The following is a 72089-nucleotide window of genomic DNA, read 5'->3' as shown; positions in this document are numbered from 1 at the left end:
CCCACTTTTTGACTTGTAAATCCGTGATGTGACAATAAAAAGATTATTCTGAATGAGGACCTGAGATGCAAGCCTATAAAAAGGCACCAGCCTGGTACTCAGAAGTTGATACTCGTGAGTCATATTGTGGGATTATAAATGAACATTTATGGGTCCCATGGACATTGTATGAGTCCCGCTTCAATGACGTACGGAGTCATATCTTTGTCCCGTTTACAAATTGCAGCATTTATCTCCCCCATTTCATCTTGTATGGTTATAATATCATGGATATATTCATGTGGGAAATGTATCCGAAAGAAATAAACACAATTCTAAATCTAACAATTGCAGAGAGTATATGCAAACAACAGTGCAAAGTATACGCAAACAAAGTCAATTAAACGGCACCAAATTACAGTACAGTGCTGAGTACAGTCCATGGGACACCCAGAAAGGTCCACGGATGGGTCCATTATCAATAATCTGCATTTGGGGATGCAAAATACACCCTATATAGAGCGTCGCAGTCCCGCTCCCTTTCATGACGACGCCAGGGCCCAGGAAATCATTCCCAATGCATTTCTCCCCATAGACATTTCAAAAAGTACATTTATTTAACCCATTCTGACCTGAGATCAGATTCATACGAGGTTTCCACTGGACACACACTGCTCTGATTAACCCATTCTGACCTGAGATCAGATTCTAAAAATGTGAGTCGTTCTTCGATTCTTCAAAAATAGCAGACCTACAAGCTCGTAGCGCGCCACTCGGTGGCGCGCTATGAGCTTGTAGGTCTGCTATTTTTCAATAGCTAAAGCATAACATGATGCTGACACCAAAATGGGTTCCCGTTCAGAATGGGTTAAAGACCTTATAAGCGTCGTACAAAGCCAACTCGAGTTGTGACAACTCATGACAACAGACACAATATTTTGGACCAAACAAATCATTACAAAGAAGAAGAAAAACAACAACAAAAAAAGTGTTGTAAAACATTGTGTTTATTGTCATGATTTGTCACGACTCGAGTTGGCTTTGTCCGCAGCGTAAACGTCTTTAAATAAATACTTTCTGAAAAGTCTATGAGGAAAAAAAAGTTCCGGGGTCTCTCGAGGGGGCGGGACTATACTACCGTCTATTAGCGTAATTAATTAACGACTGTGGCCGGTCACAAGCTATAGTGGAAATGTAATAGGAATACAGAGCCCTCGCAATAATCTAGGAACACGTCAGAATATGTAATTTATTAAAGTAAGAATGACCAATAATCACACTAAACCGAATGAGAAAATCTGAAAAAAAAAAAAAAAAAAAGGTCAGAATTCTGTTCATTATGCGTGAAGAGAATTGGACTACACGCCACAACCAGGGGCCACAGGCTTGTCAGAGAGAGAGAGAGGCGTTTGGGAGGGCATTGTATTTTAATAATAATTGCATAAGATGACCAAAATGTAGATATACCATGTCAATGCACAAAATTGACATTCATGACAATAATTTCATACGGAAAAAGTCAGTGGCAAAGGATCTGCGAAGATGCTTTAATATCTTCGAGTCAGGAGAAGGCCTAATCTGATCCATTGCCCTCATCTTCGTCATCCTGAAAAGAGAAGAAAAGGTCAGAAACTACATAGAGAAAACGAGGCCAAACGTTTACCAGCTGCACGCACGCGCACACGCACGCACACACACACACACACACACACACACACACACCCACGCACACACAAACTCTGGTGACATTCACACCAGAAAGCTTTACTGCGATTAAAACGAATCCTGCTGCACGTTGTCAGGAAGTGCGCTTCGTCTGGCAGGTGTGAAGCATCAATTCGAATCCAAATGCGCATCAAAGAACCGCATTCTACTCCGACCAGTCAGCGACTGGCTTCGCTGCCAGTCGCACTTGATTACGACGATTCGGTGCAGGTGTGAATGCAATCCGCAGCAAATAAAAGGAAATGAAGGAAACAATGTTGGCGGTTGAGGAGCTGAACACAGAAGGCATATTTTACGCAGCGCAAAATATGCTACCGTGGACAGATAAGACGTGGTCGAATGAGAAAACCGAAGCGATTAAAAAAAAAAAATAGCAGACCTATACAAGCCACCTCGTAGCGCGGCACTCGAGCTTGTAGATCTGGTTATTTTTCAATAGCTAAAGCATAACATAATGCTATAAACACCAAAAGGGATAAACAATCATACTCGAGTGAAAGTGAGGGGCGCTCTTTCTTATCATCATACATCATCATCATACGTCACATTCTGCGCTCGGCCAATCAAATCATCACATTCCGTGCTCATACGCACAAAGCGGTGCATATGCGGGGGGGGGGGGGGGGGGGGGGGAGGGGTATGTTATTTTTTGCTTAAAAAAAAAAAAGGTGAAAAAAAAATAACATAACACCATCATTTCTACAACATCCCCCCCCCACGCCACCACCAACGTACCTGTTTCTGGTCCTTCTCCTCCTGCGAATGCGTAGAAGACGTGGTGGCCTCAAAGTCGTGGCAGGGAAGCGTGGCCATCCAGCTGGCCATGGAGCCCTCCTGGCACTCCGTCTCCACGATGCTCGGGTAGATGTGGTCCTCCTTGAAGGTCCTGATGGCCCCGTCCTCCCGGGTCCACTCCAGGCGCTCGTGGAGGCCGTCGCCGCCGAAGCGCTTGTTGTAGCGGTCAAAGTGCACCTGCTCCAGCACCAGGCCCAGCCCGGGAGCCTTGGGCACGTCGACCTTGTCCTCGCCCCAGCTGCGCTCCATCACGTCCTCCCGCGCGTAGCCCTTGACCACGGCCACGACCAGGCCGATCATCTTGCGGATCTGGTGCAGCATGAAGCTCTGGCCGCGCACCACCGTCACGGCGAACTCGGCGCCGCCGCCGCCGCCGGGGGGGACGAACGGCCGCCCGCAGGACATCTCCGTGATGTAGCGGCGGGCGCTGGGGTCCTTGGGGCCCTTCTGCGAGGTGAAGTTGTGGAAGTTGTGCGTGCCCTTGTAGAGCGCGAGGAGGCGGTTCACGCGCTCCAGCGTCTCCGGCGCCAGGCGGAAGGCGGCGGCGGCGTTCGCGACGTCGTAGTCCTTGGGCGCGAACGCCACCGTGGGCAGCATGTATGAGTACGTGCGCGCGTCGCAATTGTTCTTGGAATTGAAGCCCTGAGTCACTCGCTTGAATCCTGTGAAAAAAAAACGAAAAAAAAAACAGAAATCACAGATTAAAAATCTGGGAGAAATAGGAAAATACGACATTTGTTTTTTTTTCACCCACGTAGCTCATTTGAGTTACAGGCAATATTAAAACCCAGAGGACAATTCTACAAAATGACTTTCTAAAAGCCTTTTAATAAATAGATACATATCGTCGGGATATAATATCGAGAATATATATATCAAAAAAGAGAAAAACCTTCCAAGGAAGGGACTGCACACTCCAGGGAACAGAGACGGACAACTTACTGCATCAAACTTATGTAATAGCACGACGCGTTTCGTCGTGAGCTTCGTCAGGTGCTCTATATATATGCATGCTAACTAGACTTGCACCTCCTACGGGTCTTTTTGGACGTGCAGGAGTCCCTTTTTTGTCTCATATATATATATATATATATATATATATGGGAATGAAGACTTACCAAGGACTTGAATCTGTGGTGGCAGATTCTCATTGATCTTCTTGACAATGTCTTCGATCAACCACAGTTTGAGAGACACGACTTGGCCGGCTGCAGACACACCCTGAAGACAGAGAAGAACGCGTTTGATTTGTATTCGTGCCCCGTCGTATACTGTGCATTCAAATAAACAGAATACATTGAATTAAACCATTCTGACCCGAGATCAGATTCATAACAAGGTTTCCACTGGACACACACACTGGTCTGATTAACCCATTCTGACCTGAGATCAGATTCTAAAAAAATGTCAGTCGTTCTTCGATTTTTTTTAAAATAGCAGACCTACAAGCTCGTAGCGCGCCACTCGGTGGCGCTATGAGCTTGTAGATCTGCTATTTTTCAATAGCTAAAGCATAATGCTAACACCAAAATGGGTTCCCGTTCAGAATGGGAGTACCGGTACATTTAACTAGTAAAGTCTAGGGGGGCCAATACCAATTCATTAATTAACCTCAACTTTCAATAATACCCGACAATAATATTGAAGGAAGGGAGCCGTCCGTGTGACGCTTGCAGAAGAGTGGAGATATTTTTACAAAAAAAAAAATTGTACACATTTTCTGCCTCAACTTTATAATGAATTATTGTGAGACTGCGAGTGAACACAGAGCACTACAGATTATAATGCAGGCACAGAGCCAGGAATTATTCATGAGTAAGGCATAGCCAACAGTAGGCACCCCCCACAGACCCATAAGACAGAAGTTACCGAAATACAATGTATATTTATTTATGTTGAAACTTGGTAGCTGCAACTTATATTGTTATAGTTAGATGATTGGTAAATGATTAACCAACGACATACACTTTTATTTTGTACTTTCTTGAACCATGCACCTTAAAAAGGCCCTTAAAACATGGCTCCGAGGCTTCCCAAAACAAACTCGTCATGAGGCTCCTACTTTGGCCTCAACCCCCGAACCCACCTCACCCCTGCCCACGTTGACAGGCTGGAATGGCTTAGGGTCGACGACAGAGTACAGCGTCTTGCAATGGGGTCTGGTCCACAAGATTCGCTGGCTACACCACCAAGATACCCATGTACCTTCTTTAATGTCAACGAAGTCCACACCCACAACACCAAACCATGTGCAACCCAGATTCGGTACAAACAAGGGACTAAATTATTTCCGCTCCTATGCCAAAGGAGCGGAATGACGTTCATGCTTTAGCTATTTTTGAAAAATTGAAGAACCACTGACATAGAAACGTAGGTTTTTCAGAAAAAACTGTCGGGATGTAGAAGCCATTTTTTAGAATCTGATCTCAGGTCAAAATGGGTTATTAATGTATTCATTCCGTACGGAGCCATAGAACACACCAGCCTTAAGGCTCATACATAGTCTGGATTTTGGGTTGGTGAGGTGACCACCGCTCCGGTGGTGAGCTGACAGACAGAAGACTGGTTGTCTGGAGGGGTTTGAGAGTCTTTTCACCCTCTGGTGTGAAACGTGTCTGCCAGGTGCCTGCATGGTACCCCCCCCCCCCATTCACAGAACCGGTTTTCACGTGACGACATATAAATGAACGCTGCGCGCACACACACACACACACACCCACACACACACACACACATCAGAGCAAACCAGTTAAGTAATAAACTCAGGTGTTGCAATGTGTTGTGAGCTTGTAGATCGGGTATTTTCTATTTTTGCAACAAAAGAAAAAATAATTGTATGGTTCTAACCACTCCTATATGCCTTGAAATAAACGGACAGGGATTTAACATTGTTCCTGGAGCTTAATGAAATTAACTCAAGGCACCGCTCACTTCACACTTCGTGGGTGTGATTTAGTTAAGTTATAAGTGGTTATGTGTGACTATGTGGGTTATATAAATGCCACGGTGAGGCCTTTTAGGAGGGCCATTCAAGCGGAGCCTATAACAGCACCACCGTGCAGAACCATTATGTTCAAAGCTCCCTGTGACAGGAACAATCTACCCGTCCATATTCGTTCAATAACATCTTTTCATTTGTTCAAAACGGTGCTGTCCTCTCATCTTGAGACTATACCTGTTCATGTTTTCATTATTCATCACTGTAGCAGATCCATGATGCAATGATCCATGTTGTGTTATGTCTACGTTATGTCCCATAACGTATGTTGTTTTGTTGCAGTTTTTTTTTGTTTTTTTGCTGTTGTTGTTCGTTTCTTGTTCATCTAGGAATTGTATTGTTTTGTCTGGTTGAATTGTTTGTAAAAAAAAAAAAGTGTCTATGTATGAAGTGTACTTCGTGAGTTGCGGACCCCCTTGGAAACGAGATGGTTCATCTCAAGGGATTGTTCCTAATAAAGACATTTCAGACGAGACATTGCGGCTCGAGAATCCACCACTCCTTGAATGACGTGCCTGGTGCTGGTGAGACTGGTGCAACCAACGCACAGGGTCCTGGGCCTGGTGAGAGCAGGAGTGGACCTGGTGAGACGTATAGGAGCGGCCCCGGACAGGAGTCAACCCACAGAGAGCCTATAGTCCGTCCACGCGACAGCTCCTCTCACTCCCAGTTCCGGCAGAGAAGTTCCGGAGCATCGGGTTGTGTGGCCCTGGTCTTTCCCTAAATGGGACTGATCGAGGGTAGCTATACTGGGACGTAAGTCGGGACTTGATCACCCCCCCGGGTTAGGTCACCTGAGTGAGGGGTAATATGATGTTCAGAGACCCCGAAAACCCCGATGACCTTATAGGCCGGGTGCATCCTTGCGATTGTATTTTTGAGTGGTGCAACCACTCCCTTACGGAGCTGTGTGGGTGGGTGGGTGGCCGGCTGGGTGGGTGGGTGGCCGGCTGGGTGGGTGCGTCTGAGCATGAAAAAAGCACATATTTACTGTATATATATATGGTGATTTTGGGTGTACAGTACAGTACAGTAGAGGGACCCCCACACGGTAACTGTCATTTCTCAACCGTTTCGGACGTGGGGCGGCTCGCCCGGAATCGGCCCGGCACCCTGGGTGCGTTCCTGTGGGTCTGGAACCCCCCCCCCCCCCCCCCTCCCCCCCACACACACACACACACACACGGAGTTGCACCACTCACTTCACACGGGTGTGATTTCGTTTTCTGGGTGCAAGGGATTTGGTATTTAAAATCTAGTCACTATTGAATTCCCTGTGCTCGTGCATGTTTTACGTTACCTTATCTGTTCTGGCACATCTTTGGAAAGACATTTTCTTCATATCGTCGCCGTGGTTCTCAGGAATGCAGCCCGACTTAATAAGTGCAGAGACCAGGTCATCTTCAATGGTTCGAAACTGTATGCTCCCGGTGTTTCTCTGTAACATTCAAAAGGAGAAATTGTTCTCTGGAAAAAAAAGCTAGGTTTCCAATTCCATGTCAGTCGTTCTTCGATTTTTTCCCCAAAAATAGCAGACGTACAAGCTCGTAGCGTGCCACTCGGTGGCGCGCTATGAGCTTGTAGATCTGCTATTTTTTCCAACAGCTAAAGCATAACATGATGCCAACACCAAAAAGGGGTCCCCGCCCAGAATGGGTTAAATGCTTTTTAACACAATTAAATCACCGGTTTCAATTGAACTACAAAGTGTCCAAAATGTAACAATAAGTCAATTTGGTTCGCACTGGGACTTCACACTCAAGTCAGTACGTCCGAGACTAAAGTTTGTGTACGGTACCTGCATACCGTAGTAGCCCTTCCCAGAGTATGCCAAAAGGAGAACCACTTTCTTTTTGGGGTATTTCCTCTCGTCGTCGGCGGCGTTCTCCACCTCGGCCTTGTCCTTGCATCTTTTAGTGTCGTCGTGCTCATTCTCGGACGAGTCCACGCTCTTGTCATGGGCCCTTTTCGGTGGCTTCATGGTCTGCGTGAGTCCAGACTCCTCGCTCATCATCCACGGTGTGTCGACAATATTACTACTACAAAAGCAACCTGTGAAAAGCATAATGCGCATGGCTTCAATCACGTTCATCATGGCCATTTCAATGAATAACGCAGTAAATTATGCCACAGAATGGCTTGTTAACCGTTCATGTTTTGACAAGAGCTTGACTGGCTCAGTGGCTCTGATCCATAAGTCCCAATTTTTTCCAAGTAGCTTTTTGATTGAAGTATTTATTAAGAGTTTGCAGAATTACAGTACATTTCCAGCACAAATCAATACAGCAAAAAAAAAACTGTCAACTGTGAGTGGACGACCAAATAAAGCACTACACTTGTTTACAAGTGGGTCCACCTTGTTCAATTCATCATAACATTTAGAGACGTACAAATAACACACTTCTATACAGCCATAGCTAGCTATTCTCGTCAGGCTATGCCTACAAACAATCACATGTATGCAACAGATTCATGTATTCATGATACATGGCTATAAGTAAGTCGGCTTACCGTTGGTTTTTAAAGTCAACAGTCGTGGTTTAAATAAGGCACTTAATAGCGGTCCAAACATGAGCGTTTATTTCTCACTAAGTCATTGCAATGACAACCATTCTCCAAACAGGAGATCTTAAACGGAAAGACACGATCCAAAGGCTGGCTTGTTCCTTACAACAACAAAAAAGAAAGGGGTGAAATAAATAAATAAATCCTTTCCCGAAACCAATACAGCTATCAACGAAATTAAAGACGCACAGTTGATTTATTCACACATAAATCCAGGGTAACTTGGCCAACAAAAAGAGTCGTTCTGTGAACTTGTGTGCGACGCTATAAAGAACGCTTGCCTTGCATATAAGGAAGAAATGAACAACATACACATGGTCATAGTCAACTTTGACCCTCCTGTGGAAATATCGCGCGACTGCCTGGCAGTGTTGTTGCCATATCCGCTTATTATAAGCCAGTTGGTTCCCAAACCCTTTTCATGATAAGGACACAACAATGGGAAGGTAAGGGGGCACTGTGTTTTTCTATCTAATAATCATTGGTGGAAAGTAACTAAGTCCTTTTACTTAAGTACTGTACTTTGTACAATTTTGAGGTATTTGTACTTTACTTGAGTATTTCTAATTTCCAGTACTCCACTACATCTCAGAGCCTACATTTGTACTTTTACTCCACTACAATTATTTGAAAACTTTAGTTACTAGTTTGGAGATTTTAATTTTGATTAGAAAACATACATTAACCACTTCAACCCTATACATTTCGGCCATTTAAAAAATAGCCGATCTACAAGCTCACAATGTGTCACAACATCTGCTATTTTCAATTGATTTTGTACACATAGTCTGTAACCTATTGGTTCCCAAACTGTATCATGTCAAGGACCCCCAAATTGACACTCATTTGAAAAGACAGAGAAGATTTTAATAATAATGGAAATGGAGCGAGGACCCTCTAGAATATTGCATGTCAAAGTTTGACATGCAATATTCTACGGACCCCCATTTAATTGCATTTATATCTCTGAGACCCCAAGTTATAATATAACTTGGGGTCTCAGATGCAATTTTACAATATTATTGTAAAATCAATGTTCATTTAACTAATTTGTACAATTGGAACCGTACGGGCAGAGCGGCTGCAGGATGAAACTAGAACTGCACTCTGTCGAGTCCCTACTTGCTTGTTGCACACCAAGTAATGGCCTACTAGTGCGCAAGCAGAGCGTGCAAGTGTCTTTCTCGTCTATCCGAGCAAAAGGTCTATTTTGTCCCGGCGCAATACAAGGTCCAAATTGATCTCTTTGCAACTATATATCTCTAAAGCTCTCGGGAACCTTCTTATCGTCCAAGACTCCCAGACTCCAAGTCTTGTCTTGTTAATTGTCTTTAACTTTAACCTAAGCTGACGATGGTCTAAAGGTCTATTTTGTCCTGGCGCAATACAAGGTCCAAATTGATCTATCCCGGCTAAAGGTCTATTTCTCAGGTCTTCCTGAGTCTTGTCTTGTTGTCTTTAACTTGCCTTTTGTCTATCCAGGCTTCTTACCGTCAAGTTCTTCTCCTCCAAGGCTAGAGTTCTATTTTGTCCTGGCGCAATACAGGGTGCAAACTGATCTCTTTGCAACTACACGTCTATATATCTCTATGAAATACTTTTAACATCTTGAAGAAAAATATGGTAATTCATTATAACCTTTTCGAAAATCACACTGATACGTCACCATCGATAACCAATTATACCCTGGCATTGGTACATATATTCACATGTGTGTATATATGTCTATATGTATGTACATGTAGTTTCTGAGTGGTTATGGTGGTGTAATGTGGTTACTCGGGTGGTTTGATGCGAATATGTCCCTGACACTGAAACATATCATCATTACGTCACCATCGTCAACCAATTATACCCTGGCGTTGGTACATAATCTTCATCCCGTTCACGGAAAGCATACCTGCACGGTCTGCTTCCGTATGTCCATATGACATCCTGTCACATGCATTCTAAGGGACATTGGACCTTGGTAAATATCTTCATCACGTCATGGGACATATGCTTCGTAGCATGACGGAAAACATACCTGCACGGTCAGCTTCGTGCCAGCATATGACGTCATAACATGTGCTGGCCCCAGACACACGCATCGTAGCACCTGACTGATAACATTACTTGCAAGCTCTGCTTGCGCAGGTAATTATTGAAGCGTTATTCATAGTCTGGATTTTCGGTGGTGAGTCAGGTGTCCACTGAACTACAACATGACCACCGCCCCCCAGCCCTTCTCTCTGTTTTTACTCACCCCCGCTCAACGTTATTTCAGCTCCGGTGGTCACCTCACCACCGGAGCGGTGGTCACCTCACCACCGAAAATCCAGACTATGAATGAGCCTTTATTATTGTGTCAATGATGTCACTATACATGGCATTGTCAATTTGTCAATCAAGGCCTATAGGTTGCCTGCATGGTTACGGGGAGGGTATTTAACCCTGGCCCTAATCAGGTGCAGGTGTTTGCTGACGGGGCAAACAGTTTTTAGACTGTCATTCAAGACTCTATGATGTGTTTGAGACACTATCTTGGTTTATGTATAGGCTAAGTATAGGACTTTGGCAGAGCTAATAAATATAATTTAATACGCTCATGTTTGGACATGAGTTTCTGGAGCACACCGAGGCGAGCACGCATCGTAACATCAAGCTGGCTATCGGTAACCAGTATAAACGCCTAATCTAGGGGTTTAGGCACTATACACAGGCTACAAACTACCATAGCCACTTGCCCATATGTGCCCACAATGTGCTGACCTCATCACATTTTGTGACGACGACTATGGCCGTTTTTAGCCTAAAGTGTATACAAGGGCTCCTTCACTTTGGGCTAAAAATGACAAGGGCGTACAAGGTTTCTTCGACTATGCATGCACCTCTTGGTATACCACAGCACCTCAAAGGCCCTTAAATCAAGGCTCCAGAGTGACTTCCCGAAACAAACTGGTCAGGCTACTACTTGGCCTCACTCCCCGAACCCACCTCACCCTTGCCCATTTCGATAGGCTGGAATGGCTTATAGGTCGACGACAGTCTGGGCTACACAATTCTCTACAGTACGCCACCAATATACCCATGTACCACGCTCACAACACGACCAACAAGAAAGGGATTCTGTAGTGGCACTCCGTCTAAATGTTCTTTCAAAATGTACCACTTGGGGGAGTAGACCTCACAAAAACACAAAACAGTAGTTGTACGCAAACGACAGGACAAAAATAACTTTTCATCAAAAGGTTTTACTGGGAAAAAACACCAAAAATTACAGAGTCCAATGTATGGTCAAAAAACTGTGTTGCTTCCTTCTGTGTCTGACTCCAACTGACTACAAGACTGTGACATCAAACAGAAATACACACAGGTGCCTCAAACGGGTCCAAATTAGCTCCCAATAACATCAAAGGACAATTAGGTCACACTCAGAACAGGTCAGCTAGACCTTTGTAAACACACACATGACACTCATGAGATGCAATCAAATAACCAGCATAGCTTTTTAACCTTTTTTTAACCAAAATAATTATTAATCTTAATCATGAATTCACTTAAACATAAACATTGACAATTGGCACCTACATTACCCGGCCCCTAATTGGTTAGGCAGGAGGGCTAAGCAATTATCATACTTATATATTCAGAGCCAAATTACTGTTCATGTCCATAAACAATCAAAAACTTAAACATGTACTTTTTAATCAAATCTTCATTTTGCTTTCCTCTTCGCAGTTAAGTCTTTACTTATGGCCTGGCTTCTTTCAACAGAGAGCAGAGTCTATAGGTCTTGGATTATCTTCGTCCTTTGCTTTGCAGGGTCTTTTTAAATGTCACTGATGATCTTTGCGCCCTGATTGTTTGTGGTAACTTTTCTCTTTCAGATGCTGCAAAGTTTTCTTCAGCCTTAGAATCCAAGCGAGCTTGTGCCAATCTGAGTAGTACTCGATCAGTTTGTTCCTTGGCTCCATGTTATCTTTGACTTTGATCTCAGGATCATCTTGAAGGATTTCTTTCATTTGAGCAGGTTGAAACGAGTCTGTGCAGTCGAAGACCACTCGTATCCTTCTCCTTTTAGGGTGATGCACCCATTGTTGCGGTATGTAGACCATGGTGCAGTCAAAACGACTTGGTTGATCCGCTGGAACTTGAACGGCGCAGCCTTTGCCATTAATGGTGTTCTTGAAGCCGTTGCAGTGGGACTTCCTCTTGAGCTTTCTAAGCAAACTGACTGTACGCTGCTCCACCACGTGGCTAGTAGGCATTTGGAGCTTTGCGTTCTTGAGCGGCAATTCAATGCTGCAATGTGAATTCTCAAAGGTTGTGGTTTTGTGCACAGCCTCTCCTTTGTTGTAGCTGCGTTCTGGTAAATCAACAGTACACTCTTGGACCTGCAGCTTCTCAATCTCCATCACAGAGATTCTGTTCAGTGAATAATGAGGTTTTTTCCCTCTGTCACTCGGTTCCTTCCTTAAAGGCCCATTCACGACCCAGCCGATGGCAGTCTTCACAGCATATGGTCCTCCCTTTTGACCATTGATAACGTGCCATGGCTCCATTGCTTGTGGACAATTCGCTCCAATAAGTAGGCCAACGTCTGCTTCTAATTCTGGCAGGCGTACTTTGCTGAGATACGGCCACTTCTGGATATCAGATTGCCTCGGTATGTTTTCAGGGTGAACAGGTATGTAGCTGTGGGTGTACACCTTCGGAAGCTCAATATACTTGTTCTCTTCTAGCCCACATATTTCAAGATCCAATATCACAAAACTGCTCAGGAGTTTCTGTTCTTCAGGCGTGTCTTGGCCCATGGTGCTGAGAAGTACTTGGGTTGGCTTCCCCTTTACGTTCAGTTTCTTTTGCAGAGCTTCTGTGCAGAACGTTCCGGTGCTTCCCGGATCAATGAACGCGTACGTTTCCACATACTTGTCACTCTTTCTTGACTTGACCTTCACCGGTACTATTGACAGGACACATTCAAGTTCTCCGGCCCCTGTGACGTTACAGGATTCTTGTGTGACAGAAACTTGTGCACAAACTTCACTTCCCTGTGCACCGTCATTCTTTTCAGGCGAAGCTTCACGTGAGACCGAAACTTCTCTTTCTGTGTGTAGAATGTCTGGATGCTTTAATTTGCATTCGATACACTCTGCTCTTTTCTTGCAGAATTTGAACATATGTCCATAAGTTAAGCACCCGAAACATAAGCCCTTTGACTTCAAGAACTCCACACGTTCTCTGTGTGGCTGCTTCTTGATCTTGTTGCATGAAGCTAGTGTGTGACCTTCCTGGCAGTACAAACACGGCTTCTCAAAAGCATTCACTGTTTTGCTTGTTCTTTCTGGCTTCCAAGATGTTCCTTGAGGCTGCTCATTGTCATCTGAAACGTTGGTTGCGAAACTACTTCCACGAAATTCTCTCTTCACAGGAGGTCTTTCTCTTTGATCATTCTGTCCAGCCGTGACTGGGCGGCTGTCTGGTATATTACCAAAGAGGGGATCTGTAGCTACTTTAGCTTGCCGGTCAATGTATCTGACCAAATCCGCAAACCTCGCTCTTCTGCCCTGCCGCTCTTTGACATCGTAGGCTACATCACGCCAGCGTTCTTTCATTCTGTATGGCAGTTTAGACACCACCGTTCGCAGGTTGGTTGGGTTGTCCATCTCTTCCAAATAGTCTATGTCTTCCATAGTGTTGTGACATCCAATTAAAAACATTGCGTAGGCACTTAAAGCCTTTCCATCGTCGGACTTGATCGTCGGCCATTTGAGGGCTTTATCAATGTACGCACTGGCGATCCTTAGTTGACAATTGGCACCTACAGATTCAATTCACTTTTTTTCTGTAAAGCACTTTGAGCTGCATTTCATGTCATGAAAGGTGCTATACAAATAAAGTTTTATTATTATTATTACTTCAATCCTATATAATGCCGCTAAACTGTGGCCCCTTTTGGTGTTTTAAGCATTATGTTGTACTTTAGCTATTGAAAAATAGCAGATCTACAAGCACAGAGTGCCACGCTACGAGCTCGTAGGTCTGCTATTTTTGAAAAATTGTGGCCCAAATGTTTGAATAACGTTTTTAACTCTAATCTTTGCTTCTGGGGGGGGGGTATCTCCCCTTGGGGGGATAATGATCATCAGTAGAGTAGGCAGATATCTCCCCTTGGGGAGATAATGATCATCAATAGAGTAGAGAGGCAGATATCTCCCCTCGGGGAGATAATGATCATCAGTAAAGAGGCAGATATCTCCCCTTGGGGGGATAATGATCATCAGTAGAGAGGCAGATATCTCCCCTTGGGGGGATAATGATCATCAGTAGAGAGGCAGATATCTCCCCTTGGGGAGATAATGATCATCAGTAGAGAGGCAGATATCTCCCCTCGGGGAGATAATGATCATCAGTAGAGAGGCAGATATCTCCCCTTGGGGGGATAATGATCATCAGTAGAGAGGCAGATATCTCCCCTTGGGGGGATAATGATCATCAGTAGAGAGGCAGATATCTCCCCTTGGGGAGATAATGATCATCAGTAGAGAGGCAGATATCTCCCCTTGGGGGGATAATGATCATCAGTAGAGAGGCAGATATCTCCCCTTGGGGGGATAATGATCATCAGTAGAGAGGCAGATATCTCCCCTTGGGGGGATAATGATCATCAGTAGAGAGGCAGATATCTCCCCTTGGGGGGGATAATGATCATCAGTAGAGAGGCAGATATCTCCCCTTGGGGGGATAATGATCATCAGTAGAGAGGCAGATATCTCCCCTTGGGGGGATAATGATCATCAGTAGAGAGGCAGATATCTCCCCTTGGGGGGATAATGATCATCAGTAGAGAGGCAGATATCTCCCCTTGGGGGGATAATGATCATCAGTAGAGTAGAGAGGCAGATATCGGCTGTAAGTATAAAAGCATCAATACTGCAATGTAGAAATACTCTCTTTCTATACATATTTCTACAATTAAAAGTCCGGAATTCAAAATGTACTAGATAGATGTACATAGATTTGGGTGCATTGGTTAGACCAGTCATCATTTAGTCGTATACAACCTATCTCAAACCTAACCCTACAACCTCCCACGGGGCAGCACACCTAAACCTATAACCTTAACCCTCTCCCAATAACCCTTAACGCACTCCTCACCAACCTTACCAGAAAATAACTAACCTCTCAAACAACTAAACTAACCCGCATGCACCATGGCAACGTGGTTGACGCCACCATATTGGGCAATGCTGGTGATGTCACACGCTACACCATATAGATTATATTTATAAGGTTCACCGACACCATATCAACATACATTCCGTAGTTAGATATCAGTTGTTGAGCTTTGTTTAGAAAGTAAAGTTAAACTTAAGATTCAAAGATGGCTGACGTTACAGCAGGCTTCAGCAAGGTGAAACTCATGGAATTCATCCACAAGTACTTCATGTTCGCCACCATTGCCATGGTCTTTCTGGCAGGCGTCGCCAGCCTGGGCGTGGGCATCTGGATGAAGGTGGACGGTGACTTCATGCACGACTCCATCAAAGGAATGGCGGGTAAGCCTCTTCCGAAGTTCGATTTCCTCCTGAACTTGAGCTACCTGCTGCTGATTCTGGGCGTGGCCCTGATCATTATCGGTTTCCTGGGCTGCGTCGGAGCTATCAAGGAATGCAGTCGCACGCTTCTCGTCTTCACTGGCATGGTGGCGGTGATGTTCGTAGCCAAGGTAGTCGGAATACTGATCTTACACGGGTCCGCGCCGCCAGCAGACCACAGGGTTGAGGATATGTTAAGCGAGTTACGAGAAGACGTAAAGGCGAAGCTAAAAGAATATGATGTGTTCGAAGATAAGGATAAGGATAAGGATCTTCATCGTTTTTCAAAATTGTGGAATGACATCATGGATGAATATCAATGCTGTGGATTCGACAACTACAAAGACTTCACCGGGTCTAAGTTTTACCAAGACTTTCGCGATTCAGATGAAGAGTATTTCCCAGAGTATTGTTGCGAAGAACCCATGGCTTCATTCAATTCCAAATCCGGAGTATCCGGAGTACCAACTTGTCCACTCGATAAGTGTGAGATTGATAGACATTTAATTGACAATGAATATATCAATGAATGTAGTGAGGACCCGGAGGAGGCGGGGGACGACAACGACGATTGTGAGGTTGTTGACAATAATTCTACCAGTAATTATCCACAATTGAATTTAAGCGGCTGCAGTTCTCTGATACAAAGACGGATTCATGACAACTTTAGATCCATTAAAATAGTGGCCATATGCTTCACGCTTCTGGAGCTTTGTGCCATGGTTTTCTCCATGATGATCTATCTCAAAATAAGGGCAAAGAGAAAAGAACTAGACTAATAAGACAAATGGCGAATTGCAATTATTTTGGAAGCATTCAGGTATAGATGAGGCCTCGGCATCGCAGACCTGCTATTGCTCCTTCTCGTGTGGCTGAACGCCACTTGCCTCTCTAGGCATGACTCACACCTTCACAACAGATTGACGTATAGCTGATGCATGAGACTTGTTTACTGATGCAAGCTCGCAATGCATTTCCAATGGGAGTCACATGGTTTGACACAACATTTTTGTTGTATGAGGGGGAGGGGGGGCAGTCGAAACACAGCCGAAAGCCGTACAACAAAGATGTTGCGTCAAACCATGTGACTTGCATTGGAAATGCATTGGGGCGGCCATGACACTTACCCTTTGTTTACATCTAGCATGCGTCAATGTTGTATGCTATAGAGATCGAAAGGTGTGAGTGAAGCCTAAGAAGTTAGTCGCCGACCACACGGGGCCGCAAAACTATAGTTAACAAGCCGGAGTCTCGTTCGTTATCGGAACCAACAAAGACAAATCACTCCACCAACTAGGAACGGCCATGCACCACCACCCACAGAATCGAGAAAGAGCTATAGGCTACTTTATACTGGAGGGCTGGAAGAGGACTCTTATTATGAAGAAAGGCATCATTGTTGGACTCATTGTTGACTACTGAAATAATTGGAAATGAATTACACAATTATTATATGATATTTTTATTTAAGTGTTGCCAATATTTCCTTTCATGAATGTCCATACAATATCTATTTCTTTATGTATTTATTTATTTGTTTATTTGTTTATTTGTTTGTTTTTTGTTTGTTTTTTGTTTGTGTAGTTAGTTAGTTAGTTAGTTAGTTAGTTAGTTATTTGTTTGTTTGTTGAGATTGAAACAATGATCACACATGTTAATGGTGGTTGTGCATTAAACCTATAGATTGAACAAGAACAATCATTCAGAAACGTTGCCTAAAGGAAAAAGAAGAGCTGCATGCATGTTTATGCATTTTTAAGCATTTTAGAATCACCATCACCATCTAAACATCAGCAGGTTCTATATGTTCACACTATAACCAAATGCAGTTTGAATGACGTATAGGAGGTGGAGGCCCGGGCAGAACTCTGACGACGCAAAGCTGAATTGGAACGTGGCCAAAGAGTCCGGTTGGAGCAACAACGGCAGCGTGGACCTGGATGTCTCTTTGGAAGAAGACTTTTTTTTCACCATTATTGCTTGGAAAATGGCTCATGGTTGAGGGCAGTGACAATGTTTACATAAATACTGCAATACTAAAGCTCTGGTCCCATAGCCTTATAAGGCCTTCCCCTTAAGGAGAAGTTCCCCTTAAGCGATGGACCAGAGCTACCGCTAAGGTTATGTGATACATATAGCCTACGTTGGATTTGAGGGTCATTACCAGAATATGTTTTGTTAGTATTTTTTTTCTTAATTTATTGAGGGGACCCTCCTATATTCAGCTGTAGATTTTACCACATTAGCTGAAACATTAAATTCGCATTGACAATGAATGGAGAATTGACATCATATGTGGGACGAGCAAATCGGCAATTGTTGTCTTACGCGAAGATTAAATTCCCATTGGCAATGCATGGATGATGTACGATGATAAGAGTACCCCTCACTTCATACAGGTGTGACTTATGTTATCAATTGTATTATTGTACGATGGGTTGACTGTGGCTCAAGAGGTAGAGCAGGTCGTCCAATGATCCATGGGTCGGCGGGTTCGAATCCCGGCTCCTGTCTACACGTCGAAGTGTCCTTGGGCAAGACACTGAACCCCAAATTGCTCCCGATGTGCTGGTTGGTATACTGGCTTAATTCCGCCACAATCGGTGTATGAATGTGTGTGTGTGAATGGGTGAATGTAATGCACAATCTATGTAAAGCGCCTTGGATAAAGCCGCTATATAAATGCACCATTTACCATTTTATACATTTTTTTCTATTAGGCCTACTGGTGAAAGTTACAGAATTGCATAATGTTGTGTGATATGAAATATAATATATAAGCTATACCCGGAGTTTATAGTAAACACTTTTCATCTGATTGAACACGCTGTCCTCAGTTCTGCTTCCCCTGAATAGGGGTCCCACATGGGCAAGGAACCCTTCTTAACCTCCCTCACCTCTCCCTCCTTCTCCCCGATTTTTTTTATTTATTAATTTCATTGTTTTGGGGCCAAAAGCTCTCTGGGAAAAAAAAAGCTCTCTGTCTACCGAGCAATCTTCGTTCCTACCCTCACCTATGGTCATGAAGCGTGGTCATACAAGCGGCCGAAATGAGTTTTCTTCGGCGGGGGGCTGACATCTCCCTTAGAGATAGGGTGAGAAGTTCAGTCACGCGGGAGAGTCTCGAAGTAGAGCCGCTGCTTCTTCGCCTGGAAAGGAGCCAGCTTAGGCGGTTCGGGTATATCTGGTTATAGGATGCCTCTCGGGCGTCTCCCTATGGAGGTCATTGAGGCACGTCCCACTGGGAGGAGACCCCGGGGAAGTTCCAGACCCACAGGAACGCACCCAGGGCGCCGGGCCGGTTTCTGGCGAGCCGCCCCACGTCCGAAACCGTAGAGAAATGACAGAGTTACCATGTTGGGGTCCCCGGAACATCCAGACCCCCAGGAACGCGCCCGGGGGGGCGGGCCGGTTCCGGCATGCCGCCCCGCGTCCGAAACGGTTGAGAAACGACAGTTACCGTGTTGGGGTCCCTCTACTGTACCCTCTACTGTATACCGTGTTGGGGTCCCTCTACTGTACCCTCTACTGTACTGTACTGTACTGTCACTGTATGTACTGGCACACCCGAAATCATCATACATACAGTTAATATGTGCGTGTGTCTGTGTTTGTGTGCGTGTGTTGGGTGGTGAAAAACAACCATGCTGTTTTCGTGCTCAGACCCAGGCAGCCAGCCAGCCACACACATAGCTCTCTAACTATGCAGATAACATTCAGCCTCCACTCCACGTGACAACACCTCTGTTCTATAAGGTTCCTATTTTCCCTCGTGCCTATAAGGCAGCACTAATGCAGTTGTTTAAGATCCTATCAAGAGTCAAGACTCCTCGCTGTTTGCTGCCGAACGTTACAGGAGTGCATAATGCTGTGCGATGAAATTTAAGCCATTACCGTAAAAAACCCATTTCAGTGTGCAGACAACCACGTGTCTTCTGCAATCCTGACTGAGTTTCAACAGGATGGCGTAACACACTAAAACCTCTCAGTTCCAGTTTTGACTTGATTTTCTTTCTTTCTTTCTTTCTTGAAGATTTAGGGGGGCATTTCTTAGAATTTAGGGGGCATTTGTTCTCTATTCATTTTTTCCCTCTAATAGACTTTGAGACTTATGCACTTTCTTTGCTTTTTGGTCTCATTAGCTGCTCGCTGACAGACACCACAAGGACAGACAGGGACGAAAACAATTTCTGGTCCAATTCCGCTGCCTGGCCTATTAGTAATGGTGTAACACATCTAGGGGAACACACTAAACCGCTCAGTTCTGAACCCCAGTTTTGACTGTGGTGGCCAATATCACTATACCCATTAACATTATTTCTTTCATTCTTTCTGAGCCGGCATTTGTTCTATATATTTTTCTTCTCTCTAATATACTTTGAGACATTATGCACTTTGGTCAGACAGGCACATATGGACGGACATACAGGGGGCGAAAACATAATTCATGGCCTTCGGCGGCCTGGCCTATATAGTAAACTTAAAGTGCAAAAGAAGGCCGAAGGCGTCTTTGTTTGTGTGTCAGCCCCCGTCTGTGAACAGCTAATCTCCGGCACCATTGATATGATTGCAGCGAAACTGTGCACACACACACACACTCCCCGGATGCCACCAGGAGGCCGCTTTTTTTCTTAAACACATTTTTTTGTGTGTACAAACAATCTTATTTTTTTTAGCCCAGGGGTTACCTTACGCAAGCAATCCTATTCGTATATACAGCCGATCCTATAGCGTACACATTTGGTCTGTCCTTTGATAAATCTCATGGCTGAAACCGACCGCCATTTACACGCCCTTAAATATCCAATCGCCCTGATTTTACGACATGAACAACCGGGAATGCGACCAAACGACGTTTGGAAAGCCAATAAGAGTTTTTTCTCTCTCGCTGCCTGTGCAAGCCCAAATTACCGTTGTCTTTGCCAGCAGGATTACCATGGATTCCGTGTGCTATATTACATGAATCACAGTCACATCATCGTCACGAATAGAATAGATTTAGTAGAGTCACGAACTGAGGTTCTGTGACCGTCCTCTGGCAAGGATGTTTTGATGATTGATTTGACCTCTATGGGACCTTTTATAAAAGATTTAGCCCCCATGTCCCTCGCAAAAAACCCAGCATTTTTTGCTATAAGAGGGCCAATTTCAAAATGACGCCCCGGCACCATCTCTGAAAATGAACCAGCTAGATGACCTAGAACCACGAACGAAGGCACTTTTGTCATAGGCCTATATACAAGTCAACCATGAGGATTCCAAAATATGACACCACTTTAATCATAAGACCTTGTTTTGACCCAGAAATTCAAGATGGCAGCCATCCAGTATAGTGGAAAACTTGACTTTTTTGAAGAGGAAATAATTGATTTATTATTTGGGGGTTTGTCATTTTTACAGACCCAAACCATATATCAATCTGCATGAATGAGAGCATTTTGTGTCACTGGTTTCTGAATAATCACATTCATATCATGACTCCACCCTCCTCCTCTGTGACTGTGCATCATCAACCTTCTCCTCCTCACTCTCAACCTCCTCGGCCTCTTCAACGGGCCCTGGTGCAGGTAGGTGTGTTGGGAGACAGGACAACAGCGACCACCCACCAACTCCCCAACCATGTCCGAGTGGCGAGGGGTGGTGCTTCGGTTTGGGGGTGGTGCACTAGATACGGCAAGTACAGTTGGCGCGGAGGCAGTGATTTTTTTCCCCCTTCATTATCTTCCACTTTGGCAACACAGACTTCAGCCATGGGCTGCTACTCTTCTTCTCTCCATAGATCCACCTGTCTCGTGAATGCAACGAGCTTCTTGTTCTCTACCTCCTTCTCAAGGTCAAGGCCGTGTGCCACACAGAGCTCTTTGGCACATTGTCACGGATGATTCTCCTTTGCCATAGTAGAAACCTCGAGTTGTGTTTTTAATTTTATTGTATCGTGATTTTAATTCATGCCTTTCTTAGTCTGTTCTACTTTTATATACGTTCATGAAACATCTTCATGTGAAAACTCATGAAATCCAATCAAATATTATTATTTTAAAAATAAATAAAGCTGAGTTGGCGTCACATTGCAGCCAGCAGTGTGTAACTGCACAATGCAGTCTGCCGTCTCTCTTCTGTCAGCAGGCCATGGCAGAGGACTGTCTTTGTTTCTTTTGGTACTTGGTAATCGAGGTACTTTATTTAGAAAAGTTAAAAACAGCCAAGCTAAATAAAGTACCTTGATTGTCATCCACCCGCTCCTCGTTTTTAACCTTTTTAAGTGAAATGCTTTATTGGGTCGTCCACTCACAGTTTTTTGTATTGAGTTGTGCTTGAAATGTACTGTAATTCTGCAAACTGTTAATAAATACTTCAATCAAATCAGATTTTTCTTATTCCATTCCAAATGGCTATGACTGCAGTCCAAATTTCACTGGCCTGGGTATAGCCATTGATTGATTGATTGAAATATTTATTAACAGTTTGCAGAATTACAGTACAATTCAAGCACAACTCAATACAAAGACTGTTAACTGTACAGTGGACGACTCAATAAAGCATTACACTTGTTTACAAGAGGGTCCACCTTGTTCAATTCATCAAAACATTTAGAGACGTACAAATATACACTTCTATAAAGCCAAAGAGCAGAACGGGAATTCATCATAAAGGATCGGTAAAAAGGGAAAAGAAAGATATACAGTGAGGGGAAAAGGGGTGGGTGGGGTGGCGATTAAAATTTTACGGGGGCCAGATTCGAATTGCAGCCGTCCGTAGGTGCCCTTTGAGAGCGGATTTGAAGGAGTCAAGGGATTTGCATGCCTTAATGACTGTTGATAGGGCGTTCCACATTTTGGTGGCATAGGAACGAAAATAACTTAGTCCCTTGTTTGTGAGGAATCTGGGTTGAACATGGTTTGTTGCACTCCCTCTGGTGTTGTGGGTGTAGACTTCGTTAACATTAAGGAAGTATTTGGACAGGTACATGGGTTTCTTGGTGGTGTATTGAATCTTGTGGACCAGACCCATTGCAAGATGCTGTACTCTGTCTTCGACCCTAAGCCATTATAGCCTGTCAAAGTAGGTTAAGGGGGGTGAGGCCAAGTAGGAGCCTGACAAGTTTGTTTTGGGAGGTCTGGAGCCTTGTTTTAATGGCCTTTGAGGTGCTGTGGTACCAAGAGGTGCATGCATAGTCGAAGAAACCTTGTATGAGGGCTCCAGGATGGAACCTAGGTAGGTAATTTCATCTTTTTGTGTGATAATATTGTCCCACTCTAACCAGTCCAGGAAGCCATCTGCCTTGCTGAGATTACTATTAGATCCAAAGAGAATTGATTCCGTTTTTCCCAGGTGTAAAGATAGTTTGTTATCAGCGAGCCAGGTGCAGATTCTTCCGAGTTCAGAGCTGAGGGCCTTTTCAACCTGCAGTTTGTTCCTGTCCGAGACCAGCAGTGCTGAGTCATCTGCGAACAGGAACAAGTTGCAGTCACAAGTCATGTCGTTTACATAAATTATATTAGGAATAGTAAAGGCCCTAGTATGCTGTCAGTGGAGTGGGATGTTCTGTCTGAAACCAGATTGGAACTCGTACATGAATTTATTTGTGGCAACACTCTTCAACCTGTTCATAGACAATTTTTTCCATCACTTTCGAGATGGAGATGAATAGAAATATAGGGCGGTAGTTGCCGGGGTGACGGGGTCTAATTTACTCCCTTTCTTGTACAGGGGGGTTACTTTGGCCAGTCTGAAATCTTGGGGGACCTGTCCCTGTTTGATGGAGAGGTTTACACTATGTGGGTGATGATTGGAGCTATAGAGATGGCCATATAGCCAACCCGGAATTTAATTTAATTTGTGGAATGATGAATTCGGTGTGAGTCGTGTGCTTCAGGAGCGTATAGCTGCCTGGCGGTGATATAGGAGCTGAGCCGCTGAGATGACAGCCAAATTCCAATACCCTAAATATTGTCCACTCGCCCTCACTCACACTCGATCGCTCCAGCATGGCGGTGTCATGGTGAAATTGGTGACCTGCCAAAATCTGTGACCATCTTGTGAACATCACATATTAACTTACAAAATACCGCTACGCTGAACTCTGCTAATAAACAAACGATTTACATTAGGACACTGACGTTATTATGTGATCTACACCCACCCACTAGTAGTAGTAGTCAGTCACTACAGTACTGTACAGTGTACACGATTGTCACATATTTCAGCAGGTCACCAATTCCACCGTAACACACCGCCATGCTGGAGTGACCGAGTGTGAGTGAGGCGAGTGGGAGTGGACGAGATTTTGGGTCCCCCCGATCGCCACTCGCTCTAGTCTACATGCACACTTCCACTCGGTTTGAGAGCATAGATATATAACTAACAGAGACGGCCCCGGCGTCCGGGATTCCCCTCCCAATGTCCCAACCCCTTTTAATACTCTATGGTCCCAACTCTATGTCCATAGCGCGAGCGAGCGTAAAAGAGAATAGGATTTCCGGGTTTTTCCAACCAATGAGCAGATTCCACATGCGGACACTGAACAAACGATTGGTGTCGATGATGATGATGATGAAGAAGAAGACCGGTGGTGGTGGTGATTCCATTCCGCAGCAGCAGCCAGCCTGAAGTGAACGTAGGATTGACAGCTTGCCCCTGCAACTCTTAAAACACACACTACTACTGATTCGTCTAAAATAAGATTCACTTAAAAAAGTGCTCTCGCTTGGAATATCGGAGGAAGAATACAAAACTGCTTTTTTTTTTAGTGTCGGCGATACATTGTTAATATTCGTTTTTGGACCATTACATATCTCTTGACTGAACTGAATTGAATGCGGCCGACCTCCGGCGAATCTCCAACGGACAGAACACCGAGGAGGGCAACGGTCTGGTTTGGGTATAAACTCATAGCTCGCTTATGCTAGCCTGTTAGCATTCACGCCACCGCTATACTACTTCATCACTTGTCATTCATCATGGCTGGGCCGACGGGCACATAGCCTGGCACTATAGCAACGTGTGTACTGTCCGCCGGGTCTCGTAAATAAAAGCATTCACCCGGTTGTGTCATCATTCACCGCATTGTCAAAAAAGATTATTTAAAAGTTATCCGGGTTTTTTTTAGGTAAGAAGTTTGTAAGAGTGGAGTTATAGGGCTTTTTTCCCCCTTTTTTTTAATAAACTTTTTTTATTAAAGTTATCCGTTTTTTTTTTATACGTAAGACGTTTGTAAGAGTAGAGTTATAGGGCATAGTGGGAAAGAAGTGGTGTCCTCAAGTGGCCGCTCGCCTCCCTCACCACCAACCATGGACAACAAGGCACACACGAAGACGGTGGAAGAAGTCTATGGCGTCTTTAACGTGAATGAAAGCACCGGCCTGGGCTTGGACCAAGTGAAGAAACAGCGAGAGAAGTATGGCCCTAACGGTAAGAGACGACGTGTTGTATACTACTACTACTAGGCACTCTCTCTTATATCCATCATGGCCTGTTCTGTTTGCCTCTATGGTTGTGTTTCTTGTCTGGCCTTCCTTCAATTCAGCCCGTGGTGTGTGTGTGACTTAACTGTGACGGACATGCATCAACCGATTAGAAAGACATTTTGATGTATCATCATCATGACGACGTCACCACCACCTGTAATGCCGAAAGAAGAGACGGCACGACGTTAATTTGGCCAAATAAAACTTTTTTGACGGGTCGCTTACTTTAAAGGGGGCATATACGTTATTATTATTGTTTAAATTGTCTCTGTCTTATTGTTTAAATGTACACACACACACACACACACACACACACACACACACACACACACACACACTCACTTTAACCCATTCTGACCTGAGATCAGATTCATACGAGGTTTCCACTGGACACACACTGGTCTGATTAACCCATTCTGACCTGAGATCAGATTCTAAAAAATGTCAGTCGCTCTTCGATTTTTCAAAAAATAGCAGACCTACAAGCTCGCTATGAGCTTGTAGATCTGCTATTTTTCAATAGCTAAAGCATGACATGATGCTAAACACCAAAACGGGTTCCCGGTCAGAATGGGTTAAGGCATAATGGTGTAGCTTATGTTTTGACATGTCTTTAATTGTTCCTCTCTCCTTTTGATTGTGGTGTCTTTGGGATGGATTGCAGAATTACCAGCTGAGGAGGGTAAGTGAAACTTAACGTGATTCTGGACGTCTTCTGTTTTAGGTTTAGAGCTAAATCTTGACCACATGATTTTCTGGGTTTGGGCATAATAGGCGAACAGTGATGTAAATAGCTTTTCAATGTGATGAGTCCCGGGATGCGGGGAATGGTCTTTTTTAGATGAGTCCCAGGGACATTTTATGAGTCCCACTTCAACAACGTTAGGAGTCATATTTTGCCATTTTTTACAAATTGCAGCATTTAACTCCCCATTTCATGTTATATGGTTATAATCTCGTTATATTCATGTAGAAAACGGAAGAAGACATTATTACTATAACTACAGCTAGCAAAATAAACTAGAATTAAACAAAACAGTACAGTAGTACCGTAGTGCGTCCTGTGGATGCAGAGGTCGTCGTCTCATTGCGTCCCTTAACTATAAACTGCGTTTTGTGATGCAAAATGCACCCTATTTTAATCTCTGGGGGAACATTCACATTCACAACGGCAGGTTGCGCTGCAACTAGCGATCCTTAATGTTCCGGTTCTGGTTCTTCAACGATTCCTATTAGGGTTTCCAAATGGACTGTCTAAAAGTTTGAGAAGCACTCGTATTGGGGGGTGTCACAGTCTGTAGTGCTGTCGCCTCACAGCTAGAAGGTTCTGGGTTCGATTCCCACTGGGGACGCTCCTCTGCGTCACCAGTGCCTATACCCGAGGCGGCGTTGGCAAAAGGGCCTTTCTATGTGGAGTTTGCATGTTCTCCCCGTGCCCCCCTAGGGTAGGTACCCTCAAAAGAAAACATGCAGTAATCCTGGTCTCTAAACTGCCTCCCCCTGGCCAGCCGGGACGTCTGATGGAGGGGAAAGGAACTGGTCGGAATAACGTGTTCCTTCCGCGTGCTACGTTCCAACCGGGGGAAACTCCCCCCGTCAGGTGAAAAGAAGCAGCTTGGACTCCTCATGCATAGAAGGAAGCATGAGGTCAGTCCGCTGCTCTCCCCAGGTTGGCAGAGAGAGAGTGTATAGAACCCAGGATTACATTTGATAATTTGACACTGGGTGGAAAACCGATTCCTGTTCCTCTGGATCCCAACCCTAGCTGCAACACATTAAGACTGTAGAAGGTCTTATTTTTGGAGAAGATATTTATTTGGCGTATAGTCCTCGGGCCTAAATGCGCTGAAGTGCTTTAGTCGTGTTCTAAAAGACTATACACGCACGTGCATGTTCTGAGTACAGTACATCTCCATTCTTTAGGTAAATCTCTCTGGGAGCTGGTGATTGAGCAGTTTGAAGATTTACTCGTGAGAATACTACTTCTCGCTGCCTGCATATCCTTTGTGAGTATTGACGTCCGTTTGTCGATTTATGGAGTGAATATTTACCAAGACGGGGTCGCAAAAGATATGAGAGCTGTTCCCATTTTGTGTGCAGGTGCTGGCCTTGTTCGACGAGGGAGACAGCACCATCACAGCATTCGTAGAGCCTTTTGTCATCCTACTGATTCTCATAGCGAATGCCATTGTGGGAGTTTGGCAGGTAATAAAAGCATTAAACGTATCTAAATGACCTTTTTATTTTATTTTTACATGATGGTTAAGGGTGGCACCACTTGACATTTTAAATTCTAATCGACTGCGTCACATCGCAATATATCTCACCATTTGGACTAGTTACCACCAATTACACACACACACACACACACACACACCTAGGCTAGCCCTCATGCGTTCACTATTGTAGCTATCCGATTGGACGCACTGCGAAATGAGTAATAATCGCAACAAATGCTTTCCATCACCTAAAAAATGTAAACTACCGTCCCAGGCCCCAAAAACACCATATCTTACATATAAAAGTTCCTTTAGCCTCATGTACTTCTTCAACGCAACTCCGGCATATTATCTGGAGTGGAGTTATAACGGCAAGCGTCCCATACATACGGCAAAAGCGTCCCATACGGCGTTACCCGTAATATGGGGGCGGTGTCGACCAGAGTAATCTAGTTAAGAGAGCGTTCGACAGGCCTATGGGCTCTGTAGTTCCAAAAGATTCGGAACTGTCCCATTTGAGATTGAACGAGCACTTCCGCATTTCCATTGTTACACAATTCAACACTATATAGTGTGTCGCCACTCTTACTAGATTACTCTGGTGTTGACGTGCAGCCCCACTGGCCAATGAGGCGTCTACCGGTAACAAGATGACTCGCCCCGTTTCTGTTTTCCTCCCAGATTTTTCCCCCCAGTGAGGGGTGGGAGAGGGCTGGACAGCAGACGGGCTGGACTTTGAATTTCTCTAACTATAAACTTTCATGACAGCAGACAGCCTAATATAATTTATGAAAAGCTACTACATTGAAGTCTGTTCACAGAAGTTGTTGTCGGGATTATCTGACGAGGTACCATTTGAGTGTGCAAAACCTTACATATACTAAATAATACTAAATTGTTTATAGGGTCAATGTACCGGTAAGTAAAATAATATAGCCTTTCTACACCAAAAAGAATACGAACAGCCAATAGCATTATTACAAAGTTATCCCCCCTCACTGGTGACAATTCCGGGAGGAAGAAACGGGCAAGCACCGGGGCGAGTCATCCGGTATTGCGTCTACCTACCTGCGGGCTATTTATGTCTATGGTTTACTCCTGTGCCACTCTTTTTTCTTTTCTTTTTTCCAACTGTTCAGGAGCGAAATGCAGAGAATGCCATTGAAGCGCTTAAGGAGTACGAACCGGAGATGGGGAAAGTGTACCGCCAGGACCGAAAGAGTGTCCAGAGGATCAAAGCCAGGGACATCGTGCCCGGCGACATCGTGGAGGTGGCCGGTAAGGACGGCGCGATTGTGTGGGGGAAGAAAAGTTGAACGAAATGAACAAGTTAAAAAAGAAAATAATGTGGTGCAGTATCGGTGTTGTTTTTGCCAGCACATTTTGATTTTGGTTTTAGTCATGGTCTCTTCAATAGTTTTAATTTTAAAATAGTCACATTTTAGTCACCACTAATGTCTTGGTGTTAGTTTTAGTCGACTAAATATCACACGATTTTAGTCGACTAAATCTACAGTTTATTTGGTCGACTAAAATGTGTTTAGCCTTGATGCCGCCACAATGACAATTTTTTAACACTTGCTGTAAATATCAGATCTACAAGCTCACAACGCGTTGCTCTGCGACGTGTTGTGAGCTTGTAGATCTGCTATTTTCAGCATGCAACCAAGTGTAAAATTACTTATAATGGATCTCTTGTCCACTAGTCCCTTCCTAACATTTTAGTCTAGTTTTTATTTGTTGACGGAATTGTCAATATATTTAGTCTTAGTTTTAGTCATCATAGCTTAGTTTTCATTTAGTTTTTAGTTTTTGTCAGTGAAAAAAGGTAGTCGACGAACATTTTTAGTCGACGAAAACAACACTGTGCAGTATAGACTAGAGGCCCCACAAAATGTGATTTCAAATTTTAATATTTCTTGCTTTGTAAAAATGGAAAATACGCCCCTCTTGAGAACTTTGGAAGCAAGTTATATATTAGCCTGTAACTGAATTGTGAACAATGTGTCTGACTCCATTAGATAATGTTGTAGTGATTTTGTGTGAAGCCGCCGGAGTGTCTTCCTCGGCCTATACTGGGCTCTGGCAGTGTGCGTAGACGCTGTTTCTCAAGTGGAGTTAATCCCTATTTAATAGAACTTAATCCCTAGTTAATATGCCATCGTAATCAATAGATTAATAGGACTGAATGGCTGGTGATGAAGAGAAAAATAGATGTATTCTGTTTCCTGGCTTGCGCTCTTTTTTTCTTTTTCTTTTTTTTCTTTTTTACAATCCATGTTTTCAAATCCCCCCCCCCCCCCACACACACACACACTCCAGCTGAGCAGCATATGTTCTACAACTGATCAAAATAGTTTTCCCATTTTTGGATATGTTCGCAGGTCTCATCTAATCCCCCCCCTCTCTCCTCATTCTTCCCTCCTTTTCTTCCTCTTCAGAGAAGGGCAATGTGGAGGGCGTGTGTGTGTGTGTGTGTGTGGGTGGGGGGGGGGGGGGGGTGAGTTTACATGTCCGTCACCAATCTCTGCTCTCTGCGTGGGTATCCGTTTGTTGAAGCCTCCGGTTCATAGCTTTGTTTTTTTTATCTTCACTTTTCTTCCTAACCCGTGTACTTCATTTTTGCGTTTCTTATTTATTTCTATGGCGATTCACAAAAGGTCAAACACTGGCTTCTCTCCAGATGCATAGTTGGCACTGATTTATTGTGCACTTGTAGACTAAGCATAATAGGAGAAAACATGCTTAAAATAGAAGCAATGTTTTTTTTCTTTTCTTTTTTTAAATACTCCGATGAAGACCGCAAAGGTCGAAACGTTAGTCTTTGTATACTTTAGCACCTAACAAAAGGCTCTAAATGTCCGTGCTGCTCCAGTCTCTTCTCCTTATGCCAACCTTTCAATACATTTTTAAGACGTCATTTCCTCAGTTTGTTAGTTGGTTGGTTTGATCGCCTTTTTGAACGTCTTGTTCAAGGAACTTCAGGTACGATAGATGAAAAGTGACGACATTCTACCAAAGGTAAAACGTATCACCGTAAAGGTTGAGGTTCCACTCGGCTACAGCTATAATAGTACTGCCCCTGAACTGTTAACTTTGCTTCCGTTGAGGCCCATCCAGCTGCGATGTTGCTCTTATCATTCCATTCGTCTTCCCCAGACTGGATGCAAATTGCATTTGAGAAACCTGCCCTGGCCTCTTTGATACCCTCTTAGCCGTAGATAATAAATGTCAGTGGCTTTAACCCATTCTGACCGGGCACCCATTTTGGTGTTAGCATCATGTTATGCTTTAGCTATTGAAAAATAGCAGATCTACAAGCTCATATCGCGCCACCGAGTGGCGCGATACGAGCTTGTAGGTCTGCTATTTTTGAAAAATCGAAGAACGACTGACATTTTTCTAGAATCTGATCTCGGGTCAGAATGGATTAATCAGACCAGTGTGTGTCCTAGTGGAAACCTCGTATGAATCTGATCTCAGGTCAGAATGGGTTAATAGCCCCCTCCTGCTTGTCCACTTTCTGCACCGCAAAAAAAGATTTGTTTGGAAGATTGAGGGGGATGTTTACATTCAACATTTTGTTTTACTAGGAATTAACCAAAGCCTTCTTCTTCTGTTAGTGGAAAGAATGAGCCGCAATCTATTCCTGTGCTGGAGCGGGAGTGGAACATTAACCCATTCTGAACGGGAACCCATTTTGGTGTTAGCATCATGTTATGCTCTAGCTATTGAAAAATAGCAGATCTACAAGCTCATAGCGCGCCACCGAGTGGCGCGCTACGAGCTTGTAGGTCTGCTATTTTTTCAAAAATCGAAGAACGACTGACATTTTTTAGAATCTGATCTCAGGTCAGAATGGGTTCATCAGACCAGTGTGTGTCCTAGTGGAAACCTCGTATGAATCTGATCTCAGGTCAGAATGGGTTAATAACTTTTGATGCATGACTCTTTTCGGGCTGCCACGTTGGTCTTTTGATTATTTTATTGCTCTCAAGAACTGTGAGTTGGGTTGACTTATAGTTCTCTTGTTGCAAGTCGAGTGAAGATTTGCGAGTGCGTTGTATTTGCGGGTGCCCACTGTCTTCCACATTTTGTCTTACTTTCTAGATAAGCGGATGGCATTTGTGTTGGGGTGTATGATGTGTTGCATACAAGGCCGCTGGGTCGACGAAACAAATTTCGGCGCAAACTGACAATTCCCCACCATGTAAAAAAAGGTTCTTTGTTCCCCCACTTAGAATAAACCTAAACCATAAACCTAACCTAGTAATTCTAGTAAGACTAAAGGTATTTTAGCAACTTTAGTGTTACTTTTAGTAGCACATTCTGATTTAAGCTCAGTCTTTTGAACAATCCATTGAACTTTAGGCCTGCCTATAGGCTACTTAAACTATCTAGTCTTGGCCAACTACAAATGAACACTATGGCATACAATAAACTAAAACATAATTGCTCAGACGTCCTTAAACCAGAAACGCTAACCCTAAACCCTAAGGTAAGTGGGGAACATAGGGATGACTCTCAATAAAGTACTTGACTATATCATATAATTTGCATTCATTAGTCTCATATTCACAGGTACCAATAGAGATGTATAATAAGTTTAACCCTAATTCAATTACAGAAGTATTCACTCCTCTGCAATCACCTTGACTCTCAGGCCCCTTTTTTTAATATGGTCAAATGATATGAAATCATCATCTCCCCTTCGTTGTGTTGTTTATGTCTACAGTTGGTGATAAAGTGCCTGCGGACATTCGACTTACGTCTATAAAGTCTACAACGCTGCGGGTTGACCAATCAATTCTCACAGGTAAGACTTTAGTTTTTATATATGGGAATCTCGTCTTGACACATTTTGGGGGCGGGAACACCAAAAGGGGGTGGTTCCAAGCATTATGTTATTAGCTTTAGCTGTTTTTGAAAAAAATTGTGAAAATAATGTGGCCCGAATGTTTGAATATATTCTTTCGGAGCATTCGTTTTTTCCAGAAAACTGTCAGGATTTAGGGGGGGGGGGGGGGGGGGGGGGGGGAGGAGGAGAGAGTCTTCTAAATCCTGACAGTTTTCTGAAATGCCTCATGTTTCTATATCAGTGGTGCTCAATATTTCATGTCGAGGACCCCAAAAAAGATATGTATTTGCCCACAAGTTAAAGTTAAAAGGGTGCATTGAACACGGCATTGAATTCATGGACCAAAAGTGACCTAAAACACTACAACAGTTTAAAAGTCAGTTTTTGACACTTAATCAGTCGGCCTAGGCGAGCCTGCTTGTTCAGCTACACAGTCTTGCAATCAGTCCTCTAACCCTGAGAGTAGAGCTTATACCCAGCATCATATTTCTGCCGTCTTTTTGTGTAATTCTGATTTCATGACTTTATTCCTCAGGAGAGTCGGTGTCTGTGATCAAACACACGGACCCTGTGCCAGACCCCCGCGCCGTCAACCAGGACAAGAAGAACATGCTCTTCTCTGTGAGTCCTGCCCTCGATTTTCTTTACCTAACCCTAACCTCAGTAAAACTATACCTAAACCTAACCTTAACCTCAGTAAAACTATACCTAAACCTAACCTTAACCTCAGTAAAACTATACCTAACCTTAACCTCAGTAAAACTATACCTAAACCTAACCTTAACCTCAGTAAAACTATACCTAACCTTAACCTCAGTAAATCTATACCTAACCCTAACCTCAGTAAAACTATACCTAAACCTAACCCTAACCTCAGTAAATCTATACCTAAACCTAACCCTAACCTCAGTAAAACTATACCTAAACCTAACCTTAACCTCAGTAAAACTATACCTAACCCTAATCTCAGTAAAACTATACCTAAACCTAACCTTAACCTCAGTAAACCTATACCTAACCCTTAACCTCAGTAAAACTATACCTAAACCTAACCCCAGTAAAACTATACCTAAACCTAACCTTAACCTCAGTAAACGTAACTTGCCCAGGGGCATAAGGGGGTTATAAGCACAACCTGTGTAGGTATTGGTATGTAGCGGCCGGGTCATACCAAAGACTGTAAAAAAATGGGACCCAATGCCTCCCTGGGGCGGGTCGAATCAACGACTGATTCTCGCGCACGGCTGCGCCTCACCGCTCCCAAGAGAATCCGGGTCAAATGCCGTGTGTGTGTGTGACTAATCGTACGACTTTTGACTTTTCTCGAAACATCCCCACACAGGGCACCAACATCGCAGCGGGCAGAGCTGTGGGCGTGGTGGTGGCCACGGGAGTCGACACGGAGATCGGGAAGATCCGCGACGAGATGGCGTCCACGGAGCAGGAGCGCACGCCCCTGCAGAAGAAACTGGACGAGTTTGGGGAGCAGCTTTCCAAGGTTTATTTTTTTTTTTTCTTTTTTTTTTGCGTGCGGCGGTCAGTGTTTGTTTTCGTCGACCAAAACTATGACGAAAACTAAATGAAGACTAAAGCTATGATGACTAAAGCTAAGACTAAATATATTGACAATTTCGTCAAACGGATAAAAACGAGACTAAAATGTTAGGAAGGGACTATAGTGGACAAGAGATCCAGTAGAAGTCATTTTACACTTGGTCACATGCTGAAAATGGCAGATCTACAAGCTCACAACGCGTCACTAGATCGGCTATTTTCAGCGAGTGTAAAAATGGCCATTACGACGGCATCAATGACCGCCAAAATACATTTTAGTCGACCAGATGAACTGTAGATTTAGTCGACTAAAACTACACTAAATAAACACAAACATTCCTAGTTACTAGTTGATAAGAAGGGGAAAAAAAGAGAAAAAAATGTTATTTTTTCTTCTAAAATGTGACTAAAACTAAATAGACGTTTCAAGAGACTATATGACTAAAACTAAAAATAGAAATTTGCTGCCAAAAAACAACACTTGTGACGCTGTGCGCACGCACCCGTATTTGTTTTGACTGACATATGCCTGCCCTCGGTGGTGTGGTGTATATATATATATATATATATGAACGACATTTTGATCCCGACATGCCGCGCAATCTCATTATAATAATAATAATAATAAAACTTTATTTTTATAGCACCTTTCATGACATGAAATGCAGCTCAAAGTGCTTTACAGAACAATGGAGAATAAAAGAAAAGCAAGGCAACGACATTCAAAAACTACAGTGAGGACAAAAAAAAAAGATCAATTAAAAGCAATGTTGTAGAAGTGGGTCTTGAGCTGAGCTTTAAAAATGTCTACAGAGGCTGCCTGACGAAGGTACAGTCGGGAGCTTGTTCCATGCCGACGGCCCGTAGAAGCAAAAAGCTGCTTCCCCGTATTTTTTTAGTTGCCATTGTTTTAGGCAAAGCGAGCAGGCCAGCAGTGGAAGACCTTAGGGGGGGGCGGTTTGGGACATATTTAGGCAGGCAGTCATGTAGGTAGGAGGGTGCGAGACCATTGAGAGCTTTATAGACAAGTAAAATAATTTTAAAATCAATCCTAAAATTGTGTACTTTGTGTAAAAGGTGATTTCGCTGATCTGCATCGCCGTGTGGATCATCAACATCGGACACTTCAGCGACCCCGTCCACGGGGGCTCCTGGATCCGCGGCGCCGTCTACTACTTCAAGATCGCCGTGGCGTTGGCGGTGGCCGCCATCCCAGAGGGTAAAGCCACAGGGGAGATTATTATTATAGGGCATTAATTAAACCCATTCTGACCCGAGATCAGATTCTATAACGCACTAGAAGAATGGCGGTTCTTTTTAACGCATTTTCTTTTGACCCGAGGTCAGATTCTATAAAAATGTCAGTCGTTCTTCGATTTTTCAAAAATAGCAGACCTATACAAGCTCGTAGCGCGCCACTCGGTGGCTGCGCTATGAGCTTGTAGATCTGCTATTTTTCAAAAGCTAAAGCGTGACGTGATGCTGACGCCAAAACGGGTTCCCGTTCAGAATGGGTTAAAAGCAACTAGTCGACTAGTTAATCCACTAGTCGACCTTGTTGGTACTAGTTGATAAGAAAAAAAAATAGTTTTTTTTCCCTGATTTTGTAGGCCTCAAGATCAGGTAGATTATAATTATAGTCTTTTTTTTTACATATAGGTAGTTCAACAACCAGTCGACTAGTAAACTAGTCAACTAGTAAAAAGGACTAGAAGTGAATGCCCTAGTGACGACAAGTCCAAAAAACGACAACCAGTGGTTGTCGAGTGGCCCAGGAAATGATTCTCCATTCATTTTCTCCACAGGCTTTTCAAAAAGTATTTTTTTAAAGACGGTTTACGCCGCGGACGAAGCCCAACTCGGATCGTGACAAGTCACGACGACAAACGCAATATTTTGTTGCCGATCAAGTCATTTGAAAGAAGAAAATAAAGGCAGGATACAACACTTATTTGTTCTTCTTCTTACTAATTATTTGATCGGCCCCAAAACATTGCAATTATCGTCCGTATTTGTCACGATCCGAGTTGGCTTTGTCCGCCGCGTAACGGTCTTTATATAAATACTTTTTGAAAAGCCTATGGGGAGAATGAATGGAGGATCATTTCCTATGGGCCACTCGTCGTTCTGAAAGGGGGGCGGGACTGCGACGCTCTATTAGGCTCCGGCCGGACGGCGCGTCGCGTGTTCGAGTCCCGTTCATGACGACCCTTTGCTGCGTGTCTCTCCCCTTCTCTCTCTCTCTCTCTCATGTCATTCTTCACCTGTGACTATCGATAAAGGCAGAAAAGCCAAAAACAAATCTTAATACAAAAAAAATGACAATATATTACATATAATTTCGGGGGTCCTAAACATGGAAAAAGGTTGAGAACGACTCGCATAGAAACATGTTTTTTTTTTCTTTTTCTGAAAACTGTCATGGTTTTAGAAGACATTTTTGTTAGAATCGAACTCGGGGTCTAAATGGGTTAACCCATTTTAGTAGGCGGGAACCCCTTTTGGTGTCGGCATTACGTTATGCTTTAGCTATTTGAAAAATAGCAGATCTACAAGCTCATAGGTCTGCTATTTTTGAAAAATCGAAGAACGACTGACACGGAAAACATAGCTTTTTCAGAAAACTGTCATTTTCAAACGGACATTTTTAGAATCTGATCTCAGGTCAGAATGGGTTAACCCATTCTGAACGGGAACCCATTTTGGTGTCCGCATCATGTTATGCTTTAGCTATTGAAAAATAGCAGATCTACAAGCTCATAGCGCGCCACCGAGTGGCGCGCTACGAGCTCGTAGGTCTGCTATTTTTGAAAAATCGAAGAACGACTGCCATTTTTCTTTTAGAATCTGATCTCGGGTCAGAATGGGTTAATCAGACCAGTGTGTGTGTGTGTGTGTGTGTCCAGTGGAAACCTCGTATGAATCTGATCTCGGGTCAGAATGGGGGTTAATGTCGTTTTCTCTCCATTCTCTCCAGGTCTGCCCGCCGTCATCACCACGTGCCTGGCTCTGGGCACTCGCCGCATGGCCAAGAAGCACGCCATCGTCCGCAGCCTGCCCTCCGTGGAGACGCTGGGCTGCACCTCCGTCATCTGCTCCGACAAGACGGGCACGCTGACCACCAATCAGATGTCTGTGTGCAGGGTAAGAGAGAGAGAGAGAGAGAGGAATTGACGATGTTATCACACGGCAGCCATCTTTTCCAGCAAGGTGACGCTTCCCCCCCCCCCCCCATAGATAGCCCCCAATTCATCCAAACGGAAAAGTCCTCTCTGATTATATTAAACACCCGTCAAAATCACCATACATTGCAGCTGTCTGGGGAAAGCTTGAACTATCCTCTTTCAATCTGTAAAAGTTTGACATAAATTGCCTTCCTTGATGTATTGAAGGGCATCAGTTAACGACCATCACCTGGGCACTCTGTACTGCTGAAAGTGACTGCATGGAGTCTGTCTCGTTTCTCTCCAAAAGCACTCGAATATGATGGAATATGATTACAGCTCACATTTCATATCACACACTAGCCCCCCCCCCCCCCCCCCCCCCCCTTAAATCAATTCATATTTTTGATGAATCGATACATATCGTCGGGATATAATAAGAATCGATATATCGATTTAACGATATTATCGTTACATGCCTAATCGGTAGTGGGGATTTGCATGGTGAAGGGGACTATAATATTGCTCTTCGTGTGACCACTCTGACTTTAGGTGCGTTACCCGTTGAAATTACCAGCTCTCAGTGGCCTTGTGGTTAGAGTGTCCGCCCTGAGACTGGGGTTCGATCCTATAACCAAAGACTCTAACAATGGGACCCAGTGCCCTCCCTGCTTGACACTCTGCATCAAGGGTTGGATTGGGGGGTATAAATCCCTGCGACATACTAGCGTCATGTCCAGGGGGTGTATACTTGTACATCAAGCTGCCTCATGCTACAGAAACGGGAGATAGGCTCCTTGCCCCCTATGGGCCTCATGGCTCGGCAAGGCTACTTACCCGATCAAATCATATCGAATGAAATGGCGGTGATGGGTCGCACGGCGCACGCACACACGCACCAAGACTGCATTTCAATAATTTATTCCTTGCGTGTTGGGACGGGAGACAAACGTTTCGGCTATCCAGCCAGTGTGATACTGATGAAGGCTGCTTAGCCGAAACGTTTGTCTCCTGTCCCAACATGCAAGGAATTGCTATAAGCAATATTATGTCAAAATTGTATATATATATATATATATATATATATATTTTTTTTTTTTCTTCCAGACAGCCAGCAATGGGTAAAACGCTCCCAAAAAATGTAGTCTCTGTGACACATCTAGGGGCTTTATTCTGCATTCAAAGAATGTCATTGGTCGAAAACAAGAAAAAAACAACCCTGTCGAAATGACTAACCAATCAGGCAGGCAAATCGACCAATGGCAAAGCTTCTAGGAAAATCTTTGAATGCAGATTGTGGCCCCTAGATGTGTCGCAGAGACTATATTGTTCTTGGGAGCGTTTAACGCATTGCTGGCTGTCTGAATATTTTCTTTCTTAATAATTACATTTTTGACGACATATTGCTTATAGCAGCTTTAAAATTATAATGTGTTAACGTACTCTACCATACAAATGTGGACAAAATATAAATGTATTCACACAAACGTTCTATAGCACAGCTTTAATATGAACTTTGCCATGATCACATTTTTACTGTTGAACTGCTTGTGGTGTGCTGCCACCTGCTGGATGCAGTGTGCGCCAGTTTGTCAATGCATTCAAGTTAACAGTTAAGTGTGTGTGTGTGTGTGTGTGTGTCCTAGATGTTCATCATTGACCAGGTTACCGGTGACAGCTGTTCTCTGAAAGAATTCACCATAACTGGCTCTACATATGCTCCCGATGGAGACGTGTGAGTATTTCAGCATCTCCCTCATCGGTTGCATGTCGGTCCTCTTCCCATTTAGACCCGAGGACGATTCTACAAAACTACAGTCTTCTAAATCCTGACCCGTTTTCTGAAAATCCCCATGTTTCCGTGTCGGTCGCTCTCAAACATTTTCGTGTCAAGGACCCCCCAAAGATCTATGTAATTGGCCGCCGACCCCCAACTGACAATATGTTGTTCCAGGGACCTCCCCACCAGAAGCAAAGATTTGAGTTAAAAAAACGCTCTGAAAGAATAATGTATTCAAAGATTTGTGCCACTTTTTCACGATTTATAGCACATCTACAAGCTTTGTAGATCTGCTATTTTTCAATAGCTAAAGTATAACGTGATCATTAAAACACCAAAAGGGGTTCCCGTTCTGAATGTTCAATGTACAAGAACTTTGTTTTTCTCTGCTTCTGAAGGCGAATTTGTTGGCAAAATGCACATTTCCGATGAGCTGGCCGACGTTTCTTAACCCATTCTGACCTGAGATCAGATTCACACGAGGTTTCCGCTGGACACACACTGGTCTGATGAACCCATTCTGACCTGAGATCAGATTCTAAAAAAATGTCAGTCGTTCTTCGATTTTTCAAAAAATAGCAGACCGAGTGGCGCGCTACGAGCTTGTAGATCTGCTATTTTTCAATGGCTAAAGCATAACGTGATGCTAAACACCAAAACGGGTTCCCGTTCAGAATGGGTTAAACGTTGCACAAAATCACAAATGCCTTAGCCTGTGTCTGCATGTTCTCAAAGTGATACCAGTCCAACTTGTCATACAGTATCCTTTAACTTTAACATGGCTTACTAATGTGAACATCGTCTGAGAAAGAAGTTTATTTGCCATATGGAATTATCTACATCGCACACACCCCTTTTCGTGTCCGTGCATGCTATTCCAATACCGAAACCAAACCACAAGTCCTTGACATGAAATATTGAGAACCACTGCTATAGAAACATGAGGATCTTCAGAAAATTGTCATGATTTTAGAAGACATTTTTTTCAGGCCGAAATGAGTTCAAAATGCACCACCGCTTGTCTCAATCGGTGAAGGTCATGCCTGCCTGTGATTCTTTTTTTTTTTTTTAACATTTGTTTTATGATCTTGCACACGGTGTGCTTGGACATTGAGTGAAGAAAAAAATGAGCCCCCTCCCCATTTATGTATTTGTGTGTGGGCCAGCATGGAGTTTAACTGGACAGGAGCTGTCCAACCCTGGCACACCGTAACAATATATTGTACTACGCTCAGCTGTGCTTAACCCGTTGATAGTATCGTCTCTCGATATATACAGACTGTATAAGGAAAAGAGGCCACTGTTTTTCTTTTTTGTTTTGCCATCGGGTCCCCAGATTGACCCATTTATGACGCTTCAAGGGTCTTATTATTCATTCTCTACAAATGGTGCATTTATATATGGACTCACTAGACCTGTACGTGCCCGTCGGCCACCGCCCTACTTGAGAGCGATGCCACTTGAGAACCTATTAATACCCGTTGTCAGCTTGTCATGGCACCCGTTTTAACCCATTCTGGGCGTTTAGCATTACGTCGTGCTTTAGCTATTGAAAAATAGCAGATCTACAAGCTCGTAGCGCGCCACCGAGTGGCGCGCTACGAGCTTGTAGGTCTGCTATTTTTGAAAAATCGAAGAGCGACTGACACAGAAGACATTCTTAGAATCTGATCTCGGGTCAGAATGGAAAACTGTCAGGATGTAGAAGACATTTTTTTTTTAAGAATCTGATCTCTGGTCAGAATGGGTTAACTATCCGTCCGCATGGAGCTCTCCGTGTCTGCCCGTCGGCCCGAGTCTGAAGAGTGCAAACTGCCGGTGAAAAGTGGGAGTGGTCAAGTAATCAATTTGCAGGCAGAGGCCTGGAAATTGCACAGGTGAGGGGACTTTGGCTCATTATAGGCCTGACCAGAGGCCTTTTGTGGTGATTCTGGAGAACCGTGGGGGTTTCCGACCGACGCGATACCGGACACTGCACTCCCTGTGGGGGGGGGGGGGGTGGAACGCATGTGTCGAATGTGAAGTCGGTGGGGCGAACGTTTCTCGAGTTACGTGCATTACGCACGCACGCACGCACACAGACAGAGAGACGTGGCACATATATAGCTAGATAGTTTGATAAATAAATATACAGTATTCCACAGCTATTTTGCTCACTCATCTCTCTTGTTTTCTCCAGGTTCCACGACGGTAAACCAGTGAAGTGCTCCCAGTACGATGCCTTAGTGGAGCTGGCCTCCATCTGTGCTCTCTGCAATGACTCTTCACTGGACTACAACGAGGTCTGTGGTGGTGGACGGACTACCTCTTTGTGTCATCAGAGGCACTTGACTCGGCTGGCAGTGTTGGGGTTTTTTTTTTTTTTTTTGTAACAGCAAATTTAGATTGTTGTTTTCTCTTGAATAGCTTCCATTTAGTTTTTTTGTCACATTTTTTGTAACGTTTTAGTGTTGGGTCTAGTTTCAGTCGACTAAATCTACAGTTTATTTAGTCGGCTGACATTTATTTTGGTGGGCCTTGATGCTGTCGTAATGGCTGATTTTTTATTATTATTTTTTTTTTTTCTTTTCTTTTTTTTACACTTGCTGAAAATAGCTGCTATCTGCTATTTGGCTAAGTGTAAAATCAAAGTGTAAAATGATTTATGGATCTTTTGTCCGTTAGTCCCTTCCTAACATTTTAGTCTAGTTTTTGATTTGTTGACGAAATTGTCAATATATTTAGTCTTTAGTTTTAGTCATCGTGGTAGTCGACGAACATTTTTCGCCTTGGTTTTTTTTTTTAGTCTACGAAATCAACACTGCTTGCTGGGTTGTTTGGTTCACTGTGTCGTGTCGGCGGCTCTGCAACGGTGAAATATATCTCGATTCCAACCCCCTCCTTATATTATGTCCTGCCCATTTCTAGGCCAAGGGTGTGTTCGAGAAGGTCGGCGAGGCCACGGAGACGGCGCTCACCTGTCTGGTGGAGAAGATGAACGTCTTCGACACGGACGTCAAGAACCTCTCCAAGATCGAGAGGGCCAACGCCTGTAACTCTGTAAGTAACACCGGTTCGTTCGGTCACAAACTCTCTCCACAGGAGGCATAGGTTATAGGTTAACCCATTCTGACCTCAGATCAGATTCTAAAAAGAAATGTCTTCTACATCCTGACAGTTTTCGGTGGTTCTTAGATTTTTCAAAAAATAGCAGACCTACAAGCTCGTAGCGCGCCACTCTGTGGCGCGATATGAGCTTGTAGGTCTGCTATTTTTCAATAGTTAAAGCATAACGTAATGCTAGCACCAAAAGGGGTTCCCGCCCAAAATGGGTCAAGTGTGAGCTTTCTGTGCCGTTTAACCCTGTAACACCCAGTGTTGCAATACTACATTTTGTTCTTTTTTCACCCAAACGTCATCATTGATGTTCATTGCGATGCCATTGGTCATGACATTTGCATATAAATACCCCCCCACAGAGGCTGAAATTCACACAAATTAAAAATCTCTGGAATTGTTGTCTGCAATTTAGTTTAACCTATGGCCTTTGACCTTTAACCCTGATAAAGGTAATTAAAATAACTGTTTTTTTTTGTGATCTTTAGAATGTCTAGAACATGTTTTAGTCATTATTGTTATATCCCCCAAATGTTAAGTGTTAATTTATTATTACTATTTTAATAAATATTATAAATGTGCATAAAATGTGCACAAAAAATAATAATATATATATTATATTTTTTTACATTTCCTCTGATAAGTCCTAGTTGTAAAAAGTAGTAGTGCGGTTGAAATCAGTTTTTTGCAAGTAGAAATGAATCCGGGTTTCACACGGGTTTTAACCTGAGGCTTAGATGAGATGCCGAGACTCCAGACAGATGTCTATGTTGTACTCATCTTGTTGTCGTTGTTATACATTATGATTCCAGGTGATTAAGCAGCTGATGAAAAAAGAGTTGACCTTGGAATTTTCCAGAGACCGGAAGTCCATGTCTGTGTACTGCACGCCAAACAAGGCCCGCTCCTCCATTGGCAAGATGTTTGTCAAGGTAAAGTACAGACCGCACGCAGTCCAAAATGGTGTGTTTGACGTTTACAAATAAGTATTCATGTAGTAAAAATCTTCAACAGTGCAAGATGTTTTCCTTTCCTATACGATCTGGGAAAACCACAACAGTATAATTCTCCAGTGGCTCTTAGACCAGAAGTGGACCTTTTTGTTTCAATATGAATGTATTGCTCCATTGTTGCTATTTTGACATGCTTACAGTGTCGCCAGCCAGTGTTCTTCATGATTCCATTATGCCCATTTTAATTTGTTCCCCCCCCCCCCCTTTCTTTTTAATCTCCGCGTTTTAATCTCCGTGTCTCATAGGAAGTTCAGAAACCGTCTTCCAGTGACATCATCGATGGGGAATACAAGCTAATAGAAACTGCAGGCTTTCTAGTCCTGAAAAGTTGCAATGCGAAAATGGAAGCCATCGTTCTCACGATAATTAAAATCTAAAAAAAAATCTGCCTAATGATGATGTCACTGGAAGACTGTTTCTAAACTGCCCACAGCCCTCCTATGAGACATAGACTGAGTAGAAAAAAATCGTGCCATTTTTTTTCATGATTATTAGTGAGGACCTATTATATGAAGATAGGTTGAAAAGTGGTGAAGTGGTCCTTTAATGTCTGCCCTGCTCAACCCAATGGAGTGAAACTGTGCACGCGCGTTCCCCAGTTTATTTTCTTTTCAAAATCTTTTTATTCAGGTTTTTTTTCTTTCTAAAAAGAAGCCCATGGGGCAAGTATTAAACAGACACAATAAAATCTAAAAAATAAAACTCAATCCCCTATCCGTAAATCAGTCTGGTGAAAAAAAAATATATATCCCCAGTAGTTTAAAATTTTAATTCCGTGTCAAAGTAACTGAACTCGTCGTTTCACTAGCTTTTTTCCCCCTCCACTTTTCCCCCTGGATTGCTTGAATCATGGCGCAAACCGGCCCCCCTCTCTCTCGCTCTCTCTCTCTCTCTCTCTCATTAGAGACACAGCACTACCCCTCTCTCTGTTTCTGGCGCCCCCTACTGGTATAAATACGTAACATACTCGTGCTCATAGACACAGGTACACAGGTACACGGACATTGCTGGTTGTAGGAGTGGTTGCACCACTCAAAAAATAAAAAATAAATAAATCCCTTGTTTTTAAATTTAAGTCCAGGTAATACGTCTGACGTCTCCCCGCTTCCTTCCTTCCTCAACAACACAGGGAGCCCCAGAGGGAGTGATCGACAGGTGCACTCACATCCGCGTGGGCGGGGACAAGGTGGCGCTGACCGCTGGCATCAAGGAGAAGGTGATGTCGGTCATCCGGGAGTACGGAACGGGCAGGGACACCCTGCGCTGCCTGGCTCTGGCAACGCGGGACAACCCCACCAGCAAAGAGGAGCTGGTGCTGGAGGACTCGGCCAAGTTCATCGAGTATGAGGTATGTGAGGCCGGGGCCAAAATGTATTTGTGTGCGCTGCTCTATGCGTTTGGCGCGCTGCCCTGCGGCGACATGGGCATAATAAAGGGGCCATGCTTGCATGCGGGTCCTTTTTGTCTTAACCCATTCTGACCTGAGATCAGATTCATACGAGGTTTCCACTGGACACACACTGGTCTGATTAACCCATTCTGACCTGAGATCAGATTCTAAAAATGTCAGTCGTTCTTCGATTTTTCAAAAATAGCAGACCTACAAGCTCATAGAGCGCCACTCGGTGGCGCGCTATGAGCTTGTAGATCTGCTATTTTTCAATAGCTAAAGCATGACATGATGCCAAAATGGGTTCCCGTTCAGAATGGGTAAAGACAAGTTTCTTCCTCGGGAGACAAATAAAGCTTGAACCTTAAACCTTAAAGAAAAAGCAACAAAATAATGTATTAAATGGCGGGGTATAAGTGATATTTATTCGTTAAAATGTGTTCTGTATATTCACATAACCATCAATTTGTTTAGGAATAGTGGTCTGCCCGACTAAATTGGAAGAGGGGGGGGAAATGACTGCTTCATCCATAAATAAATATTGGTACACTCTGACACGGCTAGAGGAGAACCTGTGCATGCTGTTTCATAGACTTTGTACTATGATTGTAAGTTGTAACCGTAGGGGGGGGGGGGGCCGGGGGTGGTATACTGTCGTGATATGACTGTTTTGTGTACTCATGGGAAATACAGTGAGAAATGTCAATGATTTTGATTGCTTTTCTTTTCCTCGTGTCCCCCCCCCCCCCAGACCGATCTGACGTTTGTAGGCTGTGTGGGCATGCTGGATCCTCCCAGGGCGGAAGTGGCGGCCTCCCTCAAACTGTGTCGCAAGGCAGGCATTCGAGTGATCATGATCACTGGCGACAACAAAGGTAAGGAGCACACTGACACTGTAAACCTAAGGTGTGTGTCTGTGTGTATATACAGGGGGATTGTTCCTTTAACCCATTTAGGCCTTACCTCACACATTTAAAAACATAATATTCTAAATCCTCCAGTTTTCTGAAATAAATATTTTCATGATTTTTCAAAAAATAGCAGACCTACAAGCTCGTAGCGCGCCACTCGGTGGCGCGCTACGAGCTTGTAGATCTGCTATTTTTCAATAGCTAAATTTAAACCATGTTAGAAACGCCAAAAGGGGTTCCCGCGCCAACCCATTTTGACCTGACGTCAAAAAAGAAATAAAAAAAGTATTCTGAAAGAATATATATTCAAAGATTTGTGTGCCGCGCTTTTTACGAATTTTCAAAAATAGCAGACGTACATATAGCGTGCCACCGAGTGGCGAGCTTTGAGCTTGTAGATCTGCTATTTTTCAATAGCTAAAGCCGAGCGCTCTGACGAGGAGTATTATGGGATAGCTTGTTTTTTTTTTTACTTTATGTTCTGGTGTAGAGGGAAGCGGTCGCGCTATTCAGAGGACGAGAGATATTTATTTTGATCGTTTGCTACGGACAGTCGATCCAGAATTAGAACCCTGTGGGCTGATCACGTTTTTGTTCTTTTTTTTTAAATTATTTTTGATTATTGAATCGCCAGTTTCTGCAACACTGACTCCTTTTTTCTTTAATAGCATAGAAAGAAAGCATAAGGATTACTCCGGAGAGGAGTTATAACACTGTACACTTAATGATTAAATTGATAACTTGATTGATATAAAAAAATAGAGTGAACTAGTCAATAAATCGGGCGATAAATAGGCTATAGAGCGTCGCAGTCCCCCCCCTTTCAGAACGAGTGGTCCAGGAAATGGTTCTCCATTAATTTTCTCCATAGGCTTTTCCTAAAGTGTTTATTTAAAGACGGTTACGCCGCGGACAAAGCCAACTCGGATCGTGACAAATCATGACTATGAACACAATGTTAAATGTTCACAATGGCCGATCAAATAATTTATAAGAAGAAAAACAACAAAAGTGTTGTAACCTGCCGTTCTTTCTACTTTGTAATTATTTCTTTGGCCCAAAACATTGTGTTTATTGTCATGATTTGTCAGTTGGCTTTGTCCGCGGTGTAAACGTCTTTTTAAATAACTACTTTCTGAAAAGTCTACGAGGAAAATGAACGGCGATTTCTTTTCCCGGGTCTCTCGAGGGGGCGGGACTGCATACTGATCCATCCGGCGTTCCTTCTGAAACCCCCCCCCCCCCCAGGTACGGCGGTGGCGATATGCCGACGCATCGGCCTCTTCGGCGAGGACGACGACATCTCCAACATGGCCTACACGGGCCGCGAGTTTGACGACCTGTCGCCCGCCGCGCAGCGCGAGGCGGTGGTGAAGGCCCGCTGCTTCGCCCGCGTCGAGCCCTCGCACAAGTCCAAGATCGTGGAGATCCTGCAGTCCCTGGACGAGATCACCGCTATGGTATACGGACGAGTCACCTTAATTTTATTCATTTTATTCAATTTATTCAATTTATTCAATTTATTCAATTTATTCAATTTATTTTATTTATTTTATTTATTTTATTTATTTTATTTATTTTATTTATTTTATTTATTTTATTTTATTTATTTTATTTATTTTATTTATTTTATTTATTTTATTTATTTTATTTATTTTATTTATTTTATTTATTTTATTTATTTTATTTTTATTAAATTTCATCTGTAGTCCCTGAGCAGGCTCTTAAAAAGTGAATGATAAAAGAAAGACTAGAGTGTATAGAGCGCCGCAGTCCCCGCCCCCTTTCAGAAAAGCGAGTGGCCCAGGAAGTGGAAGCCCCATGCATTCTCCCATCGGCACTTTTAATATAATGTATTTAAAGACGGTTACGCCGCGGACAAAGCCAATTCGGATCGTGACGAATCATGACAATGAACACAATATTTTGGGACGATCAAATCATTAGAAAGAAGAAAAGAAAGTCAGGAGACAACACTATTTGTTTTATTTTTCGTCTTATAAATTATTTGCTCGGCCCAAAATATTGTGTTCATTGTCATGATTCGTCACGATCCGAATTGGCTTTGTCCGCGGCGTAACCGTCTTTAAATAAATTATATTAAAAGTGCCGATGGGAGAATGCATGGGGCTTCCACTTCCTGGGCCACTCGCTTTTCTGAAAGGGGGCGCGACTGCGGCGCTCTATAGGGCGCCTGCACACAACACCATGCGTCGATGCCATAATATGTTGCACCTCCAACACTGCTCCCAACAATACTCTCGTTCTCTCCTCCCCATCTTCTCCTCCTCCTCAGACCGGGGACGGCGTGAACGACGCGCCGGCCCTGAAGAAGGCGGAGATCGGCATCGCCATGGGCTCGGGCACGGCGGTGGCCAAGTCGGCCTCGGAGATGGTCCTCGCCGACGACAACTTCTCCACCATCGTGGCGGCGGTGGAGGAGGGCCGCGCCATCTACAACAACATGAAGCAGTTCATCCGGTACCTCATCTCCTCCAACGTGGGAGAGGTCGTCTGGTGAGGGCTTTGTGAATGATATTAATAATTAGGAAAAAAAAATTGCACCTGTTATGATCTTAACCCATTCTGACCTGAGATCAGATTCTAAAAAAATGTCTTCTACGTCCTGACGGTTTTCTGAAAAAGCTATGTTTCTATGTCAGTCGATTTTTTTTAGAATTAGCATTGATTGATTGATTGAAATCTTTATTAACAGTTTGCAGAATTACAGTACATTTCAAGCACAAACTCAATACAAAGACTGTTAACTGTGAGTGGACGACCCAATTAAGCCTTACACTTGTTTACAACAGGGTCCACATTGTTCAATTCATCAAAACATTTAGAGACAAACAAATAGACACTTCTATGTAGTTAAAGAACAGAACAGGAATTCATCATATAGGAAGCGAAAAGGGAAAAACAAGTATATATACAGTGAGGGGAACAGGGGGATAAAAGAAAAGAAAACGAAAGACAGAGTGTAGGGCGCCTGCACACAACACCATGCGTTGATGCCATGTGTGCATATGTGCAGGCACCCAACACCACGTCCATACAAAAACATAGTACAATCCATAGTACAAAGACAGAGTGTAGGGCGCCTGCACACAACACCATGCGTTGATGCCATGTGTGCATATGTGCAGGCACCCAACACCACGTCCATACAAAAACATAGTACAATCCAGATACAAATTCAGCTTTTACAGAGGCCAGTTTCGAATTGCAGCCATCCGTAGCAGACCTACAAGCTCGCGGCGCGCCACTCGGAGGTGCGCTATGAGCTTGTAGATCTGCTTTTTTTTCAATGGCTAAAGCATATCATGATGCTAACGTCAAAAGGGGTTCCCGCCCCAAAATGGGTTTAACTACAACTGCACTCGAAGTCGAAGTGCGCGAGTACCGTTGCCGGCTGCAAACGTTCAAATCTCAGCCATTGAAATTAACTGGCCGTCAATGGTGACGTAATTTACGAAATGTTTCAATATTGGTTAGCTAACGGGTAAGTATGTATCCTCACATGATTATTAGTGAGGACCTATTATATGAAGATGGGTTGAAAAGTGGTGACGTGGTCCTTTAACCCATTCTGAACGGGAACCCATTTTGGTGTTAGCATCATGTTATGCTTTAGCTATTGAAAAACGGCAGATCTACAAGCTCGTAGCGCGCCACCGTAGTGGCGCGCTACGAGCTTGTAGTTCTGCTATTTTTGAAAAATCGAAAAGAACGACCGACATTTTTTTTTTTTTTTAGAATCTGATCTCGGGTCAGAATGGGTTAATCATCAGACCAGTGTCCAGTGGAACCTGCGTATGAATCTGATCTCGGGTCAGAACGGGGGTTTATAACTATACTTTGTGTGTTTGTGTGTGTAGCATCTTTCTGACCGCGGCGCTGGGCTTCCCCGAGGCCCTGATCCCCGTCCAGCTGCTGTGGGTCAACCTGGTGACGGACGGCCTGCCGGCCACCGCCCTGGGCTTCAACCCCCCCGACCTGGACATCATGAACAAGGCCCCGCGCAACGCCCGCGAGCCGCTCATCTCCGGCTGGCTCTTCTTCAGATATCTGGCCATCGGATGTGAGTGTGGTATTTTCTTCTTCTTCTTCTTCTTCTCGACGTTAACCCATTCTGACCTGAGATCAGATTCATACGAGGTTTCCACTGGACAACACACTGGTCTGATGAACCCATTCTGACCCGAGATCAGATTCTAAAAATGTCAGCTGTTCTTCGATTTTTCAAAAATAGCAGACCTACAAGCTCGTAGCGCGCCACTCGGTGGCGCGCTATGAGCTTGTAGATCTGCTATTTTTCAATAGCTAAAGCATAACATGATGCTAACACCGAAATGGGTTCCCGTTCAGAATGGGATAAAAACCTAAAGAACGTTTTTTTCGTCGCGTCTTTGATTTCCGATTTTTTTTGTGTGTGTTCTTGCAGTGGTGTGGAAAGTACTTTTTTGCTTAACCCATTCTGACCTGAGATCAGATTCTAAAAAAAAAAAAATGTCTTCTACATCCTGACCTGTTTTCCATTCTGACCTGAGATCGGATTGTAAAAAATGTCTTCTATGTCAGTCGCTCTTCGATTTTTCAAAAATAGCAGACCTACAAGCTCGTAGCGCGCCACTCGGTGGCGCGCTACGAGCTTGAAGATCTGTTATTTTTCAATGACTAAAGCATAACGTAGTGCTAACACCAAAATGGGCTCCCGCCCAGTTTGGGTTAAGTACCGTGTACCTAAGTACAATTTTAATGAATTTTGAGTTTTACTTGAGTATTTACAATTACTATTACCGGTACTTCTACTCCACTACATCTCGGAGACCAAATGTGTGCTTTTATACTCCACTACAGTTATTGGAAAACTTTAGTTACATTTTAATTTTGATTAGAAAACCTTGCATTGACCACTTCAACCCTATACATTTCGGGCCATTTGAAAAGAGACGATCTACAAGCTCTCAATGCGGTCATCATCATGACTCGTAATCAATGGAATGCCATAAGATCTACAAGCTCACAGCTGTCAACTGGAAAATGGACTAAAGGTGGTTGCACAATGGATGTGTTTTTCGGGAAAACCGATGGAGAAAAAAAAAAAAAATCTGCTCCCAATAAAAAAATCCGGGACCTTTAGAATCGGTTACGTTGGGAATGCAATATGACTTAATTGACTATTGCGTAATAAAATGGCTAAAATAAAACTCCTATCCAACGTCTCTGACCAGACAGGGCGATCAAAGACACAACTAGTCTACGGACGGATGAGTCTGGGGAATGCATTTAATTTTGGCTGTAATGACCATCCATAATTCTTTTAACGTCTTCATTCATGTTTTGGTTTTTTTGTTCAGGCTACGTGGGCGCTGCTACCGTCGGTGCTGCTTCCTGGTGGTTTGTTGCTGCCGAGGACGGTCCCAGAATCACCTTTTACCAGCTGGTAATTAACCTTTTTAAAATAAATGTACGGCCTATACTATAATAAAATTGTAAATGGTGCATTGACGTAGAAGAAACTGGTCGATTTTTTTTTTGTTGGTCCTTTTCCTTTCAGAGCCACTTCCTGCAGTGTGGACCAGAGAATCCAGACTTTGAGGGTCTGGACTGTGCTGTGTTTGAGTCTCCCTATCCGATGACCATGGCGCTGTCTGTGCTGGTCACCATTGAGATGTGCAATGCCCTCAACAGGTAAAGTACAGTGAACTGAACAAGACCTGCCCAGGAGACATTCTGTCTAGGAGCAACTGTGTGGCTGAGGGGCCGATTCTTAACCCATTCTGACCTGAGATCAGATTCATACGAGGTTTCCACGGGACACACACTGGTCTGATTAAACCATTCTGACCTGAGATCAGATTCATACCAGGTTTCCACTGGACACACACTGGTCTGATTAACCCATTCTGACCTGAGATCAGATTCTAAAAATGTAACAGTCGTTCTTCGATTTTTCAAAAATAGCAGACCTACAAGCTCGCAGCGCGCCACTCGGTGGCGCGCTATGAGCTTGTAGATCTGCTATTTTTCAATAGCTAAAGCATAACATGATGCCAACACCAAAATGGGTGCCCGGTCAGAATGTCTTTTTCCTTTTTTTTTTTTTATGACGTTTTGACGCCTAAATTGGTTAAAATAAAATCGGAAAAAAAATCTGCAGCCAAAAAGAATAATTCAATCTCTCCTTGTTCTTCTTCAGTGTTTCCGAGAACCAGTCGCTGCTCCGCATGCCTCCCTGGGAGAACGTCTGGCTGCTGGGAGCCATCTGCCTCTCCATGTCCCTCCACTTCCTCATCCTCTACGTGGAACCTCTGCCTGTGAGAATCTTATGTATTATTATTATGAGGTTTACTGGCCAAGTGGAATAACCCATTCTGACCTGAGATCAGATTCTAAAAATGTCAGTCGCTCTTCGAATTACTTCCACATCCTGGCAGTTTTCTGAAAAAGCTATGTTTCCATGTCAGTCGTTCAAAAAATGGCAGACCTACAAGCTCGTAGCGCGCCACTTGGTGGCGCGCTACGAGCTTGTAGATCTGCTATTTTGTATGCAAGTAACGCATACTGCACGACATCTTATTCTTATGCAGGTGTGTGTGTGTGTGTAATTAGTTTAGTTTAGTTTATTAGTTTTTTTTTTTCTCCATACAAAACATTCTTAGTTCATCAGTTTTTTTCTTTTTCTTATTCATGAAAAAGGTTGAGCACAACTGACATAGAAACATGGGTTTTTCCAGAATTTTTTTTAGGATTTAGAAGCCTTTTTTTTTTATCGACGTCAGGCCTAAATGGGTCAAGTCCCTGTTTATTTTTATTTTTATTTTCTTCTCCCAAACAGATCATCTTCCAGATCACGCCTCTGAACCTGACCCAGTGGCTGGTGGTGCTGAAGATCTCGCTGCCGGTGATCCTCCTGGACGAGGTGCTGAAGTTCGCCGCCCGGAACTACCTGGAGCGTAGCGGTAATGATGAGCTGGAGAAGGCCGACAACACCAAGGGCTGCGCCGCCTCCCTGTGTGCATGCGTGGAGGGAATCTCTTGGCCCTTCGTGGCCTTCTCGCTCCCCCTGGTGCTCTGGATCTATAGCACTGACACTAACATGGCCGACATGTTCTGGTCCTCCTCCTCCTCCTCCTGACTGACTTGAGCACGTTTTTTTTTTTCTTTTTTTTTTAAACTTTTGCCACCCCCCTTCCCCCCCCCCCCCCTCCCCCCCACACACACCCTCCTCTTAGGGCATTATTAACCCATTCAGGCCCGACGTCTTCTAATCTTCTAAAATTCTGACCGTTTTCGGACATGTTTCTGTATTGGTGTTGCTCAATTTTTCCGGAAAAAAAAAAACCAGCAGACCTACGAGCTCGTAGCGCGCCACTCGGTGGGCGCGCTACGAGCTTGTAGATCTGCTATTTTTTCCCAATAGCTAAATTATAACGTAATGTTTGAAAAACCAAAAGGGGTCCTCGCCACAAAATGGGTTAAGCAACTTAGTCGACTGGTAAAAATCCACTAGTCGACATTGTTGGCACTAGTTGACTAGTTCATAAGAAAGAAATCCCACTAGTCGACATTGTTGGTACTAGTTGATAAGAGAAAACTAGTTGATTTTGTAGTCAAGATCAGATAGATTATAGTTATATAGTCACCTAAATGTACACGGTTTATAAATGTACAAATATTTATTTCCAAAGCAAACTTTAAAGGTATATTCAGTGATTTCACTCAAAAAACCTTAGGTTTCGTCTTTGGCTGTGGGACCTAAGCCTTCGTCCAATCAGGATAGAGAGTAAAAAACGAAACCTAAGGGTTTTTTGACCCCCCCCCCCCCCCCAGGCGTTAACTGGGGACAGGGAGGAACTCCTTATATGGTCAGCACACTCTATAGTAGAGAGGATTATCACAACAAAACAAAAAAAAATACGTGATATTTGAATTAAGTGAAATCACTGAATATACCTTTAATGGGTAGTAACAACTAGTCGGTCACTAGTCTACTAGTAAACTAGTCAACTAGTAAAAAATGACTAGAAGTGAATGCCCTGCTCCTCTTATACCACTCCCCCCGCTTCCCACTCCACTCCCTTTACTTACCCCATGGTCACCTTCCTGTGTGTGCATAGCTAGTGTGTGTGCGCGCGCGCGTGTGTTTTGGTGTGGAATTAGAGTGCGTGCTTGTGTGTGTGTGTCTGCCAAGTGTGTGCACGAGAAGGACCAAGTTTATCACACAAAACAAAATCAATTAATATAAAATTGTAACATTTAATAGTCGTTATACTCGGAGAGGAAAATATTCGGTGAGTCACTCCTGTAGCTGTGGACTTTTTTTTTTTTTTTTTTCCTCCGCTGGTTTCAACGAAAATCATAACTACGTCGGGCTCATTTTTTTTTTCTTTTTAATTATTATTATTGTTGATATTGCCTTTTTAAATATGTATTTTTATGATACTGGATAATGCTAATTATTTGTCTCATTTCATTACAATACAATAACGGCATATTTCTGTGTTTTGTTGAGATTCCCTTTTCATATATATATATGAACACGAGTTTGGTTATTTAAAAGCATTCCGTTGACCTGTACAGGGACCTAACGATACTATTATGATGATATTTTTTCCTTTTTTTTTTTTTACTTACGAAAATAGCAGATCTACAAGCTCAACGCGTCGCAGCGCGACAGCGAGTGGAGGGAAAAAAAACTGTCATTACGACGGCATCAAGGCCCACCGAAACACGTTTTTTTTCTCTTTTTTTTTTTAGACTAAATCAACTCTAGACGGTAAACTATAGTTTACCGCGGTGTCGTCGTCAGTGTAAACGTTAACTCTTTCAGAGCCGTGTGGACGAAACGCCGCGTGGCAGAGCATTTGAGCCCGGGAACGGTTTGTGGAGCAGTGTTGTTTTTGTCGACTGAAACTAAGCTACTTAAGCTATTATGACTAAGACTAAAGTATGTTGACAATTTCGCCAACGGATAGAAACTAGACTGAAGTGTTAGTAAGGGACTAGTGGACAAGCCATCCAGTATAAGACATTTTACACTTGGTTTGGCGTGCTGAAAATAGCCGATCTACAAGCTCACAACGCGTCGCGCGTAAACTTGCGACGGTATCGAGGTCCCGGCCGAAACAGTCGACTAAGTGAACTGCGTGTTTGGTCGACTAAAGTCTTATGACATTTAGTCGACTAAAAACTAGACTAAAACATTCCAGGTGACTATGACTACACAAAAAATGTGCTGGCAAAAACAACACTGTTTGGGAGTGAATGTCCGAATCCACCACTTAACAAAAAGTAATCGATCTAAAAAATGAAAGCTGCATGTTCTGTGAACAAGCATGAACTTTTTGTGCTTTCTCATGTATAATTTAATTGTGTGTGTGTGTGTGTGTGTATTCCCAACACCCATATTAGTGATTTTGGTGTTTTTTTTCCCCCCCTCCTTTTTGAAATGCTAAGTTTTTCTGCACGAGGCAGAGCACAGCTACCTCAATATATTCAAATATTTGCTCATGTCCGGATGCTTTTTTTTTGTCAAGATTCTTCCGTTTATTCTGAAGTATTCCGAGGTGTGCCCCCCCCCCCCCCCCCCCCATTCGCTTGTGCAGAAAACGGAACAAGGTTGTCCTTGCCTCTAAATGTTTTTTTTTTTTTCTTTTTTAAAGGATATATTTGTTTTCTTTGTATTTTTAAATTAATTTTCAACATTAACTAACTCTTTTTGGCGTGGTGTTATTGAGAGTGGGTAGGTGGATAGATGTTGATATAGTGACATCTCCATATATGGGGTTTGATTCAAAGGAGAGCAATGGAGGAAAACATGAGGAAATAAAATATTATTAAGGCTAAAACCTTTTTTTTTTTTTTTTTTTTTTTAGAAGGAAAAAACATTTGTGAATCCTTTGAATCAAAGTGTTTTCTGTCTTTATCCCATTCTGACCTGAGATCAGATTCATACGAGGTTTCCACTGGACACACACTGGTCTGATTAACCCATTCTGACCTGAGATCAGAATCTAAAAATGTCAGTCGTTCTTCGAGCAGACCTACAAGCTCGTAGCGTGCCACTCGGTGGCGCGCTATGAGCTTGTAGATCTGCTATTTTTCAATAGCTAAAGCATAACATGATGCCAACACCAAAACGGGTTCCCGTACAGAATGGGTTATTCATCAGGAATTCACCGTTTGTCAGCCTTCTGATTGGTCCCTGACTGACCAACCAGCAGGCTCACTTACTTGCTCCGCCCTGTTTCCGCCTTGTTTACGTTGAATTTGCTAAAACATCATTTTTGGGCAAAAAAAGGAAACCAAACATGATATGCCCAGTCACCGGGCTGCACCTTTATTCTAGGGCTGCAACGATTAACCCATTCTGACCTGAGATCAGATTCATACGAGGTTTCCACCGGACACACACTGGTCTGAATAACACATTCTGACCTGAGATCAGATTAAAAAAATGTCAGTCGTTCTTCGATTTTTCAAAACAAATAGCAGATCTACAAGCTCATAGCGCGCCACTCGGTGGCGCGCTATGAGCTTGTAGATCTGCTATTTTTCAATAGCTAAAGCATAACATGATGCCAACAACAAAACGGGTTCCCGTTCAGAATGGGCTAATCGAATCGATTATTCAATTAGCTGTCACCTAATTTAGTAATCGATTAATCGAATCTGCACCTAATCGCTGGAGATTTTTTCAATTTATCATAGGTGATTTCCTATACTTGACCATAGGTTTTTGCAGTGTTAAGTGTAACTAAACTCAAGAGTGATCCATCTCTCTTCCCTTACAATCTGACGATAGTTTGCACAGTAGCGACTGCAAAGCAAAATATGACCGATTCTAGTATCGAGAACAAAACGCATGGCTTGAATATGTATTTTGAAATGACTTATTTGAGTTCAGAAGAGTAGGCCTGCTATTCTAAATGTATGCATTTAGAATAAGTTTAAAGACACCATGAGTTGCTTTAATTCATTTAATTTTAGTTTCTTATTTGAATGGCAGCCTATCGGCAACTAATCAAATAACATGTCTAGACTAAAATATATTTTTAAGGTGATGGCTAAATAATTATCATAATCCCATTAATCCATTAAAGGGACACTTCACCCTTTTTGCCAAAAAATATATGTTAATGACGTTTAGGAGCTTTAGAACACTTTCCTGGGGGTCTTTATGTGTGTAACATGTGGTTTTAGATATTTTAGATTGTAGCAGTGAGCCCGGTGTCTCTGATGTCATGGACACTGGGCTCACTTCCTTCCTGGACTACATGTTGTCTCAGAAGGACAGCCCTCCCCCTATCAACAAGGAGGAGCAGTGCACCAAAGTATTATGGGAATTGTAGTCCAGGAAGGAAGTGAGCCCAGTGTCCATGACATCAGAGACAACAGGCTCACTGCTACAATCTAAAATATCTAAAACCACATATTACACAGACAAAGAACCCCCAGGAAAGTGTTCTAAAGCTTCTGAACGTCATTAACATATATTCTTTTGCAAGAAGGGTGAAGTGTCCCTTTAATCGTTTAAATAATCGGCAGATGAATCTATTATGAAAATAATCGTTAGTTGCAGCCCTACTTTATACTGACACCACGTTTAAAATGAGAATTATAATGCACAGAATATCAATACAAAGCAAACTGCAAAACGGGTTTAATATTACAATGGTAGTGGATGGAGAGAGAGGCTTTTTTTTGTCCAACCACGAAAAGGCAAGGAGAAGCATGTCTTTAGGTAGAGGCCTGGGTTTGTTCGCACTGCACCCGTGTGTTCTACTTATCACAGCTGTGTACTTACTACCTTTTAATGCATTCCATTGGCTGCCCTGTCACTACAGTGAGTATCATTTTCCTTTCTCCACACAACACAACACATGACCTCACTAAAGAGAATCCCCCCCCCCCCAATATGACCCCGTTCTTGTGACATATTGGCCGAACCGATGTCATTCCGCTCTAAATTGGATTTCTACTTGTGCGACCCCACCCTCCTATAGAGCGTCGCAGTCCCGCCCCCTTTCATGACGACGCCAGGGCCCAGGAAATAGTTTCCAATGCATTTTTCCCCCCATAGACATTTCAAAACGTATTTATTTAAAGACCTTACAAGCGTCGTACGAAGCCAACTCTTGTCGTGACAAATCATGACGACAAACGCAATATTTTTGGACCAAACAAATAATTACAAAGAAGTGTTTAAACCCGCCGTTTTCTTCTTCTTTCTAATTATTTGTTCATTCAGCCCGAGAAAATGTTGTTTGTTGTCATGATTTGTCACGACTTGGCTTTGTCCGCGGCGTAAACGTCTTTAAATAAACACTTTCTGAAAAGTCTATGAGGAAAATGAACGGATTTATTCGAGGGGGGGGGGGGGGGGGGGGGGGCGTGGGACTGCGACGCTCTATTGCAGCTTATCCATTTTATTTTTGGCTCATAAAGTAGTTTGAGTTTTTCTTTTATAAGAAGATATACAATAGGAAAGGAATATTGCCTAAACAAATTGTCAAGCTACAGCCTATATACAGTCCATGCTGAAGAGGGCTTTATCTTAACCACTTGGGCCAGTATAGTTAAAGAAGTGCTACTCTGGGAAACTAGACTAAAATGTTAGGGAGGGACTAGTGGCCAAAGAGATCCAGTAGAAGTCATTATACACTTGGTTGCATGCTGAAAACAGCAGATCTACAAGCTCACAACGTGTCGCGGCCATTTTCAGCATGGTGTAAAAAATCTAGTCATTACACAACGGCATCGAGGCCCGCCAAAATCCATTTCAGTCGACTGAATCGACTGTAGATTTAGTCGACTAAAATCGTATTGTATTTGGTCGACTAAAAAAAAAACTAGTGCATTTGAACGTAACTTTATCATTTATGAGTGAGCTCTATTGTGTTGCACTGTCCTTTCCACACCCTTTGAACACTGGCTTATGAAGTATGCCGTACTATTTACACACAAGCCTTCTGTCTGTCTTAGTATATGATTTATTTATATCGGATCAAATAATGTGATACATGTATTCTAAGTAACAATTTTCACTAATTTGACCTTATCTCTCTTTCTTTTTTTAGGTTGGCTCTCATAAACTCTTCGTGTGTGTGTGTGTGTGTGTGTGTGTGTGTGTGTGTGTTCAACGCACACCTCAGATACTGCATAACGACCACTGTCTCATGTACCCTCTAATACAGCGGTACCCAAACTTGACCTAGCTGACCCCAACGCCCAATCTTGTTGTATTTGACCGAAAATGATTTATGTACACACACACACTGTGTATGATGTTTTATCGACTTTTGCCGTTTGTGTTAAATATCACCATAAATCCCTTTTAATTAGGGATGTCCCGATACACACTTTTTTCTCCGTTCCCGATCCGATCTACAAGCTTCAAAAATCGTGAAAATGTGGCACACATCTTTGAAAATTGAACATATATTCTTTCAGAAGACTTTTTTTGTTATTTCGACGTCCGGCCTGAATGGGTTAATATAGCGGGATCCTCACTCAAACGCGCACTTTATTTACCTGCCATATAGTTTGTCAACACCCCCCCCCTGTGTCGGATCGGTGGTTTTAGACCGGCATATTCGCCGATACCGATGTGACCAAAAAGGGCCGACACCGATACTCTTTCCGATACCGTATCGACGTTCTACTTTTTTTGTTTTTTTGTTGCGTTGGCGCAACACAAGTACAGTATTCGTTACATTATCGGCACTAATACAAAAGGTCCAAAAGCACCATTCTCTGCCCCCATTCCCTCACATAATACCGTAGTCACTTCCACCTGTAGATATTATTATTGTTAATTAATTATTATTGCAGGGAACAGCTCCACTAGCCTCCTGATGCATTCCTCCTTGCATGAAGATCATAGTGTTTATATATCATTCTTGTGCATGCAACTCCAGCTGTATAGCAGTAGTTTTGTGATTTTTATATACATTTAGAGATTTTAAACATTGTACTATTGCACAAATACATGGTTTTCCAGATGGGCGTATCCTAGTATATTAATAGGTAATCATGGTTTGTATTATGTTTGGGCCATTTGCAGAACATAATATGACGTAATGTCGAATGCCTCATGCTAACAACCTGATGGTCTACTGTTTGAGTTGGAATAGATCGTATGTTCATTGAAATTGTGGCTGTTTGTTGTGGCCCCGTCATTGCAGTGTTGTTTTCGTCGGCTAAAACTAGTACCTACCTTTTTTCCCCACTGACAAACTAAATGGAAACTAAATGACTAAAGACTAAAAATACTGACAATTTCGTCAAAGAATAAATGCTAGACTATAAGATGTTAGGAAGGGACTAGTGGACAAGAGATCCAGTACTAGAAAAAGTACCCTTCTGGGCACAGGTCTCCGCCAGGAGGATAGGAGTGTGTGCATGTGTGATGTTTGGCTAAATGTTTAGGATAATAATTATAAACGTGTGTGTGTGTGACGCGGCTTGGCCTGTTGTAGCGCCACCATGAGGCTGATTTGAAAACTGTCAAGTGGCATTTCTTCCTCAGCCTTGTGGGAATATGCAAGCACAGTTTCACCACAATCAGACGCTGCGTTGAGTAGTTGTGGCGATTTGTACAAAACGGGCTACTCCTGAAAGGTTTAGAAGCAAATCGTAGCCAATGGGGGTGGATTATGAGATGATTTGCGTGAAATTTGGATAATAATATTAGAAAATGTGTTTTACATATGTCGGCCTCCTGGCGCTATAAAGAGCAAAGGTTTTTCCTTGGCCTCTAGGGAGTTGGCATACAAGTTATCCACAGATCCGTGCAGTTAGACGTAAAAAACACTTTTCGGCCAGTTATAGCGCCACCATGAGGCCGAGTTGAAAATGTTCATGTGGCATTTCTTCCTTGGCCTAGTGGGAATGCACAATTTCACGGAAATCACACGATGTGTTCATGATTTGCAGCCTTTTGTTTGAAACTGAGCACTCCTGCGAACTTTGGAAGCCAAGCTTAGCCAATCAGGATGGAGTCTGAGAAATCTGAAAGACCCGTTTCGTTGAATGGCTCTAGAGAGACTGTGTACCAATTTGCGTGATGTTTGGACCAAATCTGTAGGTGTACTGTCCAAAAACTCAAAGCAGCCTCCTGGTGGCGCTATAACAGGCCGTTCTGGGAATTTTGGGGCAGAGGTTCATCGTTGGCATCCAGGGAGTGTGTGTGCAAAATGTGGCATCGACCGGGTCAACGGTGCCGGAGATTAGCTGTTCACAGACGGATGGACGGACGAACACACACACACACACACGGACGGAGTGCAAAACATACTCTCTCCCCGTGCCTTCGGCCTGGTGGAGACAATAAGTCATTTTACACTTGGTTGCATGCATCAAATTCCATTTTAGTTGACTAAATCAACTTTAGTCGATTAAAATCTTATATTTAGTCAACTAAAACTAGACTACAACACAAACATTCCAGGTGACTAAAATGTGACTAAAACTAAATAAACTATTCAAGAGACTATGACTAAAACTAAAATCAAAATCTCAAGTGTTCACTTATTTTGTCTGCGTTATGCAATGTATAAACTGCAGTACAACTGTGATCTGATCATCAGTGTTGCAGGGCAGTATTAAACTAGTTATATGGTAAGGTATATTCCTCTGACAAAACAGTAATATTAATACTTATTTACTTTGTGTGGGGAAAAAAGCACATAGTACATATTACTTTTTTGTTTTGTTGGCCGTTTCATTTAATTTAAAAGGTCGAGGGAGATTGCTGCTTTATTTTATAGCCTTTTAGGGTGATTTGTGACTCTTCTTAATATTTATTATTCAAAACAATTGGATTCAGTTCTAAAATAAGCTGACACTAAACCGATTGTGTTGTTGCATCCCTTTTGTTTGCGGGTGTGGGTGGGCGCAAAAGTAATATGTAATATATTAGTCTTGATTCTAAGTAATAAGTAATTTTTCTAAGGAGTAATAAGTCACAACATATTACTCTCCTAAGTAATATTGCCCAACACTGCTGGTCATATAGGGAGGCAGAGGGTATGCACATGACCTCATCGTACCTGGAAGTTATGCCGGGAACGCCCACTGAGTGGCAAAAAAACCCTACTTTCTGGCCATGACAGCCCATTCATCCAAACAGAAAAGTCCTGTCTCTGATTGCATTAAACAATGTTCAACTCACCAACAGTGCAGCTGTACGAAAAGCTTGAATTATCCTCCTTCTATCTACAAAGTTTTTGTTTCATCAAAATCCACCATAGAAACGTTATGAGCTACTTTCTGTCAAGAAATGCCCCGCATTTGATCATTTTTCTAATTGACATTCTAGTTTCGAGTTTGGAAGTGCTACATGTTTTCAATAACATTGTGCTGCCTCCTGCATTATGTGACATTTAGAAACAGGACGGTTAAGTGATTTCCAACGAGCGCTTCCAAACTCCAACACTCCATTCTGCTCAATGTTTTGCCACTCAGTCTGATGGGAAAATCGTGCATGTGCATTACTATGCATAGCCCTCTCAAATGTAGACTTCGACAAACATTCACCATTATGGCTGATCATTATCTCAATGATTGTAGATGCATTACTGTGTGGTTTGAGGTCAATAAATAGAGATATATTTATATACTAGGCCGGCTACCATTGTATCATTTTTGTTTTAAGTTTGTTGATGGTGGAAATGAAAGATCTTGTCTGGGCTATTTCTGTAAAATGTTCTGTTTACATACAGTATGTGTCAACATTTTACTGAGGGACTGCCATTGGATTTTCTCGTTTATTCATGTCATGTGAAAGCAGGGAATCATAGCTTGAAAATTGACATTGGTTGTTCAGTTTGACCCACCGGTTTTGGAGATGTGGCTTATAGAGTAATGTCTTGCAGAGAAACGGCGAGTTGCGAAAACGGGCTTGAAAGGTTTCACTTCTGTGGTCTCTAACATTACACATATAGTTCCGTTCAAACTTCACCACCTCCACCATCTGTTCTCTCCCCTCCAAGTAGGATTGCATCACCATTCACCATGGGCCCAATCTACTGATCCATACATGGGCAACTGGAGGCCTGGGGGCAAAAACAGCTGATCTACAAGCTCAAGACGCGTCGCACTGTGATGTGCTTTGAGCTTGTAGATCGGCTATTTTTGCTACGAACATGCAACGTGGCCCCTCTGGAGTGAGTGTGGAAATATTGTGGCCCTCTCCATCATCAAAGTCGCCCACCCCTGTGGTAGAGTATGATAATGCAATATAACATATACAATCTGTATGATAGTGTCTTATCCACTGAGCAAGCAGGCAGGCTCTATTAGCTCAATGGTAAATGTCTGTGCAGGAAACCAGGTTAAAATCCAGGGTAGAAGAGAAACGTTACATATATTAGTGCTGCTTCAACAGGAAGAAACCTCGGGCAGAAATAGACTCTATAAAACGGGTGTAATATTTAACATACTGACCTATGTGCTCAGTCAGCGTCATATAAAATGTCGTAACTTTTAATGTCTTAAACGTGGGAGTCAATATTGATGCAACGGAACTCAAATTCCACCGATGTTGTGTGGTAGGTCATGTTTATTTGATTTTCCAAATCATTTCTATACATAGATTTGTCTTTCAGATCTATAATTTCAACAAAAACATACATACATAATACATATGCCTCTCTGCACACTAGATTAAACAATACTTACATGAGGAAAAAGTAAAGTAAGTAAACAGTAAAGGTATCATATGTAGAGTATTACAAAGTTTGAATTCATAGTAGGCCTAATTATAGCCATCAATTGATTAATATCACATTTTATAATGTTGATAGTTCCTTCATCATCATCATGATGTCTAACTATGTCACCCACAGTTACAATGACCTTCCCTGCATTGTGTGTGTGTGTGTGTGTGTGTGTGTGTGTGTGTGTGTGTGTGTCACAGTGTTAGTATCAGGATCACAGAATGACACCTTGACTGATTAGGCAATGACATCACAAAGATGTACTTCATAATGTTAATGATTTGTTTTCAGACCTCCAGTTCTAGGCAACACAGAATGGGGGGGAATGTTAAATTATTTCAACAACTAGGTTGGTATATTAATGACATAGTAAAATGAGTGGTATTCCCCTTTAACGGGTTAATTTAATATATATCTAAACCCCGATATTACAATAACAACTATTATAATATCACCAGGTTATTAATGTTAACATTACCATTATTGATCGATCAAGATGCTCGATCAAGATGCTCTATCAATCTATCGTTTATCATCATATAATTATCGTCTTTGTCTTCATCATGTCTATGGTACATTGTCCGAGTTAGACAGATCTAGGTAAGATCTTCAGAGCAACACCAGTACCAGTGACAATGTATGGAAAGAGTGTGTCAGTGAACCTGTGTGTGAAGGTGTGTATGTGTGTGTTAGTATCAGGATCACAGATTGACAGATTTCCTTCATTCCAGTCCAGCTGGACTCTGATCCTCTGAGGCTTCTGCTTCACTGAGAGATCAGTGAATGACCCTGAGGAGGCTGCTCTGTATGTACCGCCAAGTAACTTTATTGTCCAGAATGAACCTCCCGTGTTTCCCTTCCTCTGATAGGACTCTGCTAACACACCTACTTCCCAGAGTGTATTGTCTCCAACCTCAACATCCCAGCTGTGACTCCCTGAGTTAAAGCCCTCAGAACCAAGGACACCGCCCAAGTGGTCAAATCTCTCTGGATTGTCTGGAAGCTTCTGTTTCTCTCCCCGTGCCACGCTGGTCAGATCATCAGACAGGGTGTAATCTGGATGGGCAGTGTTGGGGTCCAGAATGACAGGAGTGTAGGAGACAATGTCCTTCATCTTGTCCCAGACTCTGAAGGCCAGGTTGCCCAGGTGTTTGGCCACGTCTATCAGTGCTCCTGAGACCGGCTGTGGGTCGGTGGGTGGGTCTCGCAGTGTGACCTGGACTCTCTCCACCGTGGTCTTGTAGTTCTGCAGGAATGAGATGTGTTCAGCTCTCAGCTCCTCCTCTATGGCTCTGATCACGTTTGAAATGGTTGATATGTCTCTGTTCAGACCCTCGGTCTTCTCCTTCCTCATCTGACTCTTCTGCTGCTCTTCCTCCCTCAGTTCGGTGATCCTGGCCTCCTCTTCATCATGTAGAAACTGATGAAGCTTCTTAAACTGTTCCTTCATCTGCGTCTCTGTGTGTCGGGTCTGGGCCGTAATGTGTCCTGCTGTCTGGTCATAGTATGTTTTAGTTTTATTAAAGACCTCCAGTTTGTCCTGTAAAGGCTTCAGTGATTTCCGGACTTCCTCCTTGTGATCCAAAGCAGCTTCATCGATGGGTCTGAAACGGTGGTCGCCGTGTTTTTCTGAATGAAGACAAACAAAACACACTGGCTGTTGACAATCCAGACAGAACAGCTTGAGTTTTTCAGCGTGCAGACCACAGAGATCCTCAACCTCAGACCCTGTTGACATTTTCTTCAGTCTCTCCTGTAGGAAGGCCTCACACAGGTTCTTCAGAGCCAGGTCTATGGGTAAATCCCTTGATTGTCTCTTCTTACAAATGGGACACCGGACACTCCTTTATTTCCTTCCCTCTCCACCAGTCCCTGTACACAGTCTTTGCAGAAGCTGTGGCTACACGACAGGAGAACAGGATCTTTAAAGGCGTTGAAGAATATGGGATGCTATAATTATACAATGTTCTTCTTCCTTGTGTAATTTACATACTAGGCTACAGACAGTGGACCTATTTTGGGTGGTCAGCTGTGGTCACCTACGTGGGTGTCGGCCTTCTCAGGAGGAAGGTGGCTATTGGCATGACAAAAGAGTTTGTTTACCTGAAGGGACAGACTGGTTGATCAAAGACTTTGCCACTAATAAATATGCAACACATGTCTAGACTGTTCGTCTAGACTGGGGCATAACAACACCTAACACCAATGTAAAATGCTTAAGTAGTGACCTAGAATACGATCACTTAGGTCAGTCGGGGGGCAAGCCTGTGGAGACGCGTGAGTGAGCCACTGCTGGCTGGCGTGAGTCCATATGCTGTAAGCTGTACTTCGTTTAAATAAACATCATGGAACTTCATCTCGTCCGTCTGTGTGCACATTTCTCTCCTGGCTGTATGGTATAATATATACTTCAGATGGTGCCTGAAACCGGCAGCAGTGGCCAACTGACCTATACAAGCTGAGGGCCTTCACAGAAAGGGGTCTGTGATGACGATGTTTGCTTTTCTTTTCGTCCCATCTCTGTGGTGAACAGAGTTGGGAGGGGGGAGAGAAGATGATAATGACGAGGACAGCGGAAAACGGCAGTGAACTTTTTCTCATGCACCTTGATCCGTGCAGCTGAACGAACATTTCGAGGTAAACTGGAAGGGGCAGCATACAGAAGAACTTTCCTTTGTCCAATTCGGAGGGGAGACGAACTTTCCTTCACTCTGATTTCGAAATTGTGCGTGCACGTTTGTTTTCAACATGAATTATAATAGGCCTCATGTTGGTGTGTTTGTCGTATAATTAGATAAGTTGAGTCATATAGCCTAATTGTGAGTCAATGAGGTATTTTCCTAGAGATATGAAGAGATATGTGTTATTATGGTTAAACTCTGGCGCATCAATGTGTATTTACTTGGGTATCACCAGTGGGTGATCTGTCAGGGTAAGTCCGGAGTGATTTAGCTGATATTGTGTATTGACATTGGGATAGCAGAGTTTAGTCGTAAATCATGTAGGTTATTGCATATCAAGAAAGTGCTCTTGTACAATGGAGCTGAAAGCGGCATATGTCTTGTTTAAATGTCAGTTAACTGCACTAATCATTTTCCATTATTCATACACGTATGATTGTTTCTGTGTTTGAAAACCATGTTGGGGGAATTCTGTACTGTAATGCTGTTATTTTTGGTTTCTTGAATGTGTAGTGTCCAGCTGAGGGTCAAGGGGGGTGTAATAATTATGGTTCCATATTTTATGTGACCATCTTGTGATGGTCAAGGGGGTATATGAAGAATATGGGATTCTATAATTATACAATGTTCTTGTGTTTTTCTGCCTTGTGTAATTTACATGCTACAGTGGACCTATTTTGGGTGATCAGCTGTGGTCACCTACATGGGTGTCGGCCTTCTCAGGAGGGGAAGGAGCCGAATTCCGGTGGCTATTGGCATGACAAAAGAGTTTGTTGACCTGAAGGGACAGACTGGTTGATCAAAGACTTTGCCACTAATAAATATGCAACACATGGCGACACCCAACACCAATGTAAAATGCTTAAGTAGTGACCTAGAATACGATCACTTGGTCAGTCGGGGTGCAAGCCTGTGGAGACGTGAGTCACTTTGCTGGCTGGCGTGAGTCTATATGCTGTAAGCTGTACTTCGTTTAAATAAACATCATGGAACTTCACCTCGTCTGCTGTGTGCACATTTTTCTCCTGTATGGTATAATATATACATCAACGTCGTGACACACAGGACAGGAAAAGTCCTCTTCCGAAAGAGACACTTTGGCTTTTCAGTAAAGCTACGAACACTCCGCTCAAGACAAGAAATCCAGCCAGTCAGTTGTGGTAAACACTCTGTCTTCTAGAATGTTCCCTGAAGTTTACTTTCGCAGTGAATCGTGCAGGCTCTTGTTAAAGTCCATTCAGCTGGCAGAGTCAGCAGCAGGTTGTTCCAGTGGTCTCTGGGTCACTATTCCCTCCTGTAGCTGTGGATGGAAAGACAGTCTGTCCTCCTCGCTGGAAGTTGTGCATTTGATCCAAAGTGCAATCTTACCGTCTCAGATGAGTCAGGTGAGGGGGTGGAGCTTTGACAGACCTGTTGCAAAGTTCACGCGCACACACGCACATAGACCACACAAACTGAATTGGTTGAACGTATTGAAGTCAGGACAGCCTTTTATCTATTATAAAGTATAGACAAGACAAATAGTCAATGTGTAGGGAACAAGAGAGTGAACAGAATGGGAAAAGTTAGATTTTTCAAATTGTCTCAGTGTTTTACAAGGCACGCCGTATCTCATTAACCCTTGTACACATCAACAGAGACAGCTGCTGTAAATTCCAGTCACCTGCCTGCTCTTCATGAGCAGTTCAGGGTTCTGTGTAGTATACAAAATGTGGATTATTTATTTCACATTTTGGATGCAAGCTCCTGCCCCTCTCTGTCGTTTTGTGTGTGGTGCATGAGGTGACATTGGTTTGGCGTTTTCTTTTTTAAATCAGATTTACTTGCCATATAGGCCCTACTGCCTGTATGATTTGTGATGGAAATCTGTTGATGAAATTGTACATTTATTTAGTCTTAGTTTTAGTCATCATAGCTTAGTTTTTATTTAGCTTTTATTTTGTTTTGTCAGTAAAAAGATGTAGTCGACGAACATTCATCATCGTTTTAGTCAATGAAGTCAAATGGTGCAGACTTCCCCTGCTTCACCTGTACACATTTCATCCAAACTCCAACACTCCATTCTGCTCAATGTTTTGCCACTCAGTCTGATGGTAAAATCATGCATGTGCATACTATGCATATAGCCCTCTCAAATGTAGACTTTGACAAACATTCACCATTATGGCTGATCATTATCTCAATGATTGTAGATGCAATACTGTGTGGTTTGAGGTCAATAAATAGAGATATATTTATATACTAGGCCGCCTACCATTGTATCATTTTTGTTTTAAGTTTGTTGATGGTGGAAATGAAAGATCTTGTCTGGGCTATTTCTGTACAATATTCTGTTTACATATGTGACAAAACTTTACTGAGGGACTGCCATTGGATTTTTTCGTTTATTCATGTCATGTGAAAAGCAGGGAATCATAGCTTGAAAATTGACATTGGTTGTTCAGTTTGACCCACCAGTTTTGGAGATATGGCTTATAGAGTAATGTCTTGCAGAGAAACGGCGAGTTGAGAAAACAGGCTTGAAAGGTTCACTTCTGTGGTCTCTAACATTACACCTATAGTTCCGCTCACCTCCACCATCTGTTCTCTCCCCTCCAAGTAGGATTGCATCGCCATGGGCCCAATCTACTAGAGTATGTTAATGCTATATAACATTATACAATCTGTATGATAGAGTGTGTTATCCCCTGAGCAAGCAGGCCGGATCTATTAGCATAATGGTAAAAACATTTCTGTGCAGAAAACCAGGTTCAAATCCAGGGTAGGAGAGAAACGTTACATATAGTAGTGCTGCTTCAACAGGAAGAAACCTCGGGCAGAAATAGACTCTATAAAACGGGTGTAGTATTTAACATACTGACCTATGTGCTCAGTGTCATATAAAATGTCGTAACTTTTAATGTCTTAAACGTGGGAGTCAATATTGATGCAACGGAACTCAAATTCCACCGATTGTGTTAGATCATGTTTATTTGATTTTCCAAATCATTTCTATACATAGATTTCTGTCTTTCAGATCTATAATTTCAACAAAAAAATTAATATGCCTCTCTACACACTAAATGAAACAATAATTACACGAGGAAAAATTAAAGTAAGTAAACAGTAAAAGTATCATATATGTAGCGTATTACAAAATTTTAATTTATAGTAGACCTAATAATAGCCATCAATTGATTAATATCACATTTTATAATGTTGATAGTTCCTTCATCATGATGTCTAACTATGTGTGTGTGTGTGTGTGATGAAGTACATCTCAATGACATCACAAAGATGTACTTCATAATGTTAATGATTTTTTTCAGACCTCCAGTTCTAGGCAACACAGAATGGGGGGACTGTTTTATTATTTCAACAACAACTAGGTTGGTATATTAATGACAGTAAAATGTTGAAAATGAGTGGTATTCCCCTTTAACGGGTTAATTTATACATCTAAACCCCGATATTACAATAACAACTATTATAATATCATCAGTAATATCATCAGGTTATTAATGTTAACATTATTACCATTATTGATTGATCAAGATGCTCTATCAATCTATCATTTATCATCATCATATAATTATGGTCTTTGTCTTCATCATGTCTATGGTACATTGTCCAGAGTTAGACTGATCTAGGTAAGATCTTCAGAGCAACACCAGGACTAGTGAAAATGTATGGAAAGAGTGTGTCAGTGAACCTGTGTGTGAAGGTGTGTATGTGTGCGTTAGTATCAGGATCACAGAATGACAGCTTTCCTTCATTCCAGTCCAGCTGGACTCTGATCCTCTGAGGCTTCTGGTTCACTGAGAGATCAGTGTCTGACCTTGAGGAGTATGCTCCGTATTTACCGTCACATAACCCTATTCTCCAGTATGGACCCCCCGTGTTTCCCTTCCTCTGATAGGACTCTGCTAACACACCTACTGACCAGAGTGTATTGTCTCCAACCTCAACATCCCAGCTGTGACTCCCTGAGTTAAAGCCTTCAGAACCAAGGACACGGACATAGTAGTCAAATCTCTCTAGATTGTCTGGAAGCTTCTGTTTCTCTCCCTGTGTCACGCTGGTCAGATCATCAGACAGGGTGTATAATGTATGGGCAGTGTTGGGGTCCAGAATGACAGGACTGTAGGAGACAATGTCCTTCATCTTGTCCCAGACTCTGAAGGCCAGGTTGCCCAGGTGTTTGGCCACGTCTATCAGTGCTCCTGAGACCGGCTGTGGGTCCCGCAGTCTGACCTGGACTCTCTCCATCGTGGTCTTGTAGTTCTGCAGGAATGAGATGTGTTCAGCTCTCAGCTCCTCCTCTATGGCTCTGATCGTGTCTGAAATGGTTGATATGTCTCTGTTCAGACCCTCGGTCTTCTCCTTCATCATCTGACTCTTCTGCTGCTCTTCCTCCCTCAGTTCGGTGATCCTGGCCTCCTCTTCATCAAGTAGAAACTGATGAAGCTTCTTAAACTGTTCCTTCATCTGCGTCTCTGTGTGTCGAGTCTGGAACGTAATGTGTCCTGCTGTCTGGTCATAGTTTGTTTTAGTTTTATTAAAGACCTCCAGCTTGTCCTGTAAAGGCTTCAGTGATTTCTGGACCTTCTCCTTGTGATCCAGAGCAGCTTCATCGATGGGTCTGGAACGGTGGTTGGTGTGTTTTTCTGAATGAAGACACACAAGACACACTGGCTGTTGACAATCCAGACAGAACAGTTTGAGTTTTTCAGCGTGCAGACCACAGAGATCCTCAACCTCAGACCCGGTTGACATTTTCTTCAGTCTCTCCTGTAGGAAGGCCTCACACAGGTTCTTCAGAGCAAAGTCTATGAATGTATCTCTTGATTGTCTCTTCTTACAAAGGGGACACTCCTTTATTCCCTTCCCTCTCCACCAGTCCTGTACACAGTCTTTGCAGAATCTGTGGCTACACGACAGGAGAACAGGATCTTTAAAGACGTCGTGACACACAGGACAGGAAAAGTCCTCTTCCGAAAGAGACACCGTGGCAGCCATTTTGCCTTTTCAGTAAAGCTACGAACACTCTCCTCAAGACAGGAAATCCAGCCAGTCAGTTGTGGTAAACACTCTGTCTTCTAGAATGTTCCCTGAAGTTTACTTTCGCAGTGAATCGTGCAGGCTCTTGTTAAAGTCCATTCAGCTGGCAGAGTCAGCAGCAGGTTGTTCCAGTGGTCTCTGGGTCACTATTCCCACCTGTAGCTGTGGATGGAAAGACAGTCTGTCCTCCTCGCTGGAAGTTGTGCGTTTGATCTAAAGTGCAATCTTACCGTCTCAGATGAGTCAGGTGAGGGGGTGGAGCTTTGACAGACCTGTTGCAAAGTTCACGCACACACACGCACCGTGTGCCTGATTCAGCATAGACCACACAAACTGAATTGGTTGAACGTATTGAAGCCTTTTATCTATTATAAAGTATAGACAAGACAAATAGACAACGTGTAGGGAACAAGAGAGTGAACAGAATGGGAAAAGTTAGATTATTTTATTGTCTGTGTGGAATTTGACCATTCATAGTGTTTTACAATGCACGCCTTAACCCTTGTACACACCAACAGAGACAGCTGCTGTATATTCCAGTCACCTGCCTGCTCTTCATGAGCAGTTCAGGGTTCCGTGTCGTATACACGTCACAAAATGTGTATTATTTTTTTCACATTTTGGATGCAAGCTCCTGCCCCTCTCTGTCGTTTTGTGTGTGGTGCATGAGGTGACATTGGTTTGGTTTGGTGACATTGACATTGGTTTGGTTTGGTGACAGATTTACTTGCCATAGGCCCTACTGCCTGTATGATTTGTGATGGAAATCTGTTGATGAAATTGTACATTTATTTAGTCTTAGTTTTAGTCATCATAGCTTAGTTTTTATTTAGCTTTTATTTTGTTTTGTCAGTAAAAAGATGTAGTCGACGAACATTCATCATCGTTTTAGTCAATGAAGTCAAATGGTGCAGACTTCCCCTGCTTCACCTGTAGACATTTAATCATTTACAGTTTGTAGTAGTTATATTTACGACAAATATTTGCATGTAAATAAATCATCGTACATCATCCATTCCAGGGCCTTTCTGCATTTCTGTGTGGAGTTTGCATGTTCTCCCCATGTGTCCCCCTAGGGTAGGTACCCTCACATGTTCTCCCCATGTGTCCCCCTAGGGTAGGTACCCTCACATGTTCTCCCCATGTGTCCCCCTAGGGTAGGTACCCTCACATGTTCTCCCCATGTGTCCCCCTAGGGTAGGTACCCTCACATGTTCTCCCCATGTGTCCCCCTAGGGTAGGTACCCTCACATGTTCTCCCCATGTGTCCCCCTAGGGTAGGTACCCTCACATGTTCTCCCCATGTGTCCCCCTAGGGTAGGTACCCTCACATGTTCTCCCCATGTGTCCCCCTAGGGTAGGTACCCTCACATGTTCTCCCCATGTGTCCCCCTAGGGTAGGTACCCTCACATGTTCTCCCCATGTGTCCCCCTAGGGTAGGTACCCTCACATGTTCTCCCCCTGTGTCCCCCTAGGGTAGGTACCCTCACATGTTCTCCCCAGTGTCCCCCTAGGGTAGGTACCCTCACATGTTCTCCCCAGTG

At 43.1% G+C, this 72089-nt stretch overlaps 2 protein-coding genes and 1 pseudogene across 3 annotated transcripts; 1 reads left to right on the top strand and 2 right to left on the bottom strand.

The window, feature by feature from the left end:
• Positions 1-1216: 1216 nt before the first annotated feature.
• pus1 (pseudouridine synthase 1) lies at positions 1217-8376 on the bottom strand. Its single transcript, XM_080756527.1, has 6 exons — positions 8009-8376; positions 7296-7549; positions 6798-6935; positions 3618-3720; positions 2440-3161; positions 1217-1585 (listed from the first exon to the last, which is right to left on the bottom strand). The coding sequence occupies exons 1-6, from the start codon at positions 8067-8069 to the stop codon at positions 1553-1555; spliced, it is 1311 nt and encodes a 436-aa protein (XP_080612653.1). The 5' UTR covers positions 8070-8376; the 3' UTR covers positions 1217-1552.
• Positions 8377-24181: 15805 nt separating this feature from the next.
• Positions 24182-53545, top strand: atp2a2b (ATPase sarcoplasmic/endoplasmic reticulum Ca2+ transporting 2b). The gene is made up of 23 exons (XM_080756514.1): positions 24182-25053; positions 25774-25791; positions 27033-27115; positions 27210-27314; positions 28468-28606; positions 32064-32144; positions 32722-32807; positions 33529-33684; positions 34818-34959; positions 36718-36884; positions 38551-38639; positions 40864-40966; positions 41592-41723; positions 42593-42712; positions 43923-44141; positions 44935-45058; positions 46343-46554; positions 47391-47611; positions 48976-49178; positions 50458-50543; positions 50658-50791; positions 51300-51417; positions 51939-53545. The coding sequence occupies exons 1-23, from the start codon at positions 24933-24935 to the stop codon at positions 52236-52238; spliced, it is 3159 nt and encodes a 1052-aa protein (XP_080612640.1). The 5' UTR covers positions 24182-24932; the 3' UTR covers positions 52239-53545.
• A 9864-nt stretch (positions 53546-63409) lies between these two features.
• LOC308309589 (tripartite motif-containing protein 10-like) lies at positions 63410-70558 on the bottom strand (annotated as a pseudogene). The gene is made up of 3 exons: positions 69155-70558; positions 66550-66605; positions 63410-64749 (listed from the first exon to the last, which is right to left on the bottom strand). The product of its transcript is annotated as a tripartite motif-containing protein 10-like (transcript).
• Positions 70559-72089: the final 1531 nt, after the last annotated feature.

The sequence above is a fragment of the Protomyctophum bolini genome, assembly GCF_963924005.1.
Source record: "Protomyctophum bolini genome assembly, chromosome: 22".
NCBI classification, from domain to species: domain Eukaryota; kingdom Metazoa; phylum Chordata; class Actinopteri; order Myctophiformes; family Myctophidae; genus Protomyctophum; species Protomyctophum bolini.
Note: the sequence above shows the minus strand (reverse complement) of the source record. Positions and strands in the feature narration are given on the sequence as shown.

Coding starts and splice junctions, on each gene's coding strand:
- pus1 (XM_080756527.1), bottom strand. CDS start 8,069: ATGTTTGGACCGCTATTAAGTGCCTTATTTAAACCACGACTGTTGACT. Junction 7,550..8,008: donor GTTGACTTTAAAAACCAACG/GTAAGCCGACTT, acceptor TGCTTTTCACAG/GTTGCTTTTGTAGTAGTAAT. Junction 3,721..6,797: donor GATGTGCCAGAACAGATAAG/GTAACGTAAAAC, acceptor CTCTGTCTTCAG/GGTGTGTCTGCAGCCGGCCA.
- atp2a2b (XM_080756514.1), top strand. CDS start 24,933: ATGGACAACAAGGCACACACGAAGACGGTGGAAGAAGTCTATGGCGTC. Junction 33,685..34,817: donor TTGGGGAGCAGCTTTCCAAG/GTTTATTTTTTT, acceptor TTTGTGTAAAAG/GTGATTTCGCTGATCTGCAT. Junction 36,885..38,550: donor ATCAGATGTCTGTGTGCAGG/GTAAGAGAGAGA, acceptor TGTGTGTCCTAG/ATGTTCATCATTGACCAGGT.